The 50972-nt window shown below is 44.2% G+C and overlaps 2 protein-coding genes across 2 annotated transcripts; one reads left to right on the top strand and one right to left on the bottom strand.

Moving 5' to 3' along the window:
• Nucleotides 1-20433: 20433 nt before the first annotated feature.
• LOC146170975 (uncharacterized) lies at nucleotides 20434-25586 on the bottom strand. The gene is made up of 2 exons (XM_084586601.1): nucleotides 25080-25586; nucleotides 20434-24511 (listed from the first exon to the last, which is right to left on the bottom strand). The coding sequence occupies exons 1-2, from the start codon at nucleotides 25198-25200 to the stop codon at nucleotides 24303-24305; spliced, it is 330 nt and encodes a 109-aa protein (XP_084442727.1). The 5' UTR covers nucleotides 25201-25586; the 3' UTR covers nucleotides 20434-24302.
• A 12734-nt stretch (nucleotides 25587-38320) lies between these two features.
• Nucleotides 38321-39786, top strand: LOC146170974 (uncharacterized). The gene is made up of 2 exons (XM_084586603.1): nucleotides 38321-38658; nucleotides 39123-39786. The coding sequence occupies exon 2, from the start codon at nucleotides 39222-39224 to the stop codon at nucleotides 39687-39689; it is 468 nt and encodes a 155-aa protein (XP_084442729.1). The 5' UTR covers nucleotides 38321-38658; nucleotides 39123-39221; the 3' UTR covers nucleotides 39690-39786.
• The last annotated feature ends 11186 nt before the right edge of the window (nucleotides 39787-50972 follow it).

The raw sequence follows: 50972 nt of genomic DNA, 5'->3' as shown, positions 1-50972 counted from the left end.
GGGCTTCTTTCGGAAAACTGTTGGAAGGTAAGTGGCACTCATCTGTACAGACCATACGTGGTAGTGCTGCAATACATGAGTAATATCTGCGGACTACTAAAAGGGGGGTTGCGGGCCAGCTGAGAGATGGTTTAAACGTAAGTTGGCCCTGTGCGGAATGAGCCTCGAAGTGCAACAAGCCTACTGCACAGGATGAAATGGCTACAAAAGTATGGTCATATACATGACCGAATTCATGTGCTTATTTGCTCAGACCGCCCACTGTCAAGTACTCATTTCGGTGTATGCAGCAGTGAGGGTGACTTCATTACTCCTCAGCTAGCATAGGTTCATGCCTGTGACAATATCTGTCCTTTTACTGCCGAAATAACTGCATTGGTGGAACTCACTGAGCTTGTTTATATAGATTTAACACTTTGGATGCATGTTGCTACCGCAGAGTTCCCTAATATATATATCTTTTGCCTGCTCCAACATAAATAGTTTGCAGTGCTTGGCTTCAAGCTGCTGCCAAGGCCGTTGACTGCTTATTTGAAAACAGAGCAATAATTAATCTGAGCTGGCATGTTTTGTGGGAGAGTGAGGCACCATTGCGAGTACCTCGTAATCCTGCCAAAGAGCTTGGCGGTTGCTGCTATAAGCAGTCTCCATTGCAGTTCCATGCAAGCCGCAGCATATTGGGCACTTACTGCTCAAGTGATTTAACTTGGATTCTCTTTGTTGCTATTTCAGTGTTTTGTAAGTGTGCTAAATATTTGTATTTGTGCTAGCATTGACAGCCAGTCTCGTTACTACCTTTTTCCTTCTGCAGCAGGCACTCTCACTTGCTTTACTCGAACCAAATTCTATTGTGAGTGAGTTTGCTGAATTTATGCAAGTAATTGCAGTATTACTCTCATTTATTTACATTTGCAGAGGCAACGAATTCTTGGTGCCGACGAAAGAGTTCCCTCCGCCAGTTCGATTACACCGCCACCTCAGTAGTGCAGTGAGCTGCGACTGGTGTGACCCTCACTGCTTCCACAGGTTTAGAGCGTGCTCTATGTTAAGCTTAAAACACCTTGCTTGCAATGTATTTAATCTTGTTGTGTAATATTGTCACCCTTGCATTTGCTGATATGGTATTATTTGAAAATCATTCTGGGTGGTTTGGAACACATGATTTGCAGTGGGGGGAGGTGGGAAGCACAAATGTGTGACTGCAATGTTTTGCCAGTCTAGCTTCTAGCCTTGCAAATTAAAGTATCGGATTAATACCTGAACAGACCTGACATTTATTGGAGAGTTTGTCATATAGAAGAAAACTTGATCCCTTGTGGAGGTAACACAGATGTGGTTCTCCGAGAAAAAGTTATCCGTGTGTGATGGTGTCTAAAACATGGCATTGTCTTAGGTAACTTGACATGGAATCGGCCACTTCTTGTACTCTCTTGACAGCATCTATTGTACTATGTGCTAGGTGACATGCCTTCAGGGATAAGGGTAGATGGAGAATACCTCAGTAATCTGCAATTTGCTGATGACATTGCCCTGAAGCAGTCACAGCAGCAGCTGAAGCAGTCAGGATGACGGGCAGTAATGTGAGCAGGTTGTACATCATGCTGGTCATGGAGGAAGTAAAAAAGTATGAGCTGAAGGAGCAGCTGGCTTTCGTAAGGGCTGCCATGTTTTTTAATGTATCTGCCCTGCCGCTGTTGTGTGCTGGATTGTAGCCTACATCCACATCGGATAGGAGGCTGTGCAAACAAACTGCTCTTTACAGAAGGGACATAATTTGAACTGCCCATATCATACAATGCAGCAGCAGTGGTGAAAAGTGCTCCACAAGAAGTGACTTATTGTAGAATGGCTGCTTTATTGCGGTAGCGTAAGAGGCGTCACCCTTGAGAAAAATCACAACCATGCCTTTGGCAGGTGACATGGCCATGCACTGATTGGTTGTCTGGTTCTGCGATGTCATGAGGCCACATGATATGGCCGAACTGGCTGGAGCTCATATTGTGGAAAAGCGCAAAAGAGACACAGGATCGAGAAAAGAGAGGACGACGCTATCTGGAGCTGCTAACTCAGGCAGCTCCTTTGAGGTGAGAGGGTGAGGTGGAATAGAACCCTCCGAGACCCTTGGATCTAGTATCAGACATGCAACTCCACATTCATACAGCTCGGTTAAAACAGAGCTTTATACCCATTTTGGGTGGTCTTGGGCACAATGTGGTAGATTATGGTTGTATGCTGATGATTATGTGTGAGATAATACCGGCACAAATTAAAGGATTAGGGCTTATACCTTTCAGGACCACTTTAAGCCAATCGTTCATATATGAATGATGGTTCTCACACACTAGCAGACGTAAATTTTCGTGTTTGGAACATGTAGCCCCATTTAGGCAGATAGTATGACAAAAGTATTTATAGTAACTAGTTCACAGGAATGGAAAGGCACAGAATCTGTCACTTGTTTCTGTGGGCACCTGAACTATGCCGTAAGGGAAGGAAGGAGGGAGTCAAAGTGGAAAGACAGAAATGGGTGCCGTAGTGGAGGTCTATGGAGTAATTTTGACCACCTAGGGATCTTTCATGCGCGCTGACATCACACAGCACACGGGTGCCACTTCGTTTGCATCGAAAGCAGCCGCCAGCGATCGGGTTCGGACATGGGTACTTCGGCACAGTAATCTAGCATCTTAACCACTGCACTACCGCAGTGAGGCAATTGTGACAACGATAGTTTCTGTTTGTGTGCAGCTAGTTTGTTTTTTTGTTTTTGTTCTTTCTGGCACAGTGTGACATTTAAAAAATTATTCGAAATAAAGAGGTCTTTGGCGCCATTCACACGATTCTGCTGCTTCTACTATAGTTTTCTTCTTATGAGAGCAGTAGCGAAGTCTCTTGAAGACAATTTTACTAGCTCTCAGTTCAGCTCAGATGATGAATCAGTCAAATGTCAGCCTCGAACTTCAGCTAGTGGCCAAGAAAAGCTTAGTTTCAATCTCTAATCACTCTTGGTCAGTTACACGTGCTCATTTTGTGTTCCCACTGTTCTGTTTCCATTCGCTGGGTTTCAACAGCAATGAAAGCTTGGTACTACTTGATATGGCTTCTCCAGAACTTGTGTGCGTCATGTACAGAAAGTGTGATCAGAAAGTGTGGAACTTCTTCAAGCAAATCGAGTGGAGTTTGAACACCGAGCTCCTATTGCAGATTTTCAAATTTGATGGTGAACTCTCCCACCTTCTGGAAAACATGTCACCAAATAATCCAGTCATAAATCCTGAAAGGTTTGGAAATGCCAATGCTATAAACTGTAAAATGAGTAGAGGAAGGCCGAGCTTAAAAATGGGTGTTTTCAGCAACTTAGCTATATTTCTGAGAGAACAGCACACCTTCAAAATGAACTTCAGAACGTGAATTATTACTTCCTTGGCAGTTGGGCTTCGCTGCATTTTGTTAGTGTGATTTGGAGAATAGGTACATGAGACTCTCAACAACTGCTGCAGGAAGTCGAGAATGACCACTGCTTCCGAACAGCACTACAAAAAAAAGAAATCTGCCGATAGGTGTACCATATCTTTACCAGTAATAGAAGAGGCAGTGTAGCATATTTTTAGTATTCTGAATTATTTTTCTTGCTGTCTTATTTTGATATTCATGCCCCCTTTTCTTTCACTTTTTGGATTTTTTGTGCAAATTTCGGAGAAAAAGTTTTTTATGTTATGTATAAAGCCAAAACAAAAACATGGGCATTTATTTGAGCATCTAAATACCTGCATTTTAGTATTATCTAATAGCAAGATTGTGTAAATATTTCATTTAATAAACAAATTACATGGTGCTGAAGGAGTTGAGGCAAAAAAAAGCTTCATTTCCAAGCTGTAGTTTAAGAAATGAGCATTTTTGTGCCTTTTGTATATCCTCAAGATTTTATTACAATTTCTTGTTTTTATATTCATGTTTGACAATACTTTGTGAATATTTTACCCAGTGCTGAGAATTTATCTTATGTATTATGCTTATAGGCAACCTGCAGTGGCCAGGCGGCGCTAGTGGAGCGCAGCGTTCAGCGCCGCCAACGGCGGCGCCGAGTAATCTGAGTAGGCTGGCGCGGTCGGGTTGCGTTCGCGTTGTACGGCTAGAAGCATCTCGGCTCTCATTTTCTGCAGTTTTAAGGCAATCGAATGTCTTGATAGCTACTTCCGAAAACCAATACTGACGAAAGGACACCGCCTGTTCGAGAATGCTCATGTTTAAAACGTGAACGGTGTCGACGTCACCGCGAAGTGCGCGCCGCTCGCGACGGAACACCCGCGCGCACAGCTTTGAATGTCGCGTGAGTAGACGGAATTTTTTTTTAACGAAATTTATTCTCTCAGGGCATTAGTCGGATATGTGATGATGAATTAAGAAATAATTAAATGAATGAAAAATGTTGTAAACGTAGCTTTTCATTCACCTATTGCGTTCACACCTCATACCTAAACATTGAAAGTGCAGAGAGAACCTGAGAAGAGATTGATCGCCGTTTCTTCTTTTTTTGTTCTTGCTGTTTGATTACAGCAGCATAATAATTTCCTCGCGGTTTTGCTTTAAAGTTTAATACCATGACGAACACTTTTGTTCGTGGTGCACCTTTCGACAGTGCCGCGGAAGTTACAGGAGGCATGGTGCGGTGCCCGCTACGGATGTCGTGGCGATTGCAAGCACTGTGCGGTTGTAGCGTGCGTCATCAACGAAAACTGTGCGTGCCGGGGGCGGGGAGTAGGGGGCCTCCTACACCGTTGGAAAAATAAAGCCCTTAACAGCAACAATAACTGGCATGCATTTTGTATCTCCGTACCTCAAGCTTGGGGAAAGCCGGCGGGAAATGCTGGCACTCAATGGCAAAGCTTTCGTAACGGAGGTCGTTAAGAGTTAGAATTTTTTACTGTTGTTACTAATGATGAAATATTCTATCGTCTGAGACAAGAGACTCTTGAGTAGCTTGAGCAGTCGGTGCAAGAAATATTTGGCGCGGAACAATAGAACGAAGTTCCATTCTCAGTGTACACAGTATCACGGGCCTCTACACTCCGCCACTTCAACTTTTTCAGCACCTTAAGAACTAATTTACAGATAAATATGCTTATTGAAATCTGTAATTGGAAGTTTTGAAGATATTTTGGCTTTGTGGTTCCGAATAGACACCGCATTAGAAATCCGGTTCACAGATCCACAAACATTTTTTTTTTTTATTTCGCCTCCGTTGAAATGCGGCTGGAATACGATGCTGCGGCTGCACGGCTTTGTTGATTTTCTGGACGTATGCCACTCGATCTTGCACAGCATATACCAGTACACGCCAAATTTTACAGCGCGTACTGAGTAGTGTGCCCCAACCAGCGTGCGACACTCCCCGAGTCAGAAGTTTATACCGTTTCCTCCGCTCACGGGCAATCGTCTTATTTTAGCTTCTTGGCGTCTGTACGCCAATGGCCCCATAACAAAACAAATTTCAGTTACATTACTCTCTCGCAGCCAATATCTCCTTCTCTCATCATTCTCCCCAGGTTCTCCCAGCAAGCTTCGTGATTGTGGTAGTCTTTCTCGCCGCCCTTGCGCTTATTTTTATTCTTGTTCACATCCGTAGTAGTCGAAGCATCACACGAGACCACTGAAGTCACTAAATGAGTAAATCACACTCACTGGAATAACAAAACGCGAACGCAGAAGGAACACAGCGGCCGCAACATATACGGCGTCTGCTTCTGCGCCGACTCAGTATTAGCTCCCGTCGGCCGCCAGGTGGCGCCACATGTCTCAGCAAACTCCATTGCAGGTTGCCTATATTATAATATTCACGTGTTTAGAGGGCATTTAAATAGCTGTATTCTAATTGGCTCATGTGCGTCATGTACAGAAAGTGTGATCAGAAATTGTCATCAAGAAACGTCCTTCATACTGGAACTTGCGTGAGAAGAGCTCTGGCAGGTGCGTGCTCTGTTGCCGCGTTGCAGAGAGGAGGAAAGGAGGCATCCTGGTTGTGCAAACCGCCGCGGAGAGGTGACAAAGAGGGTAATGGCAACCCCATGCATACTCGGGCCACTTATGCACTTATTCACAGGACCTCGGAGGATGGGCGTGTGGTATTCGATCTGTCATTTGATGTGCGCAACTATAAGGCTGCATTCCCTGCACGATACCTATTAGTCATGTATTCTAATTCTGGTGCCGGGTTGTGTTCGCCTTAGCGATCTTAAAACTCTTAAGCACTTCCTACATTTTTTTTTTTTTGTAGGTTGCAGCAAAGTTCTTTAAAGACGTCATTTATAAAATAGCAAGGTGCATGTATGCGATCAAGGATCCACAAGGGAAGCTGCAGACGGGAGCTGTTGACGCTGCCATGCTATACTCTTAAAGACAGATCTCAAGTGTCTCCTAGATTTTTATAACAAAACGAACATCCGCACAGTGTTTGCTGGAGATGCTTACAACCCTGCTGTCCTGTCCGAAGACAGGGGTACATGCATTACTGCCCGCCATATGCAAGGCCAGCCACAATTAAACATTCGTTACCAGAGTAACATGATTGCCTGGCTTTTTTGTGTGTTCACTTCCTTAGCATACTGTAGCATAGTCATAGTAGTGTGCACCTTTCCAATAAGTGGTCACGGGGTGTCACCATATTACCTGCTGGACTGCTTTGTGCATTTGGCGCTAGCACAGTGGAAGCAGAGCCGGTTTGCAGCAGTCCAGAGAGGAGGAGCGAACAATATGGTGGCACCGAGTAACACTTATTGGAAAGGTGTATATAGACTGCTTGTTCCTGCAAGATGCGAGTTAAACCGATCTCATACGAACAGTTTCGATCCTCATTGAACTGGATCTACATTCAACTCATTGTAGATCGAGGTTGTCACACGGCAACTGTCAAGTGCAGTCGAGCTCGAGCCTGCTTGACTCAAGGTTGCTTCCTCAATCACTCTCGAGATTTCAGGCACACTCAAAAGCGGTCATTGACACCCTCGTCATCAATGAGCTCTAAAACTTGAAAACGAATAAATGCAATAGAACTGCACATAATAACACATAAATGTATTAAAAGGCATGATAGAACATTGGTAGAACGGCTAATTTTATAATATTGACACCGTAGTCCACCACCAGTGGAAGCTAAGGTGGCGTTCTCTTCGACTGCGTCAGCGTGGAAACTGTGGAGCGGAAGAGAAACTGCACTGTAGCATTTGACCGCTGGGAAGATAGGTTAGGTGACCTGAGGCGCCAAAAGCGGAATGCTGCTGTGTACACTGAAATCGTGCAATCATTACCCCAATCTTAAATTTCCTTTTGAGACTCATTGCGACTGACAGCAGACGACGGACCACGTAGGAAATTTCTCAATGCTCGCTGAAAACGCCCGTGTAGCACCGGATGCTTCAATCCTTCTTGAAAGCCTGAATGCAGACTGAGTTCAATGAGGATCAGAAGTGTTTGTGTGACAGAGGGATTAGTGTAGCGCAGCTAAAGCTTTGTGTTAGCTGGTGTGCACAAGTTGGGTGGCCAAGCTGTGTTAACTGGTCTTACAATGCATATTTAGAAAACAAAACAGGGCACCCCAAACGGTTTATTCAACTTCTCAGATTATTTGGCATTACACACATTGTCTTGAAAGCAGTCCACAATATGGCCAGCACAACTTATGTCCTTGCTTATTTCAGATTGTTCATTTAAGAGAGCTAACATATTCAAGGGCTACTGACCAGGCTGACATTTTAACCAAGCCCGATAAGGCGTCGGACATGGTCTCTGCGAAATACTGCAGCGATGCACACACTGGAAAGCAACAAAATGCAAACCAAAACTCTCATGGTCCTTTTCAGACAGCCAAACCTCCTCATCCTTTGCGCTGGCCATCGAACTTTGTCGATGAGGCACCAACAGATACTGCATCCATTGGTGTCTCTCTGACTGATGGGCGAGGGGTGTCACTTGGTGTGATGTCACGCACTTTTTCGTCTTGCATTTCGTTTTCACTCATGCATACATTCCCACAAGAAAGAATGCTTTTAGTTTCTTGCCCTTGTCTATGCATGCTTCAGAGTGTTCTGTGCACTGTGCTATTCATACACCAACGGCTGGACTCAAGTGGCAGCGGCACGCGCTTTCATACAGCCTGCGCATTCGCTGCAGATATAATGGCAGCTCTTCTAGGCAAGCAGTGCTCTCTTCCTCGTGAAGGGTGTGCAGGATTTACCCAAACCTGGTCACTCGCTTCTGTGGCAGCGCCCGGTGTGCACCTCCGTTCACGCCTTCAAGCGTTCAAGTATTCAGTTTACGGAGTGCGCAAAATACTTAGAAAATTATGTAGTCTCAATTCTGTGTGCACAAAAGCGATGCAGTGTAGGCTCAAGCAACAGTATTTAGCACATTTGATCGTAGTAATACTTACTTTGTCTTATTTCTTACAGTGCGCAACATGTGCTAATTACCATCTGAATACAACAGTGATTTGGGTTATCAGTCTGCAGTAAGGCAAGTAGCAGCATACTATTGTAAGATCAGTCCCATTATGCTGCACAAAAGCTGATTTTTTTCTTCCTGCTGTAACTTTGTTTCCTTCATGATATGAGGGGAACTGTCAAAAATGCATTGACATGGCTACAGAAGCACAGAATTTATCACATGAGCATTTTTGGCCTCTCGGGCCTGTTCTGCCAGGCCTGTTACAATTAGTGGCCGAGCAAGAAGGAGTACCTGTTTTGCCGACATGCATTATTTCAAATGATATGCCAGTGTGACGGCATCTTTTCGCTTTTGGGCACATTTCTGTCTGCTTCTGCACATGTACCGAAATTTCGGGCGCCTTCACGTGTCTGCAAGTCAGGCTGGTCGTTGACCTGTTTTAAGTTGTTAGTGCAAATTAAAAAAAAAAAAAAGGTAACCTGCTCTTATTGCACTTTTTGTGCACTTTGAACAGCGCATTCACTAACTGCTTTTCCTGTTCTGAGGCGTGCGCAACATCACCTCGAAATAACAGGAGACATTCATCACCATTCTCATATAAGGATAGTAGGAAAGCCTTCCGACCCTTGTCTTTGCCTGCCACCTATGTTGCTAAACTCTGCGGCTAGTTTGTAACGAAGCTAACTTCATCCATACGTATGTTTTCTGCCACACATTTGAACTTTATTTCCTCTGAACGACGTGCACACGCCTGCAAGTTTGAAAAACTTGAGGTGTTTCCTTTCATCAATTTCCGAGTGATGGAGAACTTGTTCTGGAGTTATCACCTCAAAAGTCCGGTTACATTCATGTTGCCAACAAGAATAGAAGAAAACAATTGGCAACGCAAAGAGTCACCCTAAAGATTGGAAATCAGGCATTGGAAGAGGTGGACGAGTTGAGAGTTCTTGGCCTAGAAATTCACAAATCCGGCAAAGGAACACAATGGCCTCATAAGGTGAAAAAAGTAGCTGCGACTTCCTTAAACTTGATAAAACGCATTTCGTCTAGGGGAGGAGGAGCTCGAGCGGACATGGCAAGACGTCTTGTACAATCAGTGTTACAGCCGAGGATACTATACCAGGCCCAATTCCAAAGACTCACGAGGCGGCAATGGGCAAATTGGAAACAATAAATAGAAACGCAATGCGCACTATCACGGCCTTACCAAAACTTAGCCCTATCCCTATTCTCCAAGAGTTTGCACAGATAAATACGTTGACAGAATTAATCGAACAACGAGAGGCAACAAGGGATATGAAGCGAAAGTATGTTACACCCATAGCATCCTTGTACAACGAAGTGGCAGTTCAAACACCACCAATGGCAGACCCCCCTCCGTGGGAATTCACGACTATTACGACAAACAAGACCACTCGGCTTCGTCGCAAAGAAAAGCTGGCATCTCGACCTCTGGTTGATGCACTTCCAGGTACCTGCATTGCATATACAGACGCATCAATTATAGAAAATGGCGGTAGAACAGCAGCTACTAGTCCAACACACAGCGAACTAAAGGTACATAAAGAATATGTTTCAGAATACCCGGACCTGCTTATGATGGAACTCTATACAATCCGTGATGCTATGGAGGCCATAAATAAAATAGATTCCATAACAGAAGCCCACATCTATACAGACTCCTTAGCCGCCATAAAACAACTGAAGAAAGTCACGAAGACGCTATGTGTTACCCAGGAAATCCACGCACTCAATAAGAAAACAAAGATAAGCATCCAGATACATTGGACACAAGACAATGCTGAGAACGCTGAGCAGAGAAAAGTTGACCACCTCACACACGAAGTTCCAAACACTAATGCGCCCCCCACCAGGCTCCCTTTCGATGCCCGCTCCGCTGTTCCCATCTTAGCATCCACTTTAAGGAAAAGTACACGTGCCCTCATTCCCCCGTGTACATTCCCACTCCCTCGTAACTTAACGAGATTGCAGGAGGTTTCCCTTAGAAGGATAAGAGCTGGGGCGGCCCTTACCCCGTCGGTAAAATGCCGATGGGAATCGCAAGCAGACATCGGACCAACCACATGCCCGAAGTGTTCCACACCAGCTGCAGAGGTGGATGTTCGCCACCTGCTATGGACTTGTGCAGGTACAAGGGCATCAAGGACACAGATTCTGCGTGAAGTGGGACTAACCACAACAAGGGAAGAGGACTTTTCTAAATGGCTCACCGACAACGCTAAGAGTGGGAGCCTGCTCCGGTTCCTCACGGAAAACCATTTACATGAGTTTATATAATATGCCTTATGGCAAGCTTGCGTACAAAAAAAAAAAAAAAAAAAGAACTCTGTTCCAATAATTTAGCTATATTTTATGCGAGTTTTTCCCTGGTTTTGGCTCTTCGGCAAGATGCTGATACACAGCCAGAGCCTGTAAGGATGGCTCACGGCCGGCACACCTATCATTTATGACTCTCAGTACAGCGGCAAAAATCACTGCAGGTCGCTCTGAACGCTCAAGTTTATGACATCTCGTTGGCAAGAATCACAACCGGGTGAAAGTGCAGGCTTGCAGCCGCAGGCTTGGCCAGCCTCCACTTTCTTTTTTCCAGCTTGTTGCGCACCAAATGACGGCATCACTGAGTAGACGCGTCAATGCCACACAGTGCCACGATTTCGCAGCTGTAGAAGACAGGAAGCATCCTCCATGCGTAGGTCATAAAGAGCGCACCGTCGCCACTCGAATCCAGCCATGGTACACCATGCATAACCATGAGTACAGAAAACACAGAACATCCATACATGCACAGGCCTGGTTTCCTAAGAAAGGCCAGAGGCCCCGCACCTATGCTTCAGCCACCCATTGAGGTCAGCCTCTCCCCCTCCTCCTCCTTATTGGCATTGTAGCTGGATGAGCCAAAGCTCACTTCTCAACCTTCAAACAAAGGTCACTGGTGGTGCTTGGGTAGCAGAAAGCAAGAAAAAAAAAAAAAAATCTGCGGCGGTAGCGTTTTGATGGAAGGCAAAAAGCAAGGCACCCGTGTTTGTGCGATGTCAGTGCACCTTAAAGAAAGAACTCCAGGTGGTCGGAATTGTCGGGGCCCTTCACTATGGCGTCTCTCATACCTGAGTCGCTTTTGGACGTTAAACCCCACAAACCAACCAGCAAGAAAAAAAAGAATGCCTGTAAAAGTCGGGGCCATAATGACTGCATTTGATGTGTTCTTGTAGCTGTTTTTACCCGGCATAGGGCAGTGTTTTCATTTTGTTGACCGAACCAACATGGCGGGCATAGTTTCTCAAAGCACTAAGAGATGGCGCTCCGCATTTCCCGTATTTAGGGAGCCTACATGTACCAGCCCTACGCGTATTGTCTCTTGTGGAGGCTAGTCAACCAGGGAGGAGGGAGAGACTCTTTGGTGACGGAAGGGAAGGAGAGAAACATACCAGTTTTGATGGCTGTAGCTCTGTTATTAACGAGTCTGCTGCAAAAGTATTTTTGGCCATCGCGCATTCTGAAGGCGCTGCCTCATAGACAGCAGGTTTGAACACATTTTCGAATTTAGGGTGGTTCATAAACAAGTTCAGTTTATGGAATCTTACCTGAAAATGAAAGGAATCATTGAAGCAGGAGAAATGATAGCACCTTTAAATAGAAACAAAAGGTGGATGGGTTTTAAGATGCTTTGCAGCTGTTTTCCACTTGCCCAAAGGCAGTGCAGAGTTGTGGCCGGTGTGCAATGAGCAGTTGGGCGCATGGTTTTGCTGATGGCATGGCAGCTGCATGCTGGTTGGTGACATTTTATACACAAGGTCTTGCAGACTTTGTGTCTAGTTGGAAAAAAAGAGGATTGTAGCAAGTGAGAATTTATGCTGAAATAATTTTGTGAGTAGCTTCAAAGAGCAGCCTTTTTTGAAAAATGGCTGCTTTCCATGAAAACATGGCATTAGATTTTTACTTTTCTAGATGGGGTTTTAAATTTTGTTTTGGTGGTTTCTTGCAATCTTTTGCTTGTTCTTCACGACAGATGTATTTACTTCATAGCTTGCAATAAAATGCTTCCATTGCGAATAAGCATTCCTTGTGTGTTGTGCTCTTTGGTCTCATTATTTTGAACTGTAGTAGCCATGACAATCGAAAAACATTTGAGAGAACAGCATTGCATCATGTCTACATTATATTCCTGTAGAAAAAGAGAACGGGCATTGCAGTTGTAGTCGATGAGACTGAAATCGACATTTGTTTCAGCTAAACTGTTTCCTCGATTTCGAATCTGGTTTGGGCTATTGCATGTCTAAGGCCCCAGCCAAATATTGCCCACTGCCTCAATAACAGCACATGCTCAAGGACCTAAAGAAGCTACAAGATGAAAGTTTATTTTTCAACTCTTTGTGATGAGAGCAATACTTTACAACAGGTAGAGGTATTCATGGCACACCGGGATCGGGAATGCCAAAACCTAATGCGGTCTATGAAAGACCGCAAGCATGGGAAAGAGCTAATTAATTTTGACTGCTTCGTGTCCTTTAATATGCACTGACATTGTATAGCCCACAGGTGTCTTTACATCTTGCCTCTGCCAAAATGTAGCCATGTATTTAATCTTAAAACCTTAGGATTAGCAGTCGAAAGCATAGCCACAAAGTCACTGCTGCACATAGGTAGGAAGGTTTCGGACGTAGGAAGGGAGTAATGTTTTTGAGCCAGGTAGTCACTCTGAATCTGAACCATGAGAAACATTTCCCCAAGAGCAAGAAGAGGTGAAAGTAAATTTGGAAGGTGCTGTACATATAATGTAATAAAAGGCAGCTTGCTATCATGTAATCAATCATCTGAAAGGCTGAAAAGTGGATTTTAAAGCATAAGTTTAAAATACCTAAGCAAAGGACAGTGTAGCAGGTTATAGAAAGTAAAATAATTTGGAAAACCTTCACAAACACAGATGTGGATTAAAGTACAGTTTCAAGGTGATCATAACAAGGAAGTAGTAATAAGCTATTATTGAAATGAGCAGGCCCTATTTGCCCTAGGCAGGTGGCGTCCTTGGTCCAAAACTCTGAGGGCATAAGCAGGTCCTCATGTGATGGTTTGTTTGGGCGGTACTTCTATGCTGCCGCAACACCATACCATAGGACACAGAGTGCTGGGCATCTTGCAGTAGAGTACCTGCAGTTGAGATTGCAGCACATAGTGCACATCTTTGAGTATGAAGATGCAGAAAACTGAAAAGAAGCATTAGAGTGGGACATGTAATCCAGGAAATAGGGCTTTTCAGCTAATCGATTAGGTTTCCAGGGAGTGAAACAAGCAAGGGATACCAGACACTGGGATAAAGAGATAATGTCAGCAAATGAGCCAAGGTTGGCGGCTGCAGCTAACTCATGAAGCAGCGATGATTGCAGACCATTAATTCCCTTCAGCATACCTAGTGCAGGCAGTGATGATGATGAATCAAAACTCTGTTGCCAATTTATGAAATAACTATAGATATGTAACTGCACTGTGGGAAGCCCACTTAGCCACTTGATTTTCTTCCAAGTTTTTGTTATGAATGGACAGAGTGAAAATGCGCAAAGGAAATAAATGCCAGACTAGGAATAAGTGTAGTCAGAGTCCTTCATTGAATGGCTGTAGTGTCGCATTGCTGAACTGTGGTTTAAAAGCTACTTTTGGCAAGGTAAATGAGTCGTACAGCCTCTGAGAGACTTGCAGGGAGAGCTGAACTAAGAGAACTCGAGAGAACTGCAGAGACTTGTGCGAGCACCTTACAACCAGCCGGTTCAAATGGCGCGCCGTTGCAACGGTTGAGTGACAGCTAAAAGCCCCTCTATCTGGAAAGTAGCGAAACTCTCCTCCCTTCGGCTGCTTTCCTCCTCAATTCTCCTCTGATTTCACTCTCCCACCGGCGGGAGCGCTGCGCACGGCACGCTGAACCTGCCTGGGCTCGAGGGGCGCCGCGGAAGGGTCAATGATAGTGAATGGCGGGGGCTTTTTGTGCTGCCTTTTAAAGCGTTCTTTTAAATCTGCTTTGCACAGGTAACTACTAATCGATTTGAAAATGTTATGTTTGGTTTTAGCGGCACATATTGTTCGCAATAACAAAGAAGGAAGGAGAAGACACGCTCAAAACGGCAAGAAATGTTTGCACTCAGCATCGCACTCGGGTATTCTGAAGCATCAAGAACGAGAAATAAACTGAGCAGGCAATGATGGTGTCATCTGTGTTGGGTGACAGATAGATGACCCTGAATGAGAGCCAATGGCCCCTTCAGAAATCTTCTGCATCTTTGCGCGTGAACGGCAAACCGGCGAATTCTAACATCGATCGCTTCTGGCTAACCTATAAGCAAAAGCGTCGATTGTTGTATGCTTTCATTTTCAAATCACATCTGTAAGAAAACGAAGCAGTGTTCCTACAGCTGCTAATCAGAGGCAGTGTAGGTGAAAAAAGTGGCTTCTATTTCTTCGCAAAATCAATTGATCAGCAAAGTGACTCATGCAAAATAGGGTCTTATTTTATTGGCACAATACTGGTTTGCTTTAAAGGTCGTAAGATGTGGCGCATACAAAATACACAGTTCCAAATACAGAAGGAATGTAGCGATAAACACTGTTGCACATTGGAACCAAGTAGCATCTTTGATTTTACTGACACAGCACTGGTCGCTTTACAAGGGTCCTATGGCGCAGGCACATTAATTGAAAACACACATTTTCAAATAAAAATAAATGCACAGAAAAACACTGTTAGACAATTGGAAGATGCTGAGAAACCTTAACGCAATGAAAATATATGAAAACGAAGTGCAAGCAAATAATTTTCGTAGAAACATTTTTCACACACGTTACAATCCAATTTTAATTTCGATGATTACAAGTTTCAGATATGCACGAGAATATCTTTAAAAAATGCAAGCAGTTACCAGAAATTTTGAACAATTTACAGATTCATTCAGGCGACAGGCAAAATATTAACTGTATGCAGATTTTCAAACCACAACTTCCACAAATTTTTCAAATTTTTCAAATTAATAAAACATGAAATTACGAATGCATACTGTCACCGAATCTGAGCTGCAGCGACCCGCATGCCTACGCTTTTGCTACCGCATTTACCACTAGTCACAGGAGATATTTTAGAGGCTTCATCTCGGACAAAAATCTGGATCCGTACTTTCACGAAAATACTCACAATCTCTTTTACAACATCGTGGCAGGCTGGGAAGCAAGATACCAATGAAATGCTATCTTTTATCCGGGCCTGCAGTTGTGCAGTGCTGATTGAATTTTTGAGGAGACCGTCTCTGTTACTGCGGAAAAAGTTCTCAGCAATGTTTACAGTTTCGATTACAGCTGGCGATGGGTTCGTCAGTGACATGTGAGACTGTGAAAAGTTCTTCAACTCAATTAACCTTCCCGGTGCCGTGTTGGTAATCAGCGAAGCACGGCAGTCGTTCTGTTCTACTATTCTATGTTCTGTTTCTGTTCTACTTGAACACTGAAACGCGCAGCAGCACGGCATCGCGTGCACGAACCTGCACGCGCGCAAGCCATAGGAACGGTACGACGAGGCAGTTTAATGGCGGCAGCGAGAAAATAAAAAGCAAGCAAAACAAGATTTTGCGCGCGCTGATGACGTAAGGTGACGTGTTTATCACGTCACGGGCCCGGCAGCCAACGACAAACCAGAAAACCCGCCCTCACTCTTTCTTTGGAGAGGGGAGCGTAGAGGAGCGAGGAGGAAAGCGCCGGGAGAGGGAAACGGCGGCAAAGATCTTACAATTTCGCTACTTTCCAGAGATAGAGGGGCTTAGGGTGCCTTGATGCGAGAGCGGGCGCGCATCGAGGCACCCTAGAGGGGCTTTAGTGACAGTGTTCCTGTATATGCTCCCGCAGAGAGCATATACAGGAACACTAGTGACAGCGCCATGACAGCGCTGCAGGTGGCGAAAACGTCCAATACCAACAAAAATTAATTCAGTAAAAGGAAACCTTAAGATAATTAAAATTCGCACTTGTAGTTTATGCGTCACCACCTCCTTTGTTTAACTGAAACTGTATAGTTTCATTTGCAACAATTTTAGATACGATTGTGAGTGCGTCATTATCATCATCATCGCCCCCTCCGCTAAATTATGCCATGGGTTGAAGCGCGTTACATGAAACGTTTTAAAAAAATGTTTGACGCGTTATTGACTCTGGTTATTCTCCTTCCAGTGCTTTGCGGAGCCTGTGTTGCGCTTTATCTATTTGTTGCTAATGCTAACGAACCATAAAATGGATGGCTGTGTTCTGTGTTTATACTATAGAGGCTATATTTATACAGCACAGGCGACGCACTTCGCACGGTGAGCATCACATTGGTAAGTCGAATAGAAAGCCAGCTGATTGCTTTTTGGAAGGAAATGAGTTTATATTGATTTGTGGAACAGGCGTTGGTGGAACGTTTACGTACTCGAGTGCCATGCTGGCTAGCACGGTGCCTACGCTAGAACCGCGATTCTTCCGCGAATCGCTGTGTGAAATTAAGGTGGCGGTCCCACTCAAGCGGTGAAGAGACGACATTTTTGGTGAAATTCATACCTCTACTGTGCCTCACTCGTTTAGTTTATAAGCGTGGTTTTAGTATCGTTGTAAAGCTTATTTTCTCTGCTTTTGAATGGTGCATTTAGTTTATAAATAGCTGTGAAGATATTTAAGCTGTAAAGAAAAACGCAAAGGTAAGAAACTGCTTTTTAGCTCTACTTGTCTCAGGAAAAGCAAAATTGTGCAAAATCTTTTGCACCTAGAACAACACCGTTCGAGATCTTTTGAGACGAGATATTAATGAACAAAGTTAAGCATTTTTATTACTGTGTATCGCATAGTTTATTAGCCACGCACCTGTGAAAAGTGTATAAAACAGGTAATTATACATACAATAACTTTCAAGATATGCATTCTGCTGCGGAGCTTTTTTGCGCAGTTGGAGGTCGTACATAGTTCGCTCTTTCCTGAAAATATCATCTGTCTGCTTCATTTAGTGTAAAAGTTATTTGTTATCAAACTTAGCGTTTTTTGTAAAATGGCTAAAAGTATATGCAAAACTGTTCAAGTAATAAGCTTTTATCTGTGCTGAAATTTCGCGTGAAAAAACTTTACACCTTGCTGTCAGAGGATAAGCATCGGTTTTGTTCTACGACTCTCGAGGAATGTGCACTGTCAGGATGATTTCAGCTAATTTTTTCGTGGTTCACTTGAAGCGCGCGAGCTCTTCATGAAATATTTTAAGCATGATTGAAATGCTCCATGGCTTGTTTTTTTTGGCGAATATAACTTCAAGGTTCGGGCTTTCGTTCTTTTATTCAACCGGTAACAATTATCAACTACAAAGTCTACAAAAAGCCAATAAAAGTGGAATAACAAAGCCAGGTATAATAAATGTAGTAGTTAGCGCCATCTATGAGATTTTATGTGCACTAAAATGTCGCAGTTCAGAAAAATTACGAGGATGGCGCCACAAACACCCTGAATCGAGGGGTATTTACGAGAGGGTATTGTGCGTCTACAACATTTTTCCTTTGCCCTTTCCTTTCCATCGGGCGAGAGAGGTAAACACTGGCGTGACGGGTCGAGTGGTCGGGTCGGGTCGGGTGTAGGTGCTTCGCGCGCTCAGGTGCTTCGCTCATGCGCAGTAGCGCTACTTGAAAATGGTCCTTTGACAAATGTACACTTGCTTGCTTTGATATTTATTTATCGCCTCGAATTAAGTGTGTCATACTGTTTGTGTGCCGAAACGTTGCCAGCTAAGGCTCTCGCGCGTGCAGCTGAGGTGCGCCCCGGCTACAATCAACACTGTACCCCGGCGAACGAAACGTGCTTCTTGTCCAGGGGCCCGATCCTCGATATTCGCCTTTTCGGCCATGTTGTGACGTACCCGTGACGTAAATATTGAGGCGGCGCTAAAACGCGTATAAACAGAAATTGATGACGAAATTTAAAAAACAAGAAAAAAAGTTACAAAAAATAACGCCGTCGTCTGCTACTTGGCGCCGATTACAAAAATGCCAACGCTGCGATGCCAAGAAGCTGAAGGGTCGGTGCGAACAGTGTTTACGCTGCATACACGCGTCGCGCGGCAGGGCAAGGCTGAGGAGATAGTGAGATACTTACGTATACATTGCGGCTGTACTGTACTATTATAGTAACGGTAGTTGCGACCACAGTGCATCATAGTACACACGCTGTCGGACGTCCACCAGCAGCTAGGCTGAGCGAACGGCGGTACTCGACGCAAACCCCACAAACAGCCGGTCGTCAAGTGTGAGCGATGCCTCACTTGAGATGCCTGCATGTTGCTAGCTGTCCGTGTTTCATTTATGGACTTAGTCGCGCAGAGAAATCGGCGAGTATCAGGATTAAAGAATTTGTTTACGACTGAGAATTGGAAGCGCCCAACAGATTTTCGGGCTGCAGTTGCCTCTAGAGAAGAGACGCACCTATCCGACGACAACGCTGGCCTTCTCAGGGTATCACTGTCGTTGGAAACTGCCTGCGGCAGCCCACCGTTTCCATCATATGTTAGCAAGTCTGCTACGGCCGGGTATACGTGTCGGCTTCTGTGGCGTAGCGTGCGGATATCGGCCCGACTGGAGCGGCGTAGTGAAAACACGCATAGTGGAGAGCTCGATTAGGCCATATATCTGGCGATCTTAGCATGCGCTGACATCGGACCACCTTTAGCGTGTTAATTCCATCGAAATGCGATCGTCGTAGCTGGGCTACGCACATATTGCGGGTCAGAGAGCCGAGCGTCTATAATCATTACTGAGCCATCGAGGCGGGGACGTTTTCACGCAGCCGCAAAAATAAGCAGATAAGATTTTCTGGCAGCAATGAAAATGCAATGAAAAGTGTATCCAGATGCCCACTGGCAGCAACAGGTTAGCTTTCACGCTGATGGCATTTAATGTGCCCTGAATTAGACATAGCACGCTGTATGCACATTTCACCGCATGCAGAGTGTGTCACTCTGTTGTGGCAGATGCCTCGTTAAAATAATAATAATAAAAAAAAAAAGCTGTCGGTATTATTCTGCTTGGTTTCTGAGCATGTTGCATAAAAACATTTTATAAAAGTAGCAACACTGCTCGTCTGATGCAGGTGCACATCACACCACAATGTCACAAGAGAAACAAAATTTGTCAGGTACAGCCTAGTTCCTTTGCTACTGTTTACCAGTTTTGCACTTGCAATAGCATCCGGCACTTTCTTTCAGTGCAGCATGATTCCTCAGAGGAGAGAAGGGTGATGAGGTCGGCTAGAGATATGCCTTCACATATACTATTTGACGATCAGGAAGTGAAGGAACAGACATGAAGAGTGAATATAATATATGATGCCTAATTACAATGAGCTAGATGCAGTACGGAAACCATTTTCTTGAAGCAATTGTCAATTGAATGTAGCATTCATGCACACATTAACCAGTGCACATGCTATATACACAAAGCCCGAACCTGTTTCTGAGTGAAGCAAGGGAGCCAAAGGGGAAAGCAAGCGTGACTTTAAAGACACCGTAAGTAAAAAAGTAACAGCAACAAAAAAGAAAAACAGAAGCATGCACAGGAACAATATTCGACAAAAAGAGGCATGAATTGCAAGGCCTGCAGCAATGTGGCCTGCAGCACATCAGGGTGGTGTTCTGGATTTTTTGGCAAAGGTTCATTAATGCCAGGTGATAATACTGTATGATTTGTATTGGCTGTGCCATCCCCTGTGTGCTCTTCCAGCAATGCATAAGGTCCAACGTGCAACTGTCTAACATCCACTCTCTACACTCTGACTCAAAAACATGCTCAAATGAACCTCGCCTGAATACGGGCATAAATATGGGAATAAAGCATGAAATTTACTTTTTCGACATTCTGATTGCATATCATTGGAAAACTAAACGTGATTTAAATGAGCGTATGATTTGCAGCTAGTGCGTCTTGTATGCATGGTTCTTCCAACAGGTTGCAGTATAGCTTCTGTCCTTTATTTTGGTAAAACATGCACACTTTAAGAGACCTGCTACTCACGTAACACATTCCCTGTAGCTTTAAACAGCTCGTCGTTGACTAACAATTGGTGTATCATTTGCTTTCGGTACTTTTTGGCATTTTTTTTTACATGCACCTGACATGAAGCCTTGCTTATAAGAAAACTGAAAATTACAATATACAAAACAATACAAAATTTATTTACAGCACTGCACACTCTACAATACACAGCCTAAAATGAAAGGCTGTCACACATTCAAGTAATTACAGTATTGTTGTACTTGTACAGCTCATCGCCATATCTGAAAGGTGGCACGGCCTTGGAGACCAAAGAAGAGAAATTAGTTATACAAAGCAAGGGAACACAAGATAGGGTCAAAAACCCATTCTCCAAGTGTTTGGCCCAAGATAGCACCAGCAAAGCAAGCACCCACTGTTTTACCAATGAGTACCCAACACCACTGAGGATTGGTCCCCAAATGCTCAAACCACTAGGCTGCAACTGCAGTCAAGGGATGCTATGCGTTCCGCAGTATTACCAGTATCAAAGATTATGGAACTCAACGTCATTTAAATGGTAGTCGGCACCTGGGACAGAGCAAGTATTCCCTGATTCTGTTATGGACAGGGCAAAGGTAGTTATAGTGTGTGTAAGAATGATTTTATCTGTGCATAAATGCCTGCCACACCTAGAATGTTCCCTTTATGCAGTCTACCAAAAAGGAGAAATGTTTGGCTCAGGAAGACAAGCCTTAAGCATTATTTCAGCAAGTCACTCAGTGTGACGGCTATCAGGCAAACCAGCACAGCACTTGAAAACTTCATGCTCTAAAAACAATTGTGGGGACACGCAAGCTCAGCATTTACCCCTATGACACAACAGCTTTTATGGCTCCTGTCTGCAGACTCTCATTCGTGTGAATCGACTTTGCTACTGCTAACATCTAGTATTTATTCTATGATACATATCAGTAGCATATACCTGTAAGTTATCCAATTATGTGGAAGACCACTTGTCTAGATACCTATAAAGCCCACTCTAACCAAGCTGTACGGATGCGTTTCCATGGCCTAAGGGTTGCCTGTCTTATTACCCAAAGATCCTGCAAGGTTTATCACCTCACACATTCATCTCAAAGGTGAAGCCAGAGACATCACACTGAGTACTCGGCCATGTCACCTGTCTGAAATGTGCCCAAGATTTTCCACTCACAACGTCGCGTTTTGTGCAGAAAAGAGGCTTTAACGTTGCTGCATCAAAAAAAAAAAAAGCAAGAAGCCAATAGCTGAACATCAACGCTACATTAGGCTCTGCTGGCTCGCAAGACATTTGACCACAGTGTCAACAGCCGAGTTATAGATGCAGCTGTGGCAGAGGCTGTACCACAGAAACAACAGATGAATGTGGTCAAGATAAAATGAAATCGCTTTGTTCACAAATTCTTCAATACATCACGAAAAAGAATGGCTCACTTATGGATAGTATGACGTCTACTGTGTTCAATAGGATTGTACCTTCAGGAAGTTATCTTTTGAATGCAATCTTAAGAATATATTGTGGTGTTCAATTTAGGCTGTACACATAGCAGACGTGCAAAATATGCAGCACATTCTGAGGGTTAAATGCAGAGAGGATTGCTGAAGCTGATATAATAGGAAAGCATAGGGATACTAGATAACATAGAAAACACATGCGACAATAGGATAGGTGTAAGTGAAACTAGCGCAGCTGTCACTTATGAGAGCAAAAAGTTATACAACTCAGTACTAGCACAATGGTACAAAATGTTGAAAAGTGATGATGAAACACAAGTTTCCTTGAAAGTGCTTCTACATAAATGAAATGAAAGTGATTGGCATAAAATTTGTGCCCCTTCCTTAAAATTCTCAATTTAAAGCTCACAAAGAACAATGAAGGCTACAAAAGCAACTAACAGAAAAAAAGTAATGAAGCAGTTATACACAGCTGCAATCATTCGATAAACATCTCGAGTGATGAAGCCAGTCTCCAGTGGCTTAGAGCATGAATATGTGAGCTTTACCAACCCTCTTTTAACATATGTGAGTGCCGGAGGGCATGTGGCAGCAGCAAGAATGTGTCAAGAAGCAAATGGCCCAGATAGCAGCCTCATAATAGAGGTATGGAAGGACTACACACAGCGCTATCATGGAGGGAGGTATTTTATGGAACAAGATATGTAGCAATGCACAAAAGGAGCAAAGCATTTTGTAGAGCTGCAGTCAAAAATTTATGAAGGACAATCTTATCAAAAAGTTTTTATTTCACTCCTGCGCTTGTGCATCATTATTGTGACTATGAGTTATATAGTGAAACATGAAATGTCAAGCAATTTATCCCGTACACAAATGAATGCATTCTTTCCCCTGCGAAGCCACCTTCAAGAACTTTTGCCAGTGGGTGCACATGCACATCAATATCACCTAGTTACAAAACAGAGAAGTCAATAGTTGCCTTTGTGAAAAAACTGAAGAATACAAAAATGTTCATTGATCGCCGAGCCACACAAATGATGCAGAGGTTAAACAGGTTATCTGGGATCTTGATTAACATCACTACAAAGCATCAGTAATTGCAGTGCAAAATGAAACTGGCAAATTTTGCAAAAGTGGAATCTAAAATTGCCAAAATGGGTTGACAAGTTGGCGGGGGCCTCATTTTCCGTGCATACAACAATGAAAGACAATGACCACCAAATAGATGCACAAATTATCCTTGGGAAAACTAGTTGATTGCTGTTCATCTACATTCAGCATATGAAGGAAGCAATAGAAAACAAGCATAAAGGCAACCAAATACAAAGAAGCACAGCTCGCTTCACTCTGCAGTTTGTGGAAAAACACAGTGGGCACCTCACATTTCACCCTAGTAGCACACAAGATAGGTGTAACGAAATGGACTCTGCTATGGTAAACGACTGCAGACACATCCACCAGGGTGCACGTATGTCAAATATTCTCACTGAAGTAGTACATCGCAGGCTGCCTGCTTGCCACAAACACCAAAGTGAATTGTGAACTGTTGCTGCCCGCATGTCCTACTCAGAATGGCACTTCTGGAGGTAGAAGGAGAACGTTTTTGTACCTTCCTGTGTTTCATTGACATGAAGCACTTAATAAAATGCACACTGAGTTTAAGCAGAACACAAAAAAGCAAAGTATACAACAAAGAATGACAGCTCTCAGCAAGGGCCACAGCACTTGTAGAATACACTCAGTATGTCTACAGATGGTAGACAAAAAATTATAGCACCAAGGAAAGGTTTGGTTTGGTTTGTGGGGTTTAACGTCCCAAAGCGACTCAGACTATGAGAGACGTCGTAGTGGAGGGCTCCGGAAATTTCGACCACCTGGGGTTCTAACATCGCACTAATGTGCACTAACATCGCACAGCACATGGGCGCCTTGCTTTTCACCTCCATCGAAAAGCGGCCGCCGAGGCCGGGATTCGATCCCGCGTCTTTGGGAACAATAGTCGAGCGCCGTAACCACTGCGCCACCCCAAAGCTGAACTTGGTTCTTGCACATGCTATCAACAAAATGTACACCAAAGAGATGGTTATATCTCAAAACCACAGAAAAAATTAAGACTTGGACGGCTTTTCAGCAGTATGCTATCGAACATGAAGCAGTAAGAATGTGCACATTGATCACTTGTGGCATATATCAAAATCATGACAGCGAGTGAAAATCTCAAGTGCAGGTGATCAAGTTGTTCCTGTCCGAGTTAATATAAATGTTGCACGTCCTCTTCCTTGTACTTGTTGATGTTCCTGCTGCGATTACCATTTGCAGGTGGCGTCAATGTCATGTGATCTGCACACACTACAAGCTGTAACGATCTTCAAAAAGAGCTGTCCATCTGCATAGCACTTCACATCTGATGTGGCCGTCCAGGGACAAGGCGTGGCCTCCCAGATTATACAAGCCTAGCAGAGAGGTTAATGATGTTGAATATGGCCCCAGGACTTCTCGACCACATGATGACTCGGATTGGAAGTGCTGCAACGGCTGCACAAGGTCCACACGATCACCTGCAAATGTTTAGTGCCTAAATTATATGCAAATAAAATATCAAACACGCATGGCACAGGAACATTCAAAATCATCAAAGCTACAAGCTAGGCTGCGGTAAAGTGTAATCTATGAATGCAAGAAATGGTCAGTGCAAAACCTAAACCTAAGTGAACCATTTCCGTAACAGGTAAAGACGGCTTGGTGGCGGAAATTGTATTGTGGCTAACTTTTTCTTTCTTTTTTTGCAATTAAGGGAACGACTTATATCAGGCGATTTCACTTGTTTTTCCTTCCTCGGTCGTCGAAACCATTAACCAAGAAATCTTGACAACTACAAGCACACTCAGATTTTTTTTTTTTTTTTTTTTTAAGTTCGTGCAGTGTAGAGAAGTTGAAGAAAATTATAATGCGTCGTAGAAATATGCAGCTAAAAGCAACGCAAAGTGCTGATTAAAAATATCGGATTCGCCGCATGCGTCCTGTGAGTATTCCTTTAATCTTCAGTCATTTCCCGCCTGCGTACAACTTGAATGCGAATGACGCTGTATGAACAGTCACCTTTACAGGTTTTCTTATTGCACTTACCTCTGTGATGCTCGACGTGCTGCACCATTTCCAGCAGATTGACTGCGTTGCCCTGCTGGTCGACACCCATCGAGAAGCCCGACACATTCCGGGAGCTTGTCGCTCGGCCGAACGAATACATTTCGTGCCATCCAACATCAGAGGCGTTCACCACTGGCGATCACACCCGAAGCACCAGTAGCTCAACAGTTCAACATTCCGAGCGCAGGACAATTCTCGCCTCGGAGCTTGCAAAGCCGCCACACTACACTCCTCGTCAGATGATTGATCTGACTGTACTGACGAGCTATCTTTCAAGACAATTTGACAGCATTGCTGTGCTGCAGCAAATCCTCGATCACTACTTGCAGACGACGAACGGCACGAAGACCACTCATAAGCGTACAAGTTCTTTCTTTCCTCCATGTAAGCTATAGTGAACTAGAATATATATTCTAGTTCACTATAATGAAAGCGTACCTCCCTTCATGCCTCCCTCCATGGCCGCCGGCATTGCTGGGTTATCATAACCGCACAGACCAATGATTTCTTACCATGGGAAGAAAGGGTTTGAAATAAGAAAGCAGTTAGCGCCGTCACGCGGCCGCAAGCTTCTGCCCCCATTACAGATTGTCTCAAGCGTCCTTTATTTCATACGCGCTCATTATTTGCCTTTCTATTGCGTTTAAAAGCCATGCAAGGTGTATATAAAGTTATCCTTTTACTTTTAATAACAAGCTAAGAAACTACGGTAGGCTAACGGCTGCATAAATCAGCTTGCCTGTCGCCATAGTCTCATTAGCATAATTCGGGCACCTCGCCACTCGGCGAAATTATGGCGGCCAAACGTCAGCATTTTCGGTAATGGCGGCACATCAGTTACGTTATAGTGCCTAGAATATACTGGCTAGTGTGCCGTGCGGAGGGCTCTCTCAATGGGAGGAGGTGTCCGCGCCGGCGATGCCTTCCAACTTTGGCCGCCAGGGGCGCTGCTCATCGTAAAGGTGCCGTCGACGCCGTCGGCCGCCGGCGCGCCCTTGATTTGCCGCAGCTGCGCTGGCCGAGCCATCAGTGGGTTCGAGCGCTTTGGACGCGTCTACGCTGTTCTTTTGTTTTAGTCGTTCTGTTTCTTGCATTCATATGAGATAATTAAATTTGCAACGACTAATGATGCTAAAAATAAAGCATCAGGGCAGGGAAAAGACATGTTTCGTGTCGCTTTGTCGGAGTGGCTACCGCTCGAATCAGGACTAGGTTTCTATGTTCGGTGTGCCGGACCCTGCGCAGCTTGCGTAGTGGAAGCGGCTGATTAAAAGACAGGACCGCAAGTTGACTTCAACGTGTGTTGTCTGCGAAAAATATTTTGAGGAGAGCTACATCAAGAGAACGTTCAAAGTGACAGTAAACGGCATCGTCAACGAGCTCGCTATAGAGATAGACCACGAATTAATCCTGAAACCGTGCCAATGCTATTCGACCATTATCCGAACTATCTTCTGCCTAAGAAGACATCTAAAAGAAAGTTGAGGAACCTCTGTGACCAACCGGCCGCTAAACGACAAAAAACGCAGTGCCGTAATGCCAGTGGTGCAGACGACAGCCATGCACGCACCGTCAAGGATGTTTGACAATGCTTCCAAGGAGCTGGCAGCAGCTAGAAGAGCCGAGCGAGAACTCATGCCCGCAGCAGCAGAAGTGCAGCTTTGAGCATCGGGATCCGTTTGACTCAGTTTACATACCTGCAACTTGGACCAAATTAACCGAAGCACCTGCTGGATCTGTAGCCTACGCGCGTTATCGAGCCTTAAAAAAAAAAAAAAAAAAAAGAACTTTGTCACTTTGTACATAGAAAAAGTGATAACTTTTGGAAGCCTGAACGCAGTTCTGTGGACACTACAGTGTATACTCTCGGAAAAGAAAAAAACAAGCGCGTACAATACAACAATATCTAAAGCTGAAGATAGAGCTATATAGGCAGAGTGCACTGGAGGGTCTTTGTTCCGAATGTGGCCTGCAACCAGCTGATTCAGGAAGCACATATCATTCATGGGAATATATTTTGCAGAAAAAGTGTCGCTTGACCGTCAACTCTGAAGGGGTTAGCTGCGCTTAATGCAAATACCAGCGGAGGCTTACACAAGATGCGCAGAAAGAAGGAAAAAGCATGCAACTAGCCAAATAAATGCTGCAACATTTCTCGCGCTCTGAGAAGAGCTAAGAGAAAACTGGCATGGAGCGCAGAACAAGTGGCTGTATTGAAAGCGCAAAATGAGGAGCTAATAAGTGAGTCTGTGGTTAAAGCTTTTTTTTTTTTTTTTTTTTTTTTAAATCCCGCGCGTGACCTAGACAATTGTGACCGTACAACAACCGCTCGGCTGCTGAAACCGCGAAGCCGAAACTGGTGAAGAAAGTAAAATTAATTATAAATTACTTAGCGGTGGTAAGCGTGAAACCACGTGGAGAATTACAGGAATATCTAGCGCATCATTAGCAAGTGAAAAAAAAAAAAATACCACCAAAAATTGGTATCAGACTACTTTAAAATTATTGCGGTGTCATATGTGCGGCCTTTCTCCAAAACCTTTAGCGGTTCATTTCTATATTTTTACTTGTTTATTGTTGCTGCGACTTTTTGCTCAAATTTTACTATATTGTAGACTTTGTAAAAAAAAAAAGAATCAGTGATACAATCACCACTTTTGTTTCTTGTCTTTCCTTCTGTTACAAAAAAAAGCGCACCGCATAATAATCATTTATGTATGAAGCAACAATTAAGTGACTTCCTAATAAAACAAATGAATAAAGAGTAAGAACAGATTCAGACTGCTTGTGTTTATTGTCGAATGCGATCTTTGAAAACATAAAAAGCGCCCTTCTTTTCTGTAGCATATATGTGACGCTATAAAACGTCACTAACCTATCACCTATATCACCTTAGCAATAAGCATGACTGAATTGCAGAAACGTCGACGTAAACTATCCGAAAGCATGAGGCCCGTATTGACGTTCGTAGCACTTGACTGCGGCATCGCGATATACCATGGACCATAAGAAAAGACCGAAGAGTAAATAAAATTCAAAGTTGGATTAATGAACAGTGTAAAATATTAAGGGCATTTTCTGATACCTGTGTCACACGGACAATAACAGTCGTCGTCGATCCGTTCCGGGTTAGATCGCGATTGAGAATATAGTTGCCATAATTCGGGACAACCACCTGGATATGAGCTGACTGAGCGCTCACTCAGAAGGAAGATAGATACGATACGCAACATCCGCGATCGCGATGCGTGGATCGCAATCGAGTGGCTCTAGATCAAATAAAATCGTCATCGGAATATTTCATAGCAATATATTGAATCCGGCCCGGACTCGATCGTTTAATCAAAGACTAACAAACTATTGCAACCAACGTGTCAACTTTAGGTGGTTTTCTCAAATTTCTTCTCTCGCTGGATATCAGGAAGTCAATATGTGTTCTGCTTAAGACCTTATCCGGTTCAGCTGAATAAATAAAACAGATATATAGCAGACATGGACCAGACAGTATTTGTTAAACGCTTCCTCGAGCGCTATTTGAGCGTATAATTTTCTCCGCACAGTACTAGGACGGTATGAATGTCTTCCACCAAGACTGTTTTTAGACACAAAGTGCGCTTAAACGGTCGAGAGACAGGTTTCATAGTGAAAAGCGCAGCGCGCTATCCGGACCTATATGCCGCCTATGCTGCCGAGGCCGCGAACGCGGAGCGATAGCACCTTAGCTATTGGTAGCGCCGCCCCGCGGTGGTAGCGGGAAGGCATCACCGCGGCGGACACGCCAGCGCGCGCCCTCGGCACACTAGCCAGTATATTCTAGGCACTATAGTTACGTCATGACGCGTCAATTTGACGTAATCTAAATATGCCTGCGTATCACGTGTTTCACGTGACATAGCTCCAGCCAATCAAATTTGAGCATCCGCTCCTTCCCAGTATGCCATTATTTTCATCACATTGGTTAATCGAGCGTAAGTGTTCTCCAAACCACCATCAGTAACTTTGCTTCCACTCCAAAATCATTCGTATTTGTCATCCAGGCAACAAGGATAGCTCCGGTTGAAATCAATTTTCACGGCTACGTCATTTTGACGTAACCGCTAAAAGTGCTTGCCTCAACTGATGGTTTCGCGCCACAAGTTTGAAGCACGTGACTCTTTTCAGAGCCAATCAGAAAGACAATATGGCGCCGCCAGGGGAAGGCGAATATCGAGGATCGGGCCCCAGTACAAGTAGTGGCTTTCGTTACTAGAAAGATATATGCTAGTGTTTGGCAAAAGCAGGCATCTTTCTCCTCGTAGGGCTGCCACGCACGAGAAGCGAATTACCGCTAACATTGGAAACCAACGAACAAAAGAGGCCTCTTTCCTTCCTCTGAAACGACTAAGCGGAATGAGCAATTCAAAGAACAGTGCTGCCATAATTTGAACCTAGCAGCTAGAGATACATCCAAACAACGCGAAATCTCTGCATTCTTATTATCGAGTCAATCTTACACTGAAAGTGAGACAATGAAATCTTGCGCGTTAGAGGGTCGGTACCATGCAAACCCTCAAAGGAAAAATAGAACTTGATGCTATGGAAATTATCAAATAAGAATAAGAGGTTACGTGCCGCACAAATTTATTGCATGACATGAAGGTTTTACGAGTTTACTACAAAGATAGAAACGGTAAAAGAAATACTAAAATTCTGCTTCGCTCTGCCCACATGATAAAGGATGCATCGGCTGCTAAAGTGTAGTTTATTTACTGGTATCAGCCCAACTACATTGCTGTTTGTTTATTTTCCATATCTTAGGCAGGACAGGAAAAAAAATTACAAAAGTGTGAATAAATTTGACTTTGCCGCCACAGCCGAGGGAGGAAAAAAAAATGGTTGGAGGGTCGTAGTTGCTAAATGACCCGACCTCTGTCTTCTGTGCTCAGCGTTTCTTCTGCGCGTCCCCTTTCTTTTGGACGGGTTTGTTTATTTTATTTGAGCGCCTTTTTTTCGCTAAACTTGCCCTCTTAGTTGTTTCCCTGAGTGGCAAAGAAACGTTAGCGGTCAGAAACAGCGATCTTGTGTACTTTACCGTTCCCGTCATGTTCCGTGAGAGTGGAACCAGCGACATCGGTCTCAGTGACTTTTTGCAGCTACCTGTTGGGTCGGCAATTATCAAATGGGCCGTTTTTAGGCTTTTCATCATCACGAGCACTGAGGTGGTTTCGTAGCTTCTGTTCCTGCCCCTTGGTCGTTTTTACAGTTTTTTTTTATTATTTTCCCTTCGAAGCCTAGCTATAGCGATTGTGCCCCGTTCCACTGCATCTGTTTTCTCAACAACAGTACCAGTGGAAGACAGAGTATGCTGGCCATTTGTGTCTTTCATGTTCGCCGGCTACATTTTGTTACTACAGAAACTACGCATCTCGTGAAGCATTCGTCCTCGCCCTCAAACTATCTTTCGCAGCCTATCCCTCACCTCACCGCCTCTGCCTACCTTCATCCTCGTCCTCGCTAATTTTCCAGTGCTGATTTTCCCTCACCTCAACGACTCAAATCCTCACAAGGTGAAGGTGCGGACTCCTTCATGAGGATGTCCATGTATGTTAGAGTCAAGCGAATGTGATTTGATTTTGAACCTCTAAACGATCGTGACTAAGGGACGCCGCTGTATATGGTTCATGACTGAGCTATGAGCGCGCGAAATTCACCTTTGACCTCTCTGACGGCGTGGTGGAAAACTCTCGTGGCAATATTTGACGATTTTAGGTAATAGAGAGAAGGCATGACTGTTATGATCAGGGTGGATGTTCGCGCGAGTTGGTTCATCATCAAAGAAATGCAGCGCTTTTTAGACAAGGACAAAAAAAAAAGAATGAACAGCACGTGCGCTAACTTTCAACTCAATTTTATTGAATGCATTACAGTATTTTATACACTGTAGGAGCCATGCTATCGCGATGCACGTCATCACATAATCGCACAAATTATTTTCTCAAGAATATCGAAGGATCGCCTTCCACATTTTTCTTTCAACTCTCTGATTTTCCTGTCTTCTACAATATATCGCGTATCAGTTTTTCTTTATCGTCAATATTATCACTCATGTTCTCAACGTTTTGTTGTGTTCGCAAAATCTCTCATTTAGGCACCTCCCGGTCTGCCCTATGTACACCTTACAACAAGAAAACTGTAAGGAATACACAACGCCCTCCGCACACTGAACAGGCTTTTTATTGGGCTTTTTTGTGCATCCTTGTTTCTTGAGAGCCAACAGATCGGTCATCTTACATAGTTTCGCTAGTTTCTCAGGTGCTGAAAACATAACGTGTGCATCTGCTCGCACCGATTTACTATTTTTTTTTTTTTTTTTTGTCAGAGTGTGCCATATCCTGGGAAGATAGGTTGTACTGCTACTTTTTTGTGCTTTTCTGCCTGGCTTTGAAATTGCGACTGCTTTGTAACGAGTAGTGTTTCTGCCGCTTCAGACTGCACTCTCATAAGCAGAAATAAAGAACAACTGACACGCGAGATTGTAAAGCCAGAGAAATAAGATAACTCAAAGAAGAATGTGTAAGCGATCCTTCGATATCATTCTCGACCAAGGAGATATATTCTAGAGTTCTTGGGAAAATAGAAACATGTTAATTTGTGCGATTATGTGGTGACGTGCTTCGCGATAGCATGCTAGTATCATGTTTTGTCTATGTTCCTACAGTGTCTAAAATCCTGAAATGCATTGAATAAAACTGAGTTGAGAGTTAGCGCACGTGCTGTCCACTCTTTGTTCTGTCCTTGTCTCAAAAGCTCTGTATTTCCTTGACTGTTATGATCGGGGGTTCCAGCCGAGGCTCCAGCGACCGACGACAGGAACCAAGCCAGCCCGGCGAGCAGCAGAAAAGGCGCCGTGTCGGCGGTAACATCGCGACCACGTGCTACAGCAACATCACCGCCACGTGCTGCGGCTGTCAATCACCTCGCCGGGTCTGAATGCCCGGGAAGCGACCCATTATTCTATAATTACCCGCCTGACGCACACAGGGGTTACCATGAGAAAGTTTTTCCTATTGTTGGTGAGAGCAAATGCACGCAGCTTTTCGCCGACGGGAGTGCCCAAATATTTTCGGGAATCTTCCAAGACGGAGTAGGTTTGTAATAAGGGAGTTATTACTTATAGGCATCCACCCAAGCACAGCCATATGGCTACAAAGGAAAGCTTTCTCGGAAACTTCGTAGTGAAAGAAAAATTGGTTGGTTGGTTGAAGGTTGGTTGAAGGTTTATTTCCGCAACTGGTGTTGCGAGGACAGCCAGGGAAAAAGCTGTATAAACAGCTTGAGAGGTCCTGGCTTCCTCTTACAGAGCAGCATTGACGGCGGCGGAGTACAATACATCAAACAAGATGTGAGGGAAAAAAAAAAAAAATCATCGTCGGCACAAAGAAAGAGACGTACTTTTAGTACGCAGTGCATTGTACTTGTACAGTACAATACTACATGAACATTTGGGGCAATTCTTTCAAAGAAATATTGATTAAATCTATATTTTCGGAGCAGTACAACTGGTTCAGAAGGGTTGGTAAGGTATGCTGCAACATTTGTTTGCCATAGTTTGTGCGGCATTTCTTAACATGCCAAGGTTCTGCTGCGCGGGTATCATACACAGTTCTGCTTTGCTCTAACCCAGCAAGTGTAAGTAAGAAGTCATCCTTTTTCATTATGGCGAGTTTATATTTATAGCACAGCCTATAGTCATACATGGACTTCATTTGTATAACGTTGTGTTGATGGAAAAGGCTTGCAGTGTGGAAGAAATACGGCACTTTACATGCAATGCGTATAATGCGCTTTTGTAAGACAGTGAGTTTGTTAATATTTTCAGCTGTTGTTGCCCACACCATACATCCGTAGTTGGCTATGGAAGAGAACAAAGAGTGGTAAAGTAACATGTTAACTGACGTAGGAAAATTAAAGCAATTTCGGCGTATGATACCAATTGTTCTGGAAAGTTTCTGAACTACGTAATTAATATGATCATTCCACGACATATCTGCTGCAAAGTAAACGCCGAGAGTTTTCACAGACTGCACAAATTCTATTCTGGTATTGTTTAATTCAATTAGAGGAGGTTCAAAATGTTTATGACGTGGGTGAAACATGACTGCTGCAGTTTTGCTAACGTTAATCCTTAAGTGATTATCAGCCGCCCAAGTATTTATTTATTTTAAGGTTTTATTAGCTCGATTTGCGAGATCAGCTGTTGAAGTACCCGAAAAAAACAGGCTAGTGTCATCTGCGTAAATTATGTACTCAGCAGTGCTGTCGATGTTGACAATATCATTAACATAAAGAACAAAAAGAAATGGACCCAAAATGCTCCCTTGCGGAACGCCAGAAGCTCCCGCTTTCAACTGGGAGCATTTACCGGCAATACTAACAAACTGAGACCTATGTCGCAAGTATGAGGAAATCAGCATATGAGCTATGCCTCTGATGCCGTAGTGATCCAGTTTCTTAAGCAGAACAGAGTGATTAACAAGGTCAAACGCCTTTGAAAAATCTAAAAATAATCCAAGTACCATGTTTTTTGATTCAAAATTTTTTAGTATGAACTCTTTCTGAGCAAGGAGAGCTAACTCAGTCGATCTGTTTTTACGAAAGCCATATTGAGCGGTAGTGATAATATTATATCTTTCAGTGAAGCAGGATAGCCGTTTAAGAGTGACTTTTTCGAGGCCTTTTGAAAACACAGGTAAGATTGATATCGGGCGATAGTTTGCCACTTCATTTTTGTTTCCTTTTTTATATACTACTGTGACTTTTGCCCTTTGCATAAGACGCGGGAAAACGCCGGACACCAAAGATAGGTTGAAGATATGGGCAAGGCAAGGTGCAAGAATGTCGATAGTAAATTTTATGGGCTGTATCTGGAAACCTGACGCATCTGTAGCTTTACTATTATTAAGTGATAAAAATTCTGTAATGACTTCATTTACTGTAACCGGTGTTAGAAATATTGTTTCACTATTTCGGGCACCCATATTAGACAGATTTACGTCGCCGTTTGATGTATCAGCAAAGGAAAGGAAGTAGTCATTAAAGGAATCTGCTAGGTCGGCTCCCTTTAATTCAATCCCTTCATGAATAATTTTTGTGGTCGGTTCGGAAGAACTAGCGAAGATAGATTTTAAAACCTTCCAAACCTTATCAGATTGTCCACCGGTTGAATTAAATCTGTTATAAATATACTGCTTTTTAGCGACGCGAAGTTGCTTTGTGACCAAGTTCCTAAATTTTTTGAATGTTTTTAGCGCTTCAGGACACCTACTTTGTAAAAACTGTCTGTAAAGTTTATCTCGTTTTCTTATCAACTGCAACATGTCTTTGTCGACCCATGGCTTTCTACTTTTCTTTGATTGGGAGAATTTCTTCAGTGGAAAGGAAGCATAATAAATGTCAGTAAATATCTCTAAAAATTTTGCGTACGCTTCATCAGGGTCACTTTCCTCAAAAACATGTTCCCAGTTAACAATAGATAAGCGTTCCTTGAACTCGCATAACGTGCGATCATTTATAACTCGATAAAATGACGTTTGGTGCGGTTGTCGTTGGGAATTCGAAGTGAGATTGACAGATATGAATGTTGGCATATGATCACTCAGAGCATAAGCGATAGTACCAGATTTCAAGGTATCTGTTTTGAAGTTTGTTATGAAAAGATCTAAAAGTGTTGCTGATTCTGTTGTAATCCGTGTAGGTGACATGATGACATTTACACAGGAGTGAACGTTAAGTAAAGTATTAAACTCGATTGATGTGTTATTATTGGCCAGCATGTCAATGTTGAAATCGCCACCTAAAATTAACTGATATTGGTTCATGTTAACAAATTCTAGGAATGAATCAAGAAATAAAAAGAGCTCAGCAGAACTGCTACCCGGGGGACGATAGCAGACACAAAATATCCTTGTGCCAGATTTGACTGCCAAGACTTCGTAATGGGGCGTGATGCAACAAAATTCAGGCAGCATTTCCGATTGCATAAGATTCGAAACTAACATTGAAACACCACCTCCCCTTCTTATGGATCGATTCATATAGAAACACTTGTACGTCGGTATAACATAAACGTCACCTTCACAAGTAAACCACGTTTCCGAAAACATAACAACATCGAAACTAGTTTCCACTTCGCTGAAAAAACAGTCAAGTTCTTCTTGCTTATTTCGGCCAGATCTGAGATTAACGTGAATACACGAGCAGCAATGAGGATTATCAAGCTTAATGGAACTACTGAGGTCACAAAGATCAACTAGATCAGTAAAAAAAGACATTGAAAAAAAGATTGCCGCGCATTACCGCCCATTACTGGCCTCACAACTGGTCTAATTCTGCTGCACAACAGATGACAATCGCAGAATCGTATTGTTTCCTTCTATCGAACACTTTTCCATTCCGGTGCCAAGCGTACTGGTACTCATTTTCACCTGCCCAAGCCTTTGCATAGCGCAACAGCTCACGGCTTTGACGAGTCATGTTTTCAGTGACTGAAACATCCGACTGAGCATCTCTTAAGGCTGTCCGCTTCTGAAACCACATGTCCCGAGTTGAGAGCTTTGAAAACCGTACAATGATCCCGGGCACCTTCCCTGCCTTTGAAGGAAGTCTGTGCACAACATCGACGTCGTTCAAAGTGAGCTCTGGCAAATTCACAGATTTTGCTACATCATTTACCTTTTCCATCAGATTCTCATCATTTGTCACCGGTATGCCATGCACCTCAAGATTCAGCTTTCTATTTCGCCACTCAAGGTCGTTCACAGTCATTAGAGACTTTTAGTATAGCGTATGGACGCTTTCGTACGATAAACGCTAGAAATCTATGGGACGATACTCCGTGTGTTGCATCGGCGCTTTTAGTTGGCCGTACGAAAGCGCTAACGCAAACTACAGTGGCGACATCTAGGTTTAGAATAAGAAAATACATTCGGGCTTTTTTTTTTACTCGCCAGCCAAACCTAGCCAAGTCGCACCGGAGCCAGTTTCTTTGCTGTGGCAGTTTTGTTGTACTCCCTAACGCTGGTATGTATTCCTGGGCTGACGACTTTTACCTTGTATTGCCGTCATGCTGCACAACGGCCTCCTTTCAGCCCCGTACCATGCCCGTACTGCCAAGCATATTTTTACGGATACACGTGTGTAAGCAGTCAAGCCAAGACTATTCACTTCATGGCGTTGCCATACCAACAAAGCAACGCTACTCGTCAGGCTTAGGGACTGCGCTGCCGCGGTGCAAAATGAAAAATAGAGGTAAATATTCGCTAATTATTTGTGCTCAATGCTACACGAGGCAAAGCGAAAACCCCGTGTGCCATTTATAGGCGGCAGCGCGCTCAAAAACGCGGTAACGAAGACAAATTCACTCTGAAGCGGGCGGCCTGGACGCCGCCATCTTGTCAACGCTGATCTCCCATCGTACGTGAGGGCTGGGTACGATAAACTCAGGTTTCAGCGTACGCTGGCCTATCGTACGAAAGAGTTCGGTCTCGGCTATCGTATAGCGCATGCGCAGTGCCTGTCACGATATTTTTGGCGTGCGCTATTCCTTTGTGTGTGTCTGTGTACGCTATACTAAAAGTCTCTATTTTCAACGACTCAACATCATCAGCGTCGACTCTGGTCTCAAGGGCACTAACACGTTTCTTTAAGGTACAGATTTCTCTATCATGTTTCACTTGTTGCTGAAGTATATCATCATATTTTTTTGACATTAGTTCAATGGACTTCTTCACTTCGTCGACTTGATCAGGCAGGCCAGCAAGAGCATCAAGTTTTTGACATATGCCGGCTAAACAGCTATCAAGGTCTAGCTGCGTACTGGGCGTGTCAGAGCTTCCTGCGTTTGTTTTACGACAGTCTGAACATCGCCACGCTTTGCGACCTTTCTCGCCTTTTCCCTTATAAGTTGACAAAGAGACACCAGAGCAATTGCCGAGATGGTAGGTGTACTCACATTCGGCGCACTTGATGGCGAATCCGTCACTTGGCAGACACTCTTTGCAGGAAGGGCATGTCTCCGGCATGTTAGCCTTAGTATAGCTTATGCAACATACAGGTTTAAAATGGGAAAATCCTTCTAACACTACAAATGAGAACACGGTAAAAAAACAAAACAAAAAGGAAGCAGCGAGCAACACGGCAGCAGCAGCGGTGGTGAAAGAAAAATGTCTATTAGAAAAGTAGGTTTTTTACCAACCTGTAAGACGAAAATAAAGCAGATAAGGGGGCGTCCGATCACCACCGTCGCTGCTGCTCGTGTGACCCGTTTACAGCTCGGCCGGCAGAAGCGCGGTGGCGCAAAAGTCTGTGACGTCACACTTAGAGCCGTCTTGAGGCCAGCGCAGCAGAGTTCGTCGTTGAAATCTGCAGAAGCAAGTAATTCACGGAAGCTGAGCGTCGGTAGGCACTGGAATGTACGCCTTCAGGACAGAGCAAGGCAGTGCAATATGGCAGCAGGCAGTCAGGGGTAACCAACCTGTAAGACGAAAATAAAGCAGATAAGGGGGCGTCCGATCACCACCGTCGCTGCTGCTCGTGTGACCCGTTTACAGCTCGGCCGGCAGAAGCGCGGTGGCGCAAAAGTCTGTGACGTCACACTTAGAGCCGTCTTGAGGCCAGCGCAGCAGAGTTCGTCGTTGAAATCTGTAAGACGAAAATAAAGCAGATAAGGGGGCGTCCGATCACCACCGTCGCTGCTGCTCGTGGTCCTGGTCCGGGGATAGAACCCGAGACCCCCGCCTTTCCTGGGCAATTGCTCTAACTACTGAGCTATTGGAAAGACGCAGACCAGCGGAAAGACGCAGACAAAGAGAGAAGCGCAATCCTTACCATTATGTACCAACTGGCCCAACTCTCCAATCTACTAAACTGAGCTAACCAGGACAGTCAGCAGATCATATGGTAGGGCGAGAGTGAATGGATCAATAACTGGAAGTGGGAATAGCTTTCCTTTGTAGTCTTATGGCTGCGCTTGGGTGAATGCCAGTAAGTAATTACTCCCAATTATTACTGGAGTGCCCACGAAATTCCGAGAATTAGATGCTGTGGAAAAGTGGCCTTTGCCAGGGGCAGACTGCTCGGAATTCGGAGCTGTTTCAACTCAATACTGCCTTTCCACCGCCAGCTAATAATCACCATCGCCACCAAGGATGTTCACCTTCGCCACATGAAGTTGTGCGAGGAGGCTCAATTACCACCGTCGGCAGTGGGCGGCACCTCGAATTCTCATAAGTGTCTCCCTGATTGGTCTGCTCAACATGAACTCTTTTTCCCCAGTTCCCTAGCTGGGGACAACCAACAGTATAAAATGTGGAATTGTATCCACCATCAGTTCACTCAGGTCAGCTATCCCCGCTCAGCTATATTCTCGTCTCTCGTCTGCTCCTGACCAGCCTGCGGTGAAGACTAGGCCCTCGAACCTCGATCGCATCATGGCTAAACACCATAACCAGCCTCCGGTTAGGAAGAAAGGTCTGAAGGCTCGTCGAGGAAGGGCCCAACTTGCTGCTACAGCCCGTTGGAGGTAAGCCTTTTTTTTTCCTCTTCTGCGTTCTGTCTTCAATGCGTGGTTATTATGAACGCATACCAACTGAATAGATTTTCAACGCTAGTGCACATTATTTACAGATAATTGGTCTGTGTCTCTCAGCGTTGATAAGATAACCATTTACTTGCTTTTCTTGCCGTTCCTTTTTCCATTTTCTTTTCTACGCCGTGTTGAAGAAGCCTCATACTAACACAGTGAAGCCCTGTCATTTGAATGCACATGAGGTTTACGAAAATTGCATTTCTTGTTAAATTTCTTTTTTACCCTCGCTTCTGCTTGCAGCAGCATAGGTGCCCTCGTTCAATAATGTAGAATGCACATGAGGTTTACGAAAATTGCATTTCTTGTCAACTTTATTTTTTACCCTCGCTTCTGCTTGCAGCAGCATAGGTGCCCTCGTTCAATAATGTTTTTGTTTCACTCCTCACATTGTTTTACAGAAAACATGCATTGCTGCAGATGAATGACAGCCCGAAATAAAAGCATCAAAATGCCCGCCGCCACAACCTACGCCTAGTAATACCAGCTGTGACGTCACAATGACTGATTACTGGGATGACCTTGGAATTCAGGAGTCTTTGCCAGATCTTGCTGTTCAAAGGGACTTCAGCTGCCAGACAGCGCAGCACGGAGGCATACCTGGAAGAAGAGTTGTGTCTGTAGACCACTTTATAAAATCTGTACAGGCGCTTGGCGACCACCGCTGTCCTCGTTCTGAGGGAGGGCGCTTTGAGTATCAAGAGGAACGAAGGATTGGCATGTGGTCAGAGTTCAAATTCCGGTGCAATGGATGCCACGAGCTCAGAAGAGTGACTACAGACCCTATTGTGGAGCCAACGCCGCTCACAGAGAAGACGGCTGTTGGCATAAACGATGCTGCTGTATGGGCATTCACGAGCATCGGATCTGGCCACTCGCATCTGGAGGAGGCAATGTCTCTCATGGAGATTCCTGCCATGGGCAAGGGAACGTTCCTGCGTCGAGAGGAGGCACTTGGAAAGGTATGAGCATGTTGCCAAATTCTGTTTCTATGAGAATTTTTATGTGTAGCCTGGAATGTTTCCTTGCGTGCACTTGCTTCCCGCCCTTTTTGTTTTTGCCTACTTTATACACCAGTTGCATAGCCTACATGTCAGTTCCCTGTACAGCATATATTCCTGCAGAATGGCGGCAAAGACTTGTTTTGGGCAATAGTTGGTAGCAGCGCTGAAACATCGCGGGCAAAATTATATAGCCACACTCCTCGCCCATTCGTCTCGGCAATCCCCCCTCCCCCCTCTTGTGCACACTGTCGAGCCGCTATTACCCTATTTTAAATCTCCTTATTTCTAATTATACTTTCCTCACCCCCAACACACACACACACACACACACACACACACACACACACACACACACACACACACACACACACACACACACACACACACACACACACACACACACACACACACACACACACACACATGAGAGACAGACAGGCGGGTGTAACTTTGGACCTTTTGCAAACTCTGGAAGTCAGCTTCTTTGAGCAGAAAAAAACTTCCACGGCCTCCCAGCCGGTATTAGTTTTGAGGTCAAACATAGCGCGCAACCCTGAAAACGTACAGAGCCTGAATAATGTCGCGCCACCTTACTTCACGGTGCCGCAGTAAAGGGATTAGGTACAACTCTGTCAATCCACTGACTCTGTTGAATTGTGAAACGCAGCCCTACTACCCGCCACACGCCAACAGAGTACAAGGCATAGAATAGCAGAAAACAGAGCTGCACAAATTTAGACGGCCATCTTGATGAAAAAGCGTTTGCTGTACAAGAAAGCTGCATTTTGAAGCTGTGCATTGGAAATGAACAGAAATGAATATAACATGAAGGAAATTAGTTGAAGGAATATCAAATATAGAGATGAAGTACTATAAATTATTTCAAAAGTTGCGATTGAAATTGCCAAAGTCTAGATGGATAATGTATGTTTCAGGCTGTATACAGCATAACATGCATTCGTTTGAACTGAACATATGGTCCCACGTTGAATACGCGACTCTTACTAAGGCTTTGCTCGAATACACGAATCCACTCAATCGGTATTAGCGCAAACAATGTACAGGGCCATGGGCGCAGATCCTGTATGCATACTTTGAATATCAGTATACCCTACATGAACAGAAGTTGTATTCATCCTGCGCCTTTTATTTATAGAGCGTGTCGGTTCCTTTTTCTTTTTTTGTCACTTCTTATTAGGAATTGTCGAAGCTCCTTGAAGCCTCCGAAAATCCCCGCTCATGTTATTTTCGCTATCTCAAATTCTGGGTGCGACGTGCCTGGGAGGCAGAGTTGAGCCGCCGAGCTGTGACGCAGCATTGTCCCATCGTCCGGAAATGCGCACATGCAGCGGCAATCAGTTTCTCATCGAGCACAGACAGTCTTAGCCTTGCTGTAAAGCTCTACCACAACTAGCATAATAAAATACTGACTGTTTGTTACAGATAACCCACTCTGTACGCAGCGCGCAACGATGAACGTTGAACCGGGGCCGATGACGCACCCATCCCGCGCATAAAAAAAGCTTTGGTCTGAGCCATATCTGAGCTTTGGGCAACTACGCAGCGGATAATAAGTGGCCGAGAGAGGCCGTTAGAACCAAGTTAAAATATTATTAAAAATGTGACACGTTTTTTTCTTACGCAAGAAACAAAAACTGCATTCATTCCTGAGCGAGAATATTATGTTTACTTTCTAGTTCTTTGGAGTTCTGGCAGATCTTATTTTCTGAGCGCTAGTAATTTGCCTCACAGTTCGCAGGAGCCCTCATCATCGAGTTGATGCCGCTGGCAGTAGGCAGCTGCACGCGCTTTCTTCCAAGTTGCGCGACCAGTTGTACATTGACCTTGTCACTGCTCTGTAAACATGTAAAGAACGGTCGTTTATCTACTTTTTGCACGTACACAGAAGCCTATGAACGGAGAGCTATGAAAGGTGTAATGACTGTCCAGGCACGGCCGCTCATTGAGCGGCCGTGGCCCAGGCGATATCTTCAGTCCGCGACTCGGACCGGTGGGCCTCTTAGCCTCTTATCCGCTCGGTGCTGACCGCGCATGATCCGCAGAGAGAGTCGAATCAGACAGTCGACTCCAGGCGCCTTATGGTAGCCGTGCAAAGAACGTTAAGAGTTTAAATAATATGAATGCGTACACACATGCACAATAGTGTACCGCGAGCACGACTTCGATGCTCATCGGAGCCCCAGCGCTGCGTGATAGGCGACACCCGTCAGAAGCTGCGCCGCCGCATCAGCCGCATTGCCTCGCCTCTTTACTTTGTGAGCTATTTTTTTCTTTTTCCCATTGAGGCGGACATGAAGGAAGCTCATGGAGGCAGAGGCGGTGAGGCATACCAACACCCTTTAAGTGGCACCAGACCTTCTTTATTGGAATGCTCCGTCGCTTCTGCGCATGCGCCAGCTGAAAGAAGTGAGGAGGAATAACTTGCCGGATGTGGCGTAAAACTTGTTTTATGTTTTGTTTGTAAAATCTCTGCCGCTTCTCGTCGCTGTTTCTAGCGATAGGCCGATAGCTGGTCGCTAGTGTCGCCGGCTCCGTGATCGCTCGCAAGCCTGACTTGGCTGTGGCGATGGTGGCGGACGGGTTTCTTGGCATCGTAGGATCGTAGTTCGAATATCGTAGCCGAGTGGCCGTGTTCCTTTCCACTTGTTATAATACTCCTTGAGCTTCGGCCTCGCGTACTGCTGTTCGTCAAGCGGCATGCTGTGATATTCCCATGCGTTCTCTTAGTTACAGATAGCACCGTCTCCGACCTGTGGACTCTGCGACGCTAGTTCACGGCCGGTCTCGAGGGAAACGCGCTCTCCCTCGAGACCGGCCGTGGCTAGTTCTGCAATGCGTGTCAGCCCGCCCTTGTCTATGGAACATGCCTGCAGTATGTTGCAAGTAACTGGTGTGGTCAGCATTCCATGTACTTACGTGTATTTCCCGAAATTTATGCGAGTCACTGCCTTTGGATCATCCTGAAGTACGTATACAATTCGCACTGAGGTGTACAGCGCAAGCAGGGCAACACAGGGGATGCGAAAAACTCGTCTCCGATCGAGTACTTGAATGGAATCTCGCTGTCATTTTTATCGTTGTCCTCGACTTCGACACCACTATTCAGCAGCAGTGGTAAACTTTAATCACCTCGTAAGTTTTGTTCAAGTTTTGTTAAACCACCTCGAAATACCAGTATAAAAAGGCCGGTGGGAGCCTGTAATTTGTACGAAATTGCCTCTCTATCCTGGATTTCAAGAGGTCGGTTAGTGTATCCGCAGGGCAATTGTTTTGCCATTTTCGTTGCCTTTATCAGATGTACAAACAGGAATTCGGTGTCCAATTGATGCAGGCAGCTTGGCACAGCTAATTTATTATGAAGCTCCGGTGCGATAGCCAGCCCGGGACTAACCAGGAAATAGAACCTCAACCGGGAAGGCCAGCTATTCATCACAGCTCTCAAGCGACTCACTGCCCGCCTAATGGGCTAGTCATGCAACCGTGGAACCCAGGTATATTTTCAAGTAAACTTCTGTGCTTAGGAGTGCCGGGAGGTAGTCCGCCCGCGTAAAGAAAAAATGCTCTCCACATCTCCCGACGCAGTCCTGCCTCTAGTTTTGCTCGTAAAGTTGAAGGCTCGAAGCGCAAGCTGTGAAAGACCTGGTATTTTTGCACAGTATTTATCTTCCAGCTGCTCTAGCTCTAGACAGTCCTTGTATCGAATTCCTGTATTTTTTTTTATTTATTTTTTTTTGTCTCAGAAAACATCCCACGACGTCCTATTCGATCGATGTTATTTCTACCTGCCCTGTTGTGCTTATCATTGTAGACAAGCATGTAGACTAGTGTCAAAAACGATAAACAGTGCTGCGTTCGTGATTCCATCTTTGTCCAGTCATTGCCCTTGCGACTAGTTGCAGCATGCACCAAAAACAAAGTTTGCCAAGTAATTATTTCCTCTGCCTTAGGAAAAAACAGGCCAGCTGTGAAAACTGCAAAGATATGGACTGATATCCCTTCATATTGTTTCACACAATCATGCTAATGATGTGTTGTATTTTCAAAGACCTGCTTGCCAGCGCAAGAGGAACATTTATTGCGGACTGCATATTGGTTGTGTAGTGTCAAAATACACACATGCATCTCGATTTCAGGACATTCAATACCCTCGGGTGGTTACAAAATACTCCAGTTGTCATGATAGCCAACTGCAGCTATGGGATAAAAAAGGTATAGGGACATAAATCATTGCAAGAGTAACAAAACTGCGTAAATTTGCACTGTTAAATATATTAAACACTACACAGCAAAAGTAGTTTTGCTAGAACCATTGCTGTGACTGACATGGCAAACAGTGCTTGTTGCCTTTAATGATGTGTTGAGCACAAGGCCTGCATGGAGATTTTAATTCTTTCAGGTAGGCAGAGTTATGTCCTGTTTTTGTTGTGTTATCATACATGCAGGCCAAGGTAATGCCATATGCTCCTTGGTTCCAACACTGCAATTCTGAAAAAGTGACTGCCAACACAGGTCCGATGTACACCGTCCCATTGCTGACCGTGTATATTCCTAAGTGATGTCCAAGTCTTGGGCAGACACTAATCGACGCAGCTCACAAAGCAACATTCCTGCCAAGGTGGTTGCCTACCATAAAACCCACATGCCATAGCTGCCATTCATGGCAGCCCAGAAGTAATGAAGTGCTGACTATAGTGAAGTATTCTATAGTTCACTGTAGTGCTGACGAAACACATTTGAGATGTTCAGTGAGTTTACACAAGATGGAGTTGGTAATAGGGTTATTAGTCATCCAGTGAAATTTACACTGTATTTATTTTGTTAAACAAAGCTCCTTTTGTGAAGTAAAACAAGCTAAAATTAGCCACGGGCACAAAGTAGGCAAATGGCAATACATATTGAAATACTTATTGTGAATTGTTTTATTGTCGGATTCCATTGAAGGGACACTAAGGAGGATGGAAAGCAGTTTTCCTGTATCGCTAAGATACAGTGTTCTAATCTTAGAGACGACACCAGTCGCTTTGGGACATTAAACGCCACAAACCATTAAAGAGACCACTTAAAATGAAAGCAGAGGTTTTAAAAGGATGGAAAGTCCAAAAAACAGAACAAAGATGCTGCCATTGCCGGCCAATTTTGCAAGTAAAATGCATGCTTCCACACAGAAGTTTTGGTTCAGATTACTGCAAGATATATTGTGTCATGATCCACTCTAATGTGGCAGTGACACGTCCTTTTCAGCAAGGTCATTATGAATCGACTCATGGAAAGGCTTCCAATTTAAATTTTCTCACCAATAAATACTATATGCCACGATTGCTGCCAGACAACACAGCCATAATGAGAGAAATAATCAAATATTTACTGAGACCAATGACTCAATGGAGTTGTACTCAGTGTCCCTTTAAAAGGGTGCATTGAAGCATTCAAGCAAAGTATGCACTGATGCATGTAAGAAAATATTCTGAGGTAACACAATCTTTGCTCCAACAGAAGACTGACAAATTCACTACAAAGAGGGAAAACAGCTGCCCAGGTACACTGGTACAGCATATACAGCAATCGCAATAATTAGCAGACATGCATTGCATTTCACAGAATGTCACAAAATGTGTTCGCTATTTTAAATGTAATGGCATTAAATGTGCAAGCATATTTTGCAGATTGCAGAGATTTATTTGTTGCTTCAATTATTTATTTCATATATATGGCCACACCTTTGGTCAACAAAAAAAAGGGCGTGTAGGGGTAGGTTTCTCTCCTGGAGGAGCAAGGAGAGAATCATTCTCCTTTAACCAGTTGACAGTGGATTCATCCAAATGTGAAGGTCCGATGTTCGACGACCCAAAAGTTACCTAAACGGGCATCTCTGCCAGCCGTCGACCAGAGCATATGCAAGGGAGGTGGTCATGTGTAGCCTAAGCACGGACATCTGCACGAAAGAAAAAAAAAAAAAAAAAGAGCTCACATTTTGGGTATCACATCAAAAATATGTGTAAGCCCACTCAGCAACCAAAAATGACGGACATTGTGCATGCATAAAACACATGAATATGTCAGCGCAACTTAACAGTGTTGGCCGTTCATGTCATATCGTAATTATGGTGCAGCGAGGCTTGCTGATGAATTAAACAGGCTCTGATCACAAACCTCTCAGCAGCACCTTCCCAGAATCAGTGTCCTGACCTTTCAATAAGACAGCTTTCTCCTCCTTGCATTGCTAGAATGTATCAGAACGTTCTTGCTCACAGCATATAAATACGATCAATATGACAAATACCGGTATGAGGATACCGGTATGCTGTCTAAAGAGACGAAAGATTTGATTAAGAAACACCAGAGTATGAAAGCTTCCAATCGAACAGACCAGATCAAATTGGCCGAGATATCAAAGCTAATCAATAAGCGCAAGGTGGCTGATATAAGGAAGTATAACATGGAGAAAATTGAACATGCTGTAAAGAACGGGGGAAGGCTTAAAGCGGTAAAGAAGAAATTGGGCATAGGCAAAAACTAGATGTATGCGATAAGGGACAAGGCGGGCAACGTCATCACGAATATCATTTAACGTCCCAAAGCGACTCGTGTGGTCTCTTTAAGATTAGAACACCGTATCTTAGCAATACAGGAAACCTGCTTTCCATCCTCCTTAGTGTCCCTTTAAAGGAATCCGACAATAAAACACAATTCACAATAAGTATTTCAATATGTATAGCCATTTATTTGCCTACTTTTTGCCTGTGGCTACTAGGAGCTTGTTTCACTTCACAAAAGGAGCTTTGTTTAACAAAATAAATACAGTGTAAATTTCACTGGATGACTAATTAACCATATTAACAACTCCCTCTTGTGTAAACTCACTGAACATCTCAAATGTGTTTCGTCAGCACTTCATTACTTCTGGGCTGCCATGAATGGCAGCTATGGCATGTGGGTTTTATAGTAGGCAACCACCTTGGCAGGAATGTTGCTTTGTGAGCTGCGTCGATTAGTGTCTGCCCAAGACTTGGACATCACTTAGGAATATACACGGTCAGCAGTGGGACGGTGTACATCGGACCTGTGTTGGCAGTCACTTTTTCAGAATTGCAGTGTTGGAACCAAGGACCATATGGCCATTACCTTGGCCTGCATGTATGATAACACAACAAAAACAGGACATAACTCTGCCTACCTGAAAGAATTAAAATCTCCATGCAGGCCTTGTGCTCAACACATCATTAAAGGCAACAAGCACTCTTTGTCATGTCAGTCACAGCAATGGTTCTAGCAAAACTACTTTCGCTGTGTAGTGTTTAATATATTTAACAGTGCAAATTTACGCAGTTTTGTTACTCTTGCAATGATTTATGTCCCTATACCTTTTTTATCCCATAGCTGCAGTTGGCTATCATGACAACTGGAGTATTTTGTAACCACCCGAGGGTATTGAATGTCCTGAAATCGAGATGCATGTGTGTATTTTGACACTACACAACCAATATGCAGTCCGCAATAAATGTTCCTCTTGCGCTGGCAAGCAGGTCTTCGAAAATACAACACATCATTAGCATGATTGTGTGAAACAATATGAAGGGATATCAGTCCATATCTTTGCAGTTTTCACAGCTGGCCTGTTTTTTTCCTAAGGCAGAGGAAATAAATACTTGGCAAACTTTGTTTTTGGTGCATGCTGCAACTAGTCGCAAGGGCAATGTCTGGACAAAGATGGAATCACGAATGCAGCACTGTTTATTTATTGTTTTGACACTAGTCTACATGCTTGTCTACAATGATAAGCACAACAGGGCAGGTAGAAATAACATCGATCGAATAGGACGTCGTGGGATGTTTTCTGAGACAAAAAAAAAATAAATAAATATACAGGAATTCGATACAAGAACTGTCTAGAGCTAGAGCAGCTGGAAGATAAATACTGTGCAAAAATACCAGGACTTTCACAGCTTACGCTTCGAGCCTTCAACTTTAGGAGCAAAACTAGAGGCAGGACTGCGTCGGGAGATGTGGAGAGCATTTTTTCTTTGCGCGGGTGGTCTACCTCCCGGCACTCCTAAGTACAGAAGTTTACTTGAAAATATACCTGGGTTCGACGGTTGCATGACTAGCCCAGTAGGCGGGCAGTGAGTCGCTTGAGAGCTGTGAATAGCTGGCCTTCCCGGTTGAGGTTCTATTTCCCGGTTAGTCCCGGGCTGGCTATCGCACCGGAGCTTCATAATAGATTAGCTGTGCCAAGCTGCCTGCATCAATCGAACACCGAATTCCTGTTTGTACATCCGATAAAGGCAACGAAAATGGCAAAACAATTGCCCTGCGGATACACTAACCGACCTCTTGTCGTACAAATTACAGGCTCCAACCGGCCTTTTTATACTGGTATTTCGAGGTGATTAAAGTTTACCACTGCTGCTAAATAGTGGTGTCGAAGTCGAGGACAACGATAAAAATGACAGCGAGATTCCATTCAAGTACTCGATCGGAGACGAGTTTTTCGCATCCCATGTGTTGCGCTGCTTGCGCTGTACTTACACCTCAGTCCGAATTGTATACGTACTTCCGGATGATCCAAAGGCAGTGACTCGTATAAATTTCGGGAAATGCAAGTAAGTACATGGAATGCTGACCACACCACTTACTTGCAACACACTGCAGGCATGTTCCATCGACAAGGGCGGGCTGACACGCATTGCAGAACTAGCGTCGCAGAGTCCACAGGTCGGAGACGGTGCTATCTGTAACTAAGAGAACGCATGGGAATATCACAGCATGCCGCTTGACGAACAGCATACGCAAGGCCGAAGCTCAAGGAGTATTATAACAAGTGGAAAGGAAAACGGCCACACACGGCCACTCGGCTACGATATTCAAACTACGATGCGAAGAAACCCGTCCGCCACCATCGCCACAGCCAAGTCCGGCTTGCGAGCCATCACGGAGCCGGCGACACTGGCGACCAGCTATCGGCCTATCGCTAGAAGCAACGACGAGAAGCGGCAGACATTTTACAAACAAAACATAAAACAAGTTTTACGTCACATCCGAAAAGTTATTCCTCCTCACTTCTTTCAGCTGGCGCATGCGCAGAAGCGACGGAGCATTCCAATAAAGAAGGTCTGGTTTAAGTGGCGCCTTGTATTGCATCCTCCTCTCTCTTTTCAAGTGTTTCCTTCTTTCTCACAGGATATCTTTGTCTGGTTTGCGTCTTGTTTAAAAACTACCAGATGACGCTACGTGCCTGACGTCAGTTTCATCATGTGTAGCATGATGTGTAGCGTCTGTGGAAAGATTTTTCACGCCAGAATAGTAATTTTCCGAAATGTAGCCAGATTTAAGCTAGATTTCACCAAAATAGCTAGATTTGTAGCTAGATTTTGAAGAAAAGAGCTAAAACAGCTACTCGTAGCTAAACTACCTTTCTTCGTAGCTAGTTGAGTCCAAAAGTAGCTAAATCTAGCTACAAAGTAGCTAAATTGGCAACACTGGCAGGAGCCACTGAGCAGCCGCGCTATAGTGTTCTAGAATTGGGAAGTGTGCCGTCTTCGGCGCGCGGCAACGGGAGCGACGTGGTCGCCGGAGCGATGAAAAGCGTAGGTGGCGCTGTCAGCCGTAGGAGCGCATCACAAGCGCGCTCGCCGCAGAGGAAACGCTTGGGGCGTCTGCTTCTGCGGCTCGTTTCCTGCGTGAATTTTGTTGCATCGCGTTGCTTCTCTGGCTGTTGCACTATGGCGCGTTGTTGAGCGAAGAGCGATGATTGGTCAAGTAGGAAAACACATGTTTGCAGAGAGCACAGTAACAGTTCCGTCCGTCTCGTATGACTCCCCCCCCCCTTTCTTTTACTGAATGCTCTTTTCCTTCCTTTTGTTCTTTCTTCTTGCTCATTGCGCGCTCTTTCTGCTGCCTTCCCTATTCGAACCCTTCCCTTCTCGAAATACACTGAAAGCATGGTTTCAGCAACAGCACCGTGGAAGGCCTTCGGGTAACTTTGCAGTCCACAGTCGACCTCGTTGACCACTTATCTGCAAAATGCGGTTTTACATACATTATCACATTGAGACCAAGCCAAGACAAACTAGAAAACCTCTTCGGCATCGTGAGGCAATTTAATGGCTGCAACGATCATCCCACGCCGGCTCAATTTTTAGTGACAGCTAATGCCCTGGCATTTTACAACTTAGCGAAGCCCCCAAAGACAGGAAGTTATAATGCTGAAATTGTAAATTCCTTACTTGGACTTAGCCGTACAAGCGAGAAACCTACCCAGCTTCTTTCAAATCCTATTGATGAGCTTGACCGTTTGGTTGACGAGGGAAGGCTCGAGGACGTCGAATTTGAATTCCCTTACTTCAGATGACCACAGATACGTCACTATGCACAATTCTAGCCGTCTCATAGCTTATATTGCAGGATATGTCGATAGAAAGTTCACGAAGAAGTCAAAATGCAGTACTTGCTCCGCTTATCTCATTTCAAGCAAATCGTGCTCGGCACAAAAAGAAGAAAATCAATTTATCTCAAACTTCGACCACGGAGGTCTTCTTTATCCGTCCTCGGAGCTTGCAAAGCTCGTGCACACGCTGGAAGAGTCTTTCACGGTTTTTTTTTTTTAGTTCAAGAAAGATTAACGCAAATAGCATGCGTGAATTTGCTTTGTTTTTGCAAAGCGCAGAGGTTTCGAAGTTTGGTTGCCCTACTCATGACAAAGAAATGACACTTAACATAGTGAAGTTCTACGTCCTCATGCGATTGCGTTTTTATGCCAAGTCGTTAAACCAAGAGCAGACCTCTAAAGCAGAGCAGGTAAAGCACCTAAAGCTGAGGAGGTGCAAGTAATCGTGTTTGAGGACTTTAATCATTCTGCCTTGCTCTTGTGTTTTCAAATTTAGCAGCTTAATTTATTCACGGCCTAGTACAGTTCATTAATATTCTCATATAGTTCTGTACAGTTTTATAAGTTTGTACCATATTCTTGCACTAAGTCGCGATTTTTTTTTTCACGTCGTCCATTATGTGGTTTCGTTCATTGCTATGTGCTCTCATTCATTCATTTCGTTTTGAGTAGGACTGCCAGTTCATATGTATTCGCCCACATTTAAATAAAGTCGTCAGTAAGCGCTGGCATAATTTCTGTCTTCAAGCAATCTTCGCATGCCTCTATTTAGATGTGGCGCAAAAAGCACGCTAGCCTAGCCTAAAACACCATTCACAGCGTTTTCAGTACGTGCGAGCGTC

This window comes from Amblyomma maculatum, unplaced genomic scaffold (assembly GCF_055883805.1).
Source record: "Amblyomma maculatum isolate TAMU_Amacu unplaced genomic scaffold, ASM5588380v1 scaffold_24, whole genome shotgun sequence".
NCBI lineage: Eukaryota > Metazoa > Arthropoda > Arachnida > Ixodida > Ixodidae > Amblyomma > Amblyomma maculatum.
The sequence above is the reverse complement of the archived record's forward strand: the minus strand, read 5'-3'. Positions and strand labels throughout refer to the sequence as shown.

Bases quoted from the DNA above. Each gene is read 5' to 3' on its own strand.
- LOC146170975 (XM_084586601.1), bottom strand. From the start codon at position 25,200: ATGTATTCGTTCGGCCGAGCGACAAGCTCCCGGAATGTGTCGGGCTTC. The intron at 24,512-25,079 runs GTAAGTGCAATA...AAACATTTGCAG, and splicing joins GCACGTCGAGCATCACAGAG to GTGATCGTGTGGACCTTGTG.
- LOC146170974 (XM_084586603.1), top strand. From the start codon at position 39,222: ATGACTGATTACTGGGATGACCTTGGAATTCAGGAGTCTTTGCCAGAT.